At 39.9% G+C, this 72089-nt stretch overlaps 2 protein-coding genes and 1 long non-coding RNA gene across 3 annotated transcripts; 2 read left to right on the forward strand and 1 right to left on the reverse strand.

Moving 5' to 3' along the window:
- The first annotated feature begins 1937 nt into the window (after positions 1 to 1937).
- Positions 1938 to 7824, forward strand: LOC134623772 (butyrophilin subfamily 2 member A2-like). Its single transcript, XM_065470033.1, has 7 exons — positions 1938 to 1976; positions 2329 to 2420; positions 3284 to 3383; positions 4255 to 4596; positions 5587 to 5868; positions 5946 to 6036; positions 6347 to 7824. The coding sequence occupies exons 3-7, from the start codon at positions 3338 to 3340 to the stop codon at positions 6396 to 6398; spliced, it is 813 nt and encodes a 270-aa protein (XP_065326105.1). The 5' UTR covers positions 1938 to 1976; positions 2329 to 2420; positions 3284 to 3337; the 3' UTR covers positions 6399 to 7824.
- An 8687-nt stretch (positions 7825 to 16511) lies between these two features.
- LOC134617191 (ladderlectin-like) lies at positions 16512 to 17353 on the forward strand. The gene is made up of 4 exons (XM_063462394.2): positions 16512 to 16594; positions 16700 to 16750; positions 17003 to 17112; positions 17213 to 17353. The coding sequence occupies exons 1-4, from the start codon at positions 16534 to 16536 to the stop codon at positions 17351 to 17353; spliced, it is 363 nt and encodes a 120-aa protein (XP_063318464.2). The 5' UTR covers positions 16512 to 16533.
- Positions 17354 to 40119: 22766 nt separating this feature from the next.
- On the reverse strand, positions 40120 to 41551 carry LOC135932552 (uncharacterized). Its single transcript, XR_010573550.1, has 3 exons — positions 41443 to 41551; positions 40678 to 40787; positions 40120 to 40236 (listed from the first exon to the last, which is right to left on the reverse strand). It is a non-coding gene; the product is annotated as an uncharacterized LOC135932552 (long non-coding RNA).
- Positions 41552 to 72089: the final 30538 nt, after the last annotated feature.

Consider the following 72089-nt stretch of genomic DNA (forward strand, 5'->3'; position numbering starts at 1 on the left):
ATAATATGAAATCCTGTCTATAATTTTGAAAACAACATTTTGTTCTTTTATTCCGAAAATCTTAACAACGTCCTGAGATCACTGCAGATTTGAAGCTTGACCTAAGGACGCCGAGTTTTTATTTTTCAGCTAACTGGTTTGGCATGATTTACAGAGGTAACGGCAGCAGGTGAAGTTTAAACAAACACTTTCTCGCACTAGTGGAAGACAAACAATCGCAGTATTGCTTGGATTTCTGTGGTACGTGCAATGAAAGGTCCTGCTGAGAGAAAAGCTTGCGCTGTTAAGTATCCTGTTGACGGCCAGGAATCACGGTTCACCGCTTGAAAAAAGTTAATTTAAAGAAATCCTGGAAACAAAAAAACAACAACAACCTGTTGGCTCCTGTGATCTTTATTCTGATAACAGCGATGCATGACATTTTCATGACAAAGTATACTTTGTCATGAAAATGCGTTTTGCAGTTAACCGACCTTTTAATGTTGCCTTTCAGTAAAATCCCTAACGTTCTTTGGCACTTCTCATTTACTTTTCTCTTTGACTGAACGTGAATTGAATCGTTGTTCTAAACAAAATCAGCTTAACCCAGCTCTCTTTCTTACCCATATAGGATGACAGCAGACTGGCAACCACGAAAAGACGACGATACATCCCTAAATGACCAAAGACGTTTCCCCTCTATTACTGAAGAACCAAATTAAATGTTTCGGAAGTTATCATTCTCTCTGCAGACACCAGAAGCCTTTCAGATCAGTGTGATCAGACACACCGACTGACATTCACAACCTCAGACTTTTGATCTTGGTTTGGCGGTGGGCGGAGCCGCACTTACGCTGTTTCTCACCTGCTGACACACTGGCCGTTTATCAATGCCCAAGTACGCGAGTACGTACTCGCGTTCTCGGTGAGTACGTACCCGCCGAGAACGCACGGGAGTACGTACCCGCCGAGAACGCGAGCACGGACTCGTGGGCCGTTTCTCAATTCTCAAGTACGCGAGCACGGAGTCGTGATTTGTACAGTCGGAACACCAGCGTACGTGATGATGTCACAGGTCCGGAGTTTCTACTGTCGTCCCCTCTTAATTTAACTGTGAGTAACATGTTATGAAGCTTAACTTTAATCACAGCCAAACCGGTTTACTCAGGAACAAATAAAACACTGAAATAAACCAAACATTAACATTTAGAAGTGATCTAAGTGACTTATATATCATTGTTAACCTCAGTAGTGAAACCTCTATTAATAAAAATAGTGTACATGTGTACATACCTTAATAAAAACAAGCAGGTGAGATGTTAGAACGCTTTTATTTCTATTCTAGTGGACACTCAATACTATAGACAGCTGCTGGGGTTTCTTTAACCTGAGTAGTGAGAAGTCCGCGAGTCGTTGGAAACGATGTGCCGGGAGTCTGCTGTTGAGTTTTGGACGAAATGCATTCTGGGATATTTAGCTGTCCCAAGTCTACACCGACGCATGCTCGATAAAACGGGCGGATCGAGAACACATCCGGGACTTTTTCGCGTTCTCGGCGTGATGCGTACTTTGAATTGGAACAGTACTTGGTCTCCGACTGATGACGTATCACGAGTACACGAGAACGCAAGTACGCACAAGTACGCATATTGAGAAACGCCCACTGACTCTTCAACACCAACAAAAAAAAAAAGGTGGCGCTCCTGACCGCTCCAGGGGTCGCCATCTGGTGTTAAAAATGAAACATTACACTCGATTTACGCAGACAGTAAACGGGCTGATGGTGCTTCATCGACACGTGTCAACTTTCCAGCTCCATAGTTTGATTCGTGGAGTCTGACATAGTATATAGTTTACTTATCGTTGTCGAAGCCCTGTGTATTACTTTAGTTATTATTAGGTCTGAGGTAGTTCCAGGCTGAATTACAGAGCAAGTAAAGCACGTCGTTTTTGCAAAACCTCAATGCAATTTTGCACTGATAAGGAGCCTTTGTAGGGTGAGTCCAGTGTCACGTTTATGTACAAAAACGTGTTGATTTACCCCAAATAAAATATATTTTAAAAAGAACGTTATTAAATCGATTTCTTTTACAGCCTTCAAACAAATTTGTCAAAATATGAAAATGATAAAATCAAAGACCACAGTGTGTGTGTGTGTGTGTGAGAGAGAGAGCGTTATAGAGAAAAGTGACACCAGAAATGCCATATCAGAGAAAGTGCACGGTAACGCTGAGACACGAGGTTTTATATATCTGTTGCTATATATTTACATATACATGGCATCTGCAAATACCGTTTAGCTTAAAAACACTGAGCTATATTGTCGCCGTCACGATTTCCTCGTTTTAGACAGGAAGCTCACGCGGCTGATCGTACGTGACAGTGTAAACAAACAACAGAGCTCTTGCTCAGCAAGTCGTAGACTTTTGTTCGTCTTTGAGGTAAGTCTTCCTCTTAAATACTTTTGATTATTCTCATCAGAACTGTTATAGAAGTAAAACAGCTTACAGTGTCGGTGTGAAGGTTTTAACGTTTATGTGCAATGATATAAATATATCGTAACAAATAATGAAGCATTCGTTACTTTCAGACAGGATCCAACAACAAAGTGGCATCAATGCCTTATAAAAGAATGCAAGTAAACAAGGACACAATAGCAGTAACGTAGTCCCAAATCCCAAAAGGTCGATTCTGTTTATCCTGACGTAGCGTTTTCAGTGGGAGAAACATTTCGTTACCCATCCAAGTGACAGTCGATTTAAATGTTAAAGAGTTTTCTCAGCTGACGGAAGGGGAGCGTCATAACCGCAGCAGTTCGGAGGATTTTAAAACCGTCCAGCATCGTTTATATGTCTTTGTCGTTTTCTGGCTTTGAGATTAAAACAATATTATAGAATAGGATAGCTTTTTTTTTCGCATTATATGAAATAATAAAATCACAGTTGCGTCTCTCTTGTGAGTCTAAATTTGGATTTAACGTTGATACTTAATGTCATTTAACACAAAAGCAAAACAAAGAAGCTCATGACTACAGCGACAAAACTAAGCTCGAAGCCAATCCAGAAACTTAACAATCGGTTTATATGAGAAGATCTGTAAGGGGGAGTTCATTGTTTTAAAAGCAAATATTAAAAAAATGAATTAAACACGACAAGAAGAAGGAGAAAAAAACAGTCAAGGATGAAGAAAAGAGGACAAACAAACAGAAAATGCTTTTTCTCTTGGAGTGAAATCGCATAATTAGGATGATTTATTTTGATTGTCTTTAATCTCGTTCATTTTACAACTTTTCTTTTTCTTTAAGATTCCCAAGAGGCATCTGTGGAGATATAAGTTATCCTTGAGAGGCTACAGAGCCATGATTTTACAGCACATGATTTTCTGCCTTCTCCTGATACACAGAGGTGAGTTCATAGTTTTATCAACATGGTGTCTTTGCACTTCACATTGCACACGCTGCCTCTTAACTACGTGCAAAACATTTGTGGTTTTATGGGATCAGTAACTTCCTCCTCCAGAATCAAAGAGCCAACCCACAAAGCATTTCACAATACAACCCCTATCAAGCATTTCTTTGTGTTGTCTTTTGTGTTTTGAATACTCTTTTCTACTGAACGCTCATTTGATGTCACCATTGGATTATTAGACATTATTAGACATTTTTCCTGCATAATTGCACTACATGTTTTGTTATGCAGCCTTTTGTGTTTCTCTTCCTTAAACCAACAAACAGAAGCAAAGGTCACGTTTTTGGTTTTGGTTGCCTGAACAGGTCATGATTGTGATCATATATTATATTATATTATATTATATTATATTATATTATATTATATTATATTGTAGTTTTTTCATTATAAATGGAATATAAGTTTCACTGCCTTGGCAGCTTCTCTATATAACCTAATATCAGGTATGGGTGTAAACAACTGTCATGTGGTTTGACTTCAGTTTACAGTACAGTTTGTAAATGTTTTCATTTTCTTCTCTGAGCTCAACGTCACCAAGGTTAAGTGCTTGGTGGGGTAAGATAAGATAAACCTTTATTAGTCCCACACGTGGGAAATATTTGGGTAATGTAAGAAAGTACAAGTTTTAGAGCAGCAAAAGTTAAAAAAAAAAAAACACAATAGGTTAGATTATTATTATTTCCAGTTTGGTCTAATTTTATATAAACTTCTAATTCTTTGTAAACTGTAAGAGGTTTGACAGTAACTGTGTCTTTGCAACATTGTCAGGAATGCTCGCTTTACTCTGCTGTTTCCTTTTCCTCCTCAGGGCAGCCTCTCATTGTCGTTCCATTGCGAGCAGTCATGGCCACAGTTGGGGAAGAGGTTGTTTTGCCGTGCCACATTAAACCAGAAATGGATGCTAATGGGATGAGGCTGGAGTGGGCAAGACCTGACCTAACACCCGGGTTTGTTTATGAGTGGGCAGACCAAAAGGAACACGTGGAAAACAAACAGCCGTCGTACAGAGGAAGGACATCAGTGGTTAAGGAAAAACTGGAACATGGAGACATTTCACTGAAAATCTCAAATGTGACCATCTCTGACGAGGGAATATACAGATGCCTTGTTCCACAAGTGGGTCAAGAGGCCTTCATTAAACTCATTGTTGGTAAGTAAATGCACGTTATATTATTTTTTATGTCCTTTCGTTATGTATTAATGTGTTTTTAAAGTACTTTGAGTGCTCAATTTGAGTCAAAAAATCTTATGTAACTGAAAGAAAAGAATGGAGACACTGGCTTCTTGTTCTCATTGAAACATTACAAACTACTTCAGATCAAGTTATCCTTTAGATTCATGGGACTGAATCCCTGCATGGAGTAGAAGGATTTTTCAGCCTTGAGGGAAGATAGCTTGGGACCCTCTTGTTAATATGTATAACATGACTCGGGATATGTCATTAACTTCGAGAGGTCTAATTCTCCAGCATTGATGAGCTTAACCATATCTCAAACCCAAACCATAAGTTTTGTCAAAAAAGCAAAAATGAAAATAAGAGGTTAATTTATTTATTGCCCCTTAATAAGTGAATACATTAATGGTTAGCATGCTGTTGCAGTGATACCTCACAGTAGCGTTTTGGGTATTAGCTCTGATGGGTTTGACTGGTGTTTTCAGTGTGGCGTTTACATGTTTTTCCCACAACTGTGTGGGTTCTCTCCCAGTACTCCCACCTCCTCCCACAGTCCAAAGACATGCAGTTAGGGGGGTCAGGTTAACTGGCAATTCAAAATTGTCTGTAGGCATGAATGCTTTTTGACTTTATGTGTTAACCTTTCAGCAGATTAGCGAACTATCCAGGGTGTACCGTGTAAAAATGCAATAATATTTGCTTCAAAATGCAACACTATGATAGTAATTTGCTTTCATATTGACTAACTTGTATAATTAAATTAAGTGAATATATGTCTCTTTGGTTATTTTAGCAAAGGTTGTTCCATCGATTCATTTTCTTCTGCTTATCCAGTTCACTTCTAAATTTCTAGTCTATACTAAGCTCCAGGTCACACTGATACCTTTTACAAAAATAATCAACCAATAACTGGCTCTGTGAATTTAAAGTATCTCTCCTGGTTTTGGTTTTCTTTTCCTTTTTTAGGTGCTGTCTCCTTTCCTACAGTCACTGTAATAAGCAAAACCAGCAGCAGGGTGGTGTTACAGTGTGAGTCTGCAGGCTGGTATCCAGAGCCTGAGCTGCTGTGGTTGGACGGTGAGGGAAACCTCCTCTCTGCTGGACCTACAGAGACCCTCAGAGGTCCTGATGACCTCTATACTGTCAGCAGCAGAGTGACTGTGGAGAAGAGACACAGCAACAACATCACCTGCAGAGTCCAACAGAGGAACACCAACCAGAGCAGAGAGACACACATACATGTTCCAGGTAGATTTTATTATGAAATGCTTCATATGCTATATGTGAAACTACTGTGGTTAATAATGTTACATGATATCTTCCAGTCCCATCCTGGTATTTGAAGTTGGTCTTGGTTCCGGGCTTACTTGCTGTGTTTCTGAGTGTTCTATTGAGCATTCACAGATGGCGAGTAAGGTAAACATCTCTCTTTTTTTCCATTTTAAAATAGTGTTTTTGTCATTACAAGAACATGAAACTGTCTCTACTGAGATCTGAGAAAACATGGCAAGCATGTCAACAATGTGCCATGACCCTAAACTTCTTTTTTCATTTATGAAGAATCAGAATAAAACCAGTTCCAAATCAGGGGAAAATACTTTAAAAAGTGGGATAAACTAAGTCAATATTCAAACACAAGTGAATCCTCTTCTCTGTGAATTGTATACATTATTCTATGTGACCACAAAGAACACAAAATGACAAGTTAACATTGTACTTTTACTAGGATTCCTGAACATGCTGAAAAAGAGGTGATGCTGAAGAATCCAGATGTGTAAACACCACAAGGAACAGCTTTGATAGAAAACCACACAACTCCAGAGGGGCAAGAACTTCAGATCAAGTAAGATCAGGAAGTGGAGGAAGCAGGGGAGCAGCTGAAGAAGCTACACATTTCATTGACAGGAAAACAAGCTTTGAGAAAGAGTTTATGTGAATACAATGACTGGCATTGTCAATATTCCTGAACAAAGCACCTGTGCTTAAACAGTCTTCAGCATGGCTTTAGTCTCTCTGTATGTATTTCTAAATGGCAATAACTCAACTCAGTTCATCTGTGCAAATTGGTTGTTACATTTCTTACTGTGTTAGATGAGCTGTAGCATCTGAAGTTTCATGTGATGAGGTCATGTAATCACTTTTATTGCATTATAGAGAGTGGATATCATCAGTATTTTGATCTGAGACACGCAGTTCTGACCATGAGCACAAAATGTCCCCTTACCATCCAAGTCTCCTTTTTATGAGGGAAACCAGTCAGTCAGACAAAAGTTGGCTTATAGGGAGAGGAGCCACGAAAAGACAGAAGATTAACTGAAATGTCAAACTGAGGCTTAAAATCAAAGAAAAATAACGATTATTTTGAACTGTGAACCATCCGAAGCTGCTTTGAAGTCCAAGAAAACAACATATTGTCTTGGAAACAAGCAGAATATGCTCCATTTCCCATTTCAGTGCATTATTGTAACTTTGTAACTACTTTTCTGGTTGTAGACGCACCATTTCAGAAAAAAAGCTTCTTTGGGTCTGACCCAAAGTCACAGACTGACAATCCTAGTATAGTTAATTTTGGTTAAAAATGGTCAATCAGGAGCTTTGAGTCTCAGGATTGGACCATCTCCACGGCCATATTACAGGAAGTAAAATTAAAATCACTTTAGAAACCTCAAAAGACCCAAACTGTTTTAACTTCCTCTAGGCAACCAAAGAAGGGCTTCTTACCTCTAACCTAGTTGATGACTGTCACTTTCATCAGCTGTTAAATTTGCACTGAGTCTAATAATCTGTGATAGCTACAATGCTAAATCAGAAGCAGCACTTTTCTGTGAGGCACCATTCATAAAGGTCTTGTATTGGAAAGAGTTTTTATAATGAATTTAAGTGCCATGCATGGCAGAGTTGATCTGATTAATAAGAGCTAAACAACATAGTATTAAGGTCTAAATAGGCTATATTTATATGCAGTCCAAATCAAGAACACTTTATTTGAAAATGAGGCAGCACATCTGTACAATATATAATCTGTAGATAAATAATAAGTTAACAGTTTTATTTATTTTGGTTCTCTTTGCATTGACCTATTCTTAATTGTTGTGATAGTGGGCCTTGTTTAACTGTATGTACCTCTGTCTCTCTCCTTTAATATCAAATTAATGTATTTCTATTGAAAAAGAATACTTTTTAATACAATCTTTGTAAATAATACATTGTTTCTCATTTTTCTTAAATATAAGCCTATTTATTTACTGTGCATGTATCTTGTAACTCGAGCAGCTGCAGCTATGTTACAGCTGTGCTACTTAGTGGTGCAATAAGCAGCTCAGTTTCAAGTGGAACTGCTCTCTTATTTTATACTGCGAGAGGACGAGTTGCAACATGTCTCTTTTTATCTTGTTATTCCAGTTTCATTTTTTCTTGGAATGAATACAGTTTGGTCTGCCGCATGCTAAGCCCTGCTTCACTAATGTCATTTTTCCTTTTTTTAATTCATGCCCTGTCTGGCAGCTGTTGCAATCAGAATTCTGATCTGAATGCTTGTGGGGCCAAACACATTTTACTTTTGGAAGATCAGCTCTATAAATTCTCTGTAGGCTCCACTTGTGTTTCTTTTATCTGTTTATTTATTCATTTGTATTTGTTGTTTCCATTATAAAATTTTGCATGGTATGGAGTATTATAATATCTAATCAGGGACAGGAAGAAAAAAAAATCTAGGCCATCCACAGCCCCCAAAATTACTGAAAACCTGAGACCACACATTTCTTCGACACCCTGCGAAGGAGGAGGGAGGCACCAGATGGGGCAGTCATCCAAGAGGACCAGAGGCAAGGGAGGGCTGTTGGAGCGGTGTTATTAGTATCATTATTATTTTCATTTCTCTGTACTAGAGAGTGGAGCCATTCATCCTGTTTTGTTTGTTCCATTATGTAACCTTTAGATCACAGCTCATACCGTCTTCCAGACTGTCAAACAGACTATACTATGAAGCAAAGTGTAGTGCTATGCTAACATTTGTATTTTTGCCTAGAGCAGGCAGAGTAGCAACTTTTATAAAATGTAAATACCTTTATTTAACAGTACTGGTATGTAAAGAGTGGGAAGCCTTTTTTTTTCTTTAATTTAACAAGCTAGTTAAGTGGCCTATTTCTTTGCTTCTTCATTTTTTTTGTCTCATGACCCCAATGTTAACTAAAAATTCTGTTTTGGACTCTAGGTTTGGCTGTAACATTCATCCTTTTAGGAAGTTGGAAACAGCTGTGTCATATTTGTATTATTCTCTTCTTTCCTCAGGCCAGGAGGTAACGTTCTTCAATAGTATTACAGCATGATATAATAACTATAACTCTTTATTTTAGAAAATGTATACCCATTGTATAACCTGCTTTTTCCTCCCACTGTCACAAACTGTTGCTTAAAGCAAAGAGGAGCAAAGAGGTGCCCTTTGCCAACCTGCCTAAGGACAACGTCTCCACAAATATTGACATTCACTGGTCAATTTATTAGTATTTGTGTAGTGACAGTGTCTGCTGATCCATATGAAAGAATGCAGCAACATGAACAGAATATTTACCCACCAAATTGCAGCAAATTTTTTAAAAAGAAATCTTGGCAGCTTTAAAATTTTGATTTGGAAACAGAGATTAATTCGTAGAAAAGTGTTACTAGAGCAGGGCGTGGGTCGGTAAGGGAAAACTAGGAATTCACAGGTGTGACTGGAACAAAGCAGGTACATCTGAGAAGAGAAAAGAACAAGGCGAAGGACACTGGGAGAAGACCAACGGATATCGGGTTCCTGGTGGAATTTTCCACTCATACCTTCGGATCATGACACTTGGTCTGTGTTACAAAAAAACCCCAAAAAACTCATCTTCCAGTTCCTGCTGCTGATACACATAGTGCTAATAGTATTATGCAGTAGGGCATGACACCACTACCACTATGCTTCACTGTGATGGTGGTAGCCAGCTGATGCACAGTCAATACCTTTTATCTTCTAGATATATTGACCAGCAAATTTGTTTCTTATGTTCTGGTCATGGTTTCTCTAACCCGAACCCTAAAATATGTATGAAAAGCATTAAATAAATAAATAAATTAATTAATTTCAAAGAGTCAAAACATTTTGTATTCTGAATAATCAGTGTTTTGTTACATTGCATTACAATCTAAGGAGCTTGGAAAGAAAACCGTCTGGACTTCTTTAGGACCCTGGACAAGACTCAGCAGTTCATCTGCACCTAAAGGACAAAGGTCACTCTTTCGAGGTTGCCAATGTTCACATTTTGGACAGAGAGGACAGATGGTTTGAAAGAGGAGTGAAGGAAGCCATTTATGTCCACTGTGAGCGACCATCTTTGAACAGAGGCGGTGGCTTACGACACCAACTGTCTGCTATTTATAATCTTTTTTTGAGATCCCTCCCCAGACGCCTTAACGCCCACTCACACCCTGGGCCATCTGACCTCAGGAAATCACATGATAGGGTGGGGCCAGGTTTCACAATGAGCTCACCCAAAACCCTGGCTGATTGTGACCCACACCCGCTTTCACACCTTGGCTCATGTGATTAGGTAGAGGGTCATCAGGGGGTCCTTTTGTCCCTCCTTGGGGGGATACTCCCACTGGGTTTAAATCTGGGACTCTCCACCACTGACCTTAGAACTGAAGAAGCTTCTCGGATGAGAGGTGAAATGTCTTCGATCAACCTAAAGAAGTCCAGACGCTTTTCTTTCCAAGCTCCTTAGACTACGATGACCTGGATGACTGAGAACCTTCACAGACATTGCACTACAATGTGTATGTGACAAGTGAGACCACTAGAGGGAAGTAGAGTATCAGAATGATAACCAGTAATTTCCATTAACTTGGTGTTTTCTAAGAGTGGAACAACGATTAGTTTCATAAGAATTTAAAAAGACATTTTAAACAGATATTCAACTGACCTTGCTTTCTTTTTTCTTGCTTTCCAGCAATTCACAGAATAAATGTATTCGTGTAAGACTTCCTCATTACTGTCAACCAATTGGCCTGGTTTGCTGGCTGCTTGGGTCAATCTGCTGTGGGAGCGATAGCGGTTGCTAACCTATGGCCGTGCTGATTACACAGGCGTGGCTAGCTACAGGTTCATTTGAAGTCTTTTAGATGCTGGTATGGTCCTTGTATATGCATCTAGTTATCTCAAATCTCTAAATCATTTAAGACTGTTTGTTCTAAAATAAGATGAAGCGAGAATCCTTGAAAAACTGGTAAAGTCAGAAATTATAAAGAATAATTCTGCATGTTCTTGAACTCTTGCCGTTTGCCTGCAATCCAAAGAGTGGAGTAGAAGATGTTGTGGTAACTTTATTTTCCTTGTTTGTTAAGCATCTTGCAAACAGTTATATATTAACCAGTTAAAGGAATTTGAGACACCAGGGCTATTATATTTTTAATAGACCAGCCACCACCCATGTAAAATCTAGGAGGACTTTATTTTTTGTCTGTGAAACACAATATCATTCTCTTCTTAATAAAAGTGGCAGATAAAAGCATTGATAATGGAGAATGTGGTAGGACTTGACTTAAGCGGTCAAAGAAGTGCAGGAGACTGATGCTGTCCAGTGTAGCAAGTGATTTATTCACCATTTTGTGCCCCAAACAATATTTACAAAGAAACAAATAAGAAACTCAACTCTATAATTAACTCAGTTCAAATAAACATAACTGAACTCAAATCAACGGAAATTAAGGTCAAACTGCACACAGCTACACTGACCTGAACATTTCTTCTCAAACACCTGAGTTCCTCTGTTTAAATAGTCCACTTAACCAAACAGTTTCTCCTCTGGACTATTCCATTCAGTAGGTAGGTAAGATGAACATGATTATATTCAAACCTCTACTGCTACTCTTTACTGGCAAAATAAACTCTGTGGTGTAATCAATACAGACTACAACAATAAATCTATTTATCCATAAATACTCTAAAATCAACTTTATTAAATTACAAGAGTTCTTCCCCTCCTGCACTTGGTCTCTTCCTGTGACCGCAGACGAACCCAGAAGGTATAAAGCAGGAAGTAAAACTACATTTCCTCCTTTTGTTTCTGGAAGACAGGTAGGTAAGGTAAGTTCTAAACAATACAAATTAACAGTTGAACTAAATAACATGTTAACTTAACAAACTTGTAAGAATTGACGTAAACCAAGATGTTATATTATATAATCTGTAAAAGTGCAAAACATAAACAAACCCGGGATAGTAGATGTTTGCCTATTGCAGATTACATGTGAAATATGGTTAAATCAAAACAAGAATGTTAACTAAGAATATGGACAAACGGTGTTCTCACCCACTTTGTCACAGAGAATAAAACTTTTTAATCATTACTTTTTTCAGCATGGCTTGTATTACTATAACCAGTCACCGTCTGATAACCCCCTGATGTATTACTTAAGCTTAACATGCAATTTCCTGTTTTAAAGCACTTTCATCCAGTTGAGGAAAACTGGTTAGTATAGCATGAAAATGATCACCCCAATGTGAACTTTAGGCCAGTTTTATTGTGACCAGTCAAAAGTTTTGATCAATCACTGCAGAGGTGCATTTTTCCCAAGTAGTAGCATGTGCTTTTAAAAATAGAGGAGCCACTCCAGATGTTACTTTGAAGCAACACGAGGAGTAGGTATGCTCGAGCTCGACTGTCACCCTTCAGATGAATTCAGCTTTCATTCTTATTTAGCAGTTTTTAAATGAAACAAACCAGACCAGAATGCTAGAATTGGCTATTTTTGATTTGTGGAGAAGAAAAAGACCGAAAGAAGACAAAAATAAAAAAAAATTAAAAAAAAAATTAAAAAGTTGAGCCTTTGGTGTTGATCTCTAGTTTCCAAACTATAATAAAAGAGAAAACATCACAATTCCTTCTCCACCAGTCCTTTCAAAGCTTTGAATTTTTCAGTATGCAAGCAGGTAGCTTGGTGGTGCAGGAGAGGCTGGATCTTTGGATGGTTAGAGGTCAATTATTAATGAAGGTGGCACAGGACAGTGGTGCTGCGCCTTCCACAACCCTGAATTGGACAAGAGAACATGGATGGCATCTCATTTTTGTGTACTGGACATTTTAAACATGTGTTCCCCTTTCTTTCCTACCAGAAATATTTTTAAATACTTTTCAGGTTGACAATTGTATATTGTCAATTTGTATTTATATTATATTGTATTGACAATTTTCTGGTAACATTTCTGTAAACAGACACTCTCTATTTTATAAATACAGGACAGGTTCGGCAATGACCTACCAATTCAAGAAATTAAAAATACGTTATCATCTGGAGAAACTGAGACACAGCCACAACTTTACTTTTTTGTGGAGCACAAAGCATTTTCATCAGAAGGTGGCAGCAGAGATCTCTAATCTGAATCTCCTCTTTTAACTGACAATTTTACAATTTTTACAGATTGTTTTCTCTTTGAAGTTTAAACACGATATTGAAAGAACAGTTTACACTGAACTGTCACACAGTTAGTCTGAAAAATAAAATCTACATACCTACTGACTACTTGTGAGATAAAGCAACAGAAATTAACATTGAAAATATAACGAGACGTTTCAAAATAGATCAGTCATACAGCAAAGTACTCAGTTATTAATGAGCTGTGATGACATTGAGCTATGTTTGTTTAATAGGAGTTGGTAGCAAATGGAGAGGTGATTCTTTACTGATACAGTGGCTTTGAAAACATTCTCACATTACAGTACATAGGGTAAATCATATATTATTATGTGAAGTGGTGCGATATAAATAAAACGGAATTAAAAATGGAAAGGAATCATTTTGTGCTGTAGTTGTGTTTAACTCCTGCATCTCTGTGATTACTTCTAATAATGCATTTTATTTGAGGGCGCCTTTCAGAAACCCAAGGTCACCTTCCAAAAACCAAAATTAATAAAAGGAACAGTAGTCATAAAATACATAAGAGTTAAAATTACAAAACATAGCTTGACAACAGACAAAATCAACATTAAAGTGAATAAGCCAGTTTAAACAGATGTGTTTTGAGCTGTGTCTTAAATACGGAAAGAGAGTCAATATTTCTTATTGCAGGAGGAAGAGAGTTCCAGAGCCGGGGAGCAGAGCGACTGAAAGTTCTGTTCCCCATAGTAATAAGGTGTGTGGATGGAACAGTAAGATGAATAGCAGATGATGATCTGAGAAGGCGGGAAACAGTGGTGATATGGAGCAGGTCACACAAATATGAAGGAGCAGTTTTATGGATACACTTGTATGTAAGAAGTAAGATTTTAAAATTTATCCTGGCTTCTATGGGCAACCAGTGAAGCTGCTGAACTGGGGTAACTGGGGTAATATGAGCTCTTGACGGAGTGCAAGTTATGACCCGAGCTGCAGAATTTTGAAGAAGTTGGAGTTTATGAAGGGACCTTTTAGGGAGACCAAATAGGAGGGAATTACAGTAATCAATATGGGATGTAATAAGACTATGGACAAGGATGGCAGCAGCATGGGGAGTAAGGAAGGGACGGAGTTGGTTAATATTACGTAAATGCAAGCAGACCGGGTTATGTAATTAATGTGAGACTGGAATGAGAGAGTATTATCAAGTATGACACCCAAACTCTTAACCTGAGGGGAGGGAAGGGTAGGAGAATTTTCAATGTTAACGGAAAAACTGTGGGATTTGGTTAAGATAGAGGCTGTACCAACAAGTAAAACTTCAGTTTTATTACTGTTAAGTTTGAGAAAATTGGAGGAGAACCAGGATCTAATCTCAATAAGACAGTTTGAGAGGGAGGTAGGTGGGAGGGATGAATTGGGTTTAGAAGAAAGGTAGAGCTGGGTGTCATCAGCATAACAGTGGAAATTTATATTATATTTTCGAAATATATAACCAAGAGGGAGCATATAAATAATGAATAAAAGAGGCCCTAATACTGAACCCTGGGGCACACCAGCAGAAACAGGATAGAGAGTTGAAGAATGGGATTTAAATTGGATAAACTGAGTGCGGTCTGAGAGATAAGAGGTAAACCAGGCAAGGGGGGTGTGACTAATACCAATGGAAGATAACCGGTTCAGGAGAAGATCAAGAAGGATGAGGATGGATAGGAGACCAGAATCAGCTGCCATTAGAAGGTCATTGGTCATTCTTAACAGAGCAGTTTCTGTGCTATGATTGGGGCGGAAACCAGATTGAAATTGTTCATAGAGATTATGGTCATTGAGATGTAAATGTAAATGTAAATGAAGCTGGGAGGCAACAACTTTTTCAAGAATTTTTGAAATAAAGGGGAGATTTGATATAGGGCGAGGATTATCAAAGTTATTGGGGTCTGCACCAGGCTTTTTGAGAACTGGGATAACAGAAGCCTTTTTCAGTGCTTCAGGAACAATTCCAGTGTTCAGGGAGGAATGAATAATATTGGTTATGAGAGGTGCCAACGAGGGAAGACAGGCTTTAACTAACACAGTAGGGAGAGGGTCAAGTTGACAGGTGGATGACTTAGATTTTTAATGAGATTAGATACATCAGTTATGGAGGGAAGAGTAAAGCTTGAAAATAACTGACAGGAAGACAGTGGGGGAACCAGGAAGTCTACTTCCTGGTAGACTTCCTGGTTCTACCTACATGTTTGTCAGCAAGCTGGCTTTATTGTCCTTATTAATGTCGCAATAAGGACATAGTTAAAGTCTTGTTTTACTGAGCGAGTGATTCAGTATCCTTTTCTGAATTGCCTCCAACACTTTTATGGCATACAAACATTAGATTGAATCAGAGACTATAAACCGCCCAAAGACTGATTATTTTTATTAGTCACTTTCCAAGGAACTTTTGTCTCAACTCCTGAGTCTGCCTTTTGTCAGCCTTTTATTGTTTCAGTTTTGAACTCAGTCAGTTAGCTGTCCAACCCCATGTGGGGTTACACCAGAGCCTGTGCCTAACCCTGCACTCATCCTTGCTCCAATGGTCAGGGTGGTCAGGACGCAGTCTATTGTTGCATCCGTACCTGTTCCTCATTTGAGAATGAGTGCTGTCCAGCTAACCTCTGCACCCACACTCTCCCAGGGTAAGGGAATCCTCCAGTTACAGGAGGAAGGTGGTGAGTTCAACCCCTGACTATGCATCCAGAGCTGTCAGAGTATTCAGAGCACCCAGAGTACCCAAGGTACTGTAGGAGAAATATCAAATGACAAACATAGACCCAGCAGAGATGTAAAGCTTCATTTTATCTTGCAAGAGGAGTAACAGCATTCACGGAGTCTATGCAGAAACCTGAATTGGGGAAGTCTGTCACTCTTTTATACACTTCTCTTTCCTAGATGACAATCATTGTTCCATTGGTGTACTAATAGACAATCTAATGACTCATTAGATAGAACAGCCATTTTCCAATTGGCTGTTCACCGAATTGCTCTTCAGGTTGCTCCTCAATTTCAGGTGTGTCCCCAGTCAAAACTGGGAAGAAAAAAGAATAATGATGAGTAAAGGAAAAATACATTCACCTTGCAAAAAAAAAAAACAAACTGTGACACAAAGATCAGGTGATGTATCTCTTTGTTGAGTCAATGTGCCAAATTAAACAGCAGTGAAATTTTATCTGGGTGGAGGTAGAAAGGTTGTTATAAAGTGAAATGCAAGCAAGCATGGAGCTAAAATAAATAAGAGTGTATTTTTAGTGTGTTTGTTCCTGGTTTTGAGTAAAGATACAGAAACAGTATATAAGTGCTGGTGTCAGGTTTGATCAGCACCTCCACACTTGAAGGCTGAAGATACAAGCTGATACTGATAAGAAGGAAGATAAGGTATTATATCAAAGGCTTGCTGGAAACTGTCAAATTACTGTCTATCTTTTCTTTAATAAACTACCAGCCACTTTGAATTTTCTGATTTGTACAGAGATACTAAACATCACCATGAAGCTGCTGACTGTGTCTACACTTCTCTGCGCAATGGTGGCTCTGGGCACTGCTGCTGGTGAGTATTCCAGTATGCTGTGCATCATCTATACATCTTATGCATGAATGTATTAAACTGAAAATTAATAATGAAAATCAACATTTACTGTTGTAATTTGTCTAGCACTTCCAGCTGAAGTGGCCAGGAATGAGACAGAGGCATTAATTCCAGCAGGTCAGTGGACTTTTTTTTCACCAAAACGAATCACATTTTTATCATGCTGAACAGAAGAAGAGTACATCAGCTTTCCTCTGTCAGTTTTCATAAATTAGTTTTCATGTATGATGGACAAGTACGTTTATAGCTAAAAAAAAAAAAAAAAAAAAAAGTTAATCTTCAACACTTAAACATATTTTTCATGAATTTATATTTTAACATTTTTTTCTGATACAGTAAAGTAGCTCAATATTCTTTGATTGTCTTCAGGAGAACATCATGTTGAGAAGAGAGCAGCATCTTGTCCAGGCGGCTGGACTCAGTATGGGAATCGATGCTTTCTCTACAAAAACCATCAAATGACTTGGGCTCAGGCACAGGTAAAAGCAGTGATGTGAATTTATCATTTATTCTTTGTGAAATCTTAAATCTTTCTGTTTACGTTGTCATTTCTATAAACTCTATTGATTTCCATTGTAGCGACTCTGCCAGACCATGAATGCAAACCTGGCATCTGTAAACAGCTACAATGAGTATCAGTTCATTCGAGGGGTCATATCTAGTGCCACTCATGAAAGTGGACTAACATGGATTGGTGGCTCAGATGCTCAACAGGTATAATTTCACTTATTATTATTCAGATGACCCTTCCCCATTAGGAAACACTTGGTGACAGAGGGGAAGAAAAACATTTTTTAACAGAAAGAAACCTGAGGCAGAACCAGGCTCAGGGATTAGATTCCATCTGCAGTAGATATGGAGGTCTTTAGACACTATTTTTAGGCACATTTAGAACTTGGAACTGTAGCTTAATTTTAAGTGTATTCTTGTCTGGTTTTTCTGTTTTCTAGGAGGGTTACTGGTTTTGGATCGATGGAACCCCTTTCACATTTACGCAATGGTGTCAGGGAGAACCTAACAACCATAGGGGAAACGAGCATTGCTTGGTGGTGAATTTTTCAGGTAAACCTTCTGTGAAATCCCTAAAAGTACAATGTATGAGCACTGTAAATTTTAAAGAAAAAAGGAAACAATACCCACAATTACCCAAATATTTTTATGCATTTAATGTGACAAACAGTAATGAGTGACAGAAATGTAAAACAAGTAGTGCAATTTATTTTTAACAAAGACAGCAGTTCAATTTTTTATCATATTGAATATTTACATAGTGTTTTGATGCAGCAGTAAACACATGTATGCATCAGGTGCTACTGTTATACAGAACACAATATTTAGATCAGTAATCATTTCTCCATGTGATTATGATTTCAATTCATGCTGATTTTATGTACTTACAGGAAGCAAGTGTTGGAATGATGGGAGATGTGACAGCCAATTTCCATTTATTTGTGTCAGGGCCATCTGATGATTCCTGGGCTGTCATGAAGGTGTGGCCCACCTGACGACAAAGCAAATACTCTAATTTATCACAATAAGAATCTGGTTCTGATTTGATTTACTTCTTTTCTTTAACTGTAATGCTGCATAAGGAATGAAGCGACACATGACATAAACTGGAGGAGCTCTTTTAACAGGAGCAAATTGCATGTGTACTTGAAAGAATGCTTTTAGCAAAACTTTGTTTCCCAGAATGAATTGTTTCTTCATCTTCTTCATCATTAAAATCTTAAGCATTGAATCAAACTGGTCTGTGCATTTAAATGCTTAATACTCATGAGTGTACTCTTAAACTTCACATACATCTGCACTGTAAAATCTAACTAGTTCTCTGAGCTCAAAAAAAAAAAAAAACGTATGCAAATGCGTTGCCTAGAAAAAAAGGAAAACTAACAACACTTACTTAAGATGACTAAGTTAGGACAACTTAATCATTGTGAGTACAAAGTACCAGAGATGACTTATTTTTTCTGAGTGAGCAATACTAATTGTTTAACCACTGAAAAAGATTTCAAATTTAACTAAATTAAAAAAATATATCTTGTGGTAGCTTACTAGTTTAAATTTTGCTCATGTTTTATCATCCTTGAACTTGAGATTTGTAGTAGAACACTTAAACACTATAAACACTATAAGTATAGCTCAAAAGAAATTAACAGCACTTCTTGTAATGCAGTTAAACTCAGTCCAACTGTGAATTTCAAATGCAAAAAAGTATATCAGTAAACATCTTGGACACTGTTCTGCTGAATAACAAACAAGTATATTCCTACTATTGTAGCTTGTGCTATCTAATAATACCTAAACAATTATTAAATTGGCATTTGCATATTTTTTGTTACACAATTGAAAACTTTAAAAAACTTTAAAGTATTTCTCAATCTCATGCAGTAGCTCAGGGTCCCTCGACACTGCAGAATGCTAAAAAAAAATTTCATGAGTGGAAAAATTGAAGAAATGATAAGCTGTCAACTGACCATAGTTGGTTTTAGTACATAAATATTGGCTTGACTGTGTATCTGGTGGGGCCAGGAACCATTTTGACAATATTAGCAGCACTAAGTCTACCCTGTTGTTGGAGTTGGGCGAGGGACCATGTTATCTTTCCATTCTGAAAGGAACTGTGTCTGCTGGTGCTTGAGAGGCAACAGTAGGGCCACCACTGTTATTCTTATCACATGAGAATTAATCAAAATCAGGGTCCTCCTCAATACAACCCTCTGTCTCTGACACATTCTCCTCTGTGTCACTTTGACTGTCAAAGAGTTGTGCCAAAACCTCACTGACAGTAAAGCTTTTCCCAGAGGACATTTTTTTTAGAGAGCATACAGATTGCAGAGTACACAGTGCACCAAGAGTAATGATTTAGATAGAAGGCTCCCTTATTTTGCATTAGCTGTCAATGTCCTTGCGGAAAATTCCTGCCCACATTCCCCCTCACAAGAAATATCCACTCTAATACTTGGATGTGAACAACTCGCAAGCCACACTGTGACAAATATCATAGTTCTCATGGGAATGTTATTGGAGGCTGTGGAGAGCAGGTCCAGCCATCGCCTGCAGCTTCACCACCTGCTGCTTCCGCTGGCGGCTCTGGAGAGCCCTTGGTTCTTCTTACCTTGCCTTTCCCGTGTTCTGTGTGTTTTTTCCAGTCAGTCATGTCTCAGTGTCATGTCTGCATTTCCATGTCTGTCTTGAATTTCCTGTTTTACTTTAACAGTCATGTGTGAGTGTATTCAGTTTTAAGTCCTCCCTGTCTTGTCTCATCAGATTTGGTTCAGACTAAGTTAGGGCAAGTTGTTCATTATGAGTACATGATATTAAGATAACTTGATTTTTCTGACTGAGCAATACTAAAGGAATTAGTTCCACTGACATAACATTTTTTAATGTAACTGTCATGGTTCTAGGTCATTTTGACCCAGCATTTTCAGTTTCTTGTATTTTGGTATTTATCTGTATTATGGTTTATGTTCTGATTCTTTAGTTATCCCGTTCTGAATATTATAATTCTATGTTTCAGTTTGTTCTGGTTTAGGGTTTTGTTTTTAGGTTTTGTGTCTTGTGCCCTCGTGTTTAGTGTAGTTTTAGTTCAGTGTCAAGTCTGTGTCTTTGTGAATTGTTTCTTGTTTCCTATTTTACTTTGAAGGTCCATGTCTTATTTCATTCAGTTTTGCTTCCCCCCGTCTCGTCAGGCTTATCAGGTCCAGCTGTGTTCCCCACCTGTGTGTAATCTCCCTGTGTTCTTCTGTGTGTATTTAAGTCGTGTCTACGCATGTGCTGATCACTGGTCCATCTGTGTAACAACCGTGTATTCTCCCTGCTGTCAACCTTCATGTGCCTTCGCCCACCTTCCTTTGTGTTCAGGTTTGCTGTTTAGTTTTCCCCAGTATAGATTATCTTTAGTTCCATTTTGCCATTTTCACCCTGTGCTTTATTTTGCAATAAACCTTCTTCACATCTCAGCTAGTGCCTGCTCTTGGGTCCCCATATATTTCCTCCACACAGCTCACTTCACTAGCCGTGACAGTAACTACATGAAAATACAGATTTTGTTATAACTTACTATTTTCAAAATGGTTTCTTGCAAATGTATTGCAACTTAAGTACTACATTTCTTTTTTTTATCATACCAAGTTTAACTGTTACAGAAAGACTCACTAAGACATATGATTTCCAAATCAGCATTACTGTTGGCAGAAAAACAAAATGTAACTGAGCTAGACAATAAAAAACAGTACGTGCAGGTAAAAATTACCCACTCAATAAGTACCCCAAATTAATGCATGTTATGACTATTGAATATGTAGCTACACAACAGACACAGGTAGATGCTTGCCCAAAAGCTTTAATGTAGCAAGAAGGAAACTTAAAAACAAAGAATTAAAACAGAATAGTTTTCTTGGAAGACAATACAAAGAAACATGGTAAAATCAGTCTACTGATAACACAATCACACTTCTGTTGACCTGTGATTTTGTTGTTTAAGTGTTAAACAGAGAGGAAAATAGAATGCTGCACATAAAGATATAGGAGCAATCAAAACAGAAACATTGTATTTCAGTCTGCTGTTTTGATTCAAATTTCATGTGTAAGTGTCAGTCCAGGAGTCCTGATCTCTTCTTGGCACAGACAGAAGGAAGGGAATTATCACACCACACATCATCCCAGCATTTGCCATCTGCGAGGTTCAAAAGCAGAAATCAGTAAAATGTCACACAAAGTGTTAAAGATGCAATCCAAAGCAAGATTGTAAGTTTTGATTTATGTCATATTTTATTTAAAGCACTTAAATTATTCACAAATTAAGCAACCATGTTCTGAATTACCACTATAATTAATCTGCAGGCAAAATGGACGGGAACCACTCATGGGCTCTCCTGGACACCAGTTTGTGTACTGGAAAGGCCTCCCATCACTCCAAAACCAAATATGCTCCTAAAATTAAACACAGCATTAGTTTAAAAGGTCAAGCCTTGTCACAGTCCCAGTATTAGTGCAACCCATCTCCACCCTAGATCCTCTATTCACAAAATTTTTGACAAAATGTAACATCTGCTATCATTAATATAAAAAGAGAAATACTGTGTAAAGATTAAAGAAAAGTACCCCTGGTGCATTGGTTCCTCCAACCCAAGTTGTTTGGTAGCCATGAGGAGCAGTCATCTTCTGAATCATATGGTATTCGCTGCTGCTGTGCACAGATGCAAGGTTTGCGTCCATGGACAAGCAGTTTCTCTTCAATGAAGAGTGGAGTTTTATTTATGTATGTATTTTATGTATTTTAATCAAGTGTTGAAGACAATACAAATAAGTTAACCTACCTCAGCTCTAGGCCAAGTCATGGATATTGGAACGTAAACAAAGCAGCGATCTCTAAACTCAGTCCAGCCATGAGGACAACCACCGGATGTCTTGATTAGGTCACCCTTTGCTGGGGGTCAATAAAAAGTTGTACATGTTGTGTCTCCAGTTGATATCTTATTTTGTAATATCTTAATCCTGACATCTACTATAAATGAAAACGATCATACAAGCAATATCTTGAAAAATAAACATTAGTTAAATGATCGACAAGGAACAGAATATTTTGACTCCTTCACATTTATATAGTGTAATTCTATGTATGCAGCTGTAAACTTTTATAGTGAATATTAGTGATGTGCGATACTACTGATTCCCTTTCCGATCTGATACCGAGTAAAATTCAGGGTGGTATCAACGATACTGATCCGATACCGATACTCTGTACAAAAACGTAATGTTTCATTGTATTTCATAATACAATATATAATTGTATTATGTAATTGTAATAATAATATAATAATAGAGCTTCATAATGATTATAGGACATCAGACTACTTGTTCTTATTGCTTAATAATGCAGAATTATCATACAGAAATAGCAAACGCTATATGTTGCCTGCCTGCAGCACTAAAGGACTCTGTGAGAGACGTCTGTCTCGCCCTAGCAGCACCTGTCCCTCTCCTCCTCTTCAGTTCACCTCAACATAAACTTGTCATATTCTGTGATATGATTTACTCTGAGGTGTTTGACGAGGTTAGTGGTGTTGCCACAACATCTCACTGTCTCGCCACATATATTGCAAACCACGTCTTGGCTGTTTGTGGAGGTAAAATACGTCCACACATGACTCCATTTACGCTCAGCCATTGTTGTGAGTGTGCACACCAGGGGCTGCGACACATTTATACAGCCGTATTTTGCATATGACTATGAAAGCCGTAAGAGGAAGTAGTTCCTTCCAACTTAGACGATCCGAATGATATAGTTTATTTCCACTCTGTTCCTGTTAATGATAAACTACAAATTTACTGCAAAGTACTAAAATATCGATATTTTAATATGAGAATCGATTCTAGAACATAGATGACTGGTATCGGAAGAATCAATATTTCAGTATCGATCTGCACACCACTAGTGATTATTAATAATGCCTTTCTAGGTATTAAAATGATAGATTATTTATACAGTACCTTTAAAAATGATTTGCAAAGTTGACAAACAAAATCAAGGAAGAAGGTAAATTCAAACAGAGAGTTAAAATGTGAGGTTAAACAAAACTAAGTACAGTATCAAGAAAATGTGAATTAAATTAAAAAAAAAACCACACAAACTTTGACTGTGCTTGTGAAACGCAGAAACTGCTCTGAGTTTCATTTTCTCTCACTCTCTCTATCTTGCTATTATATTCTCTAGTACTATACTCTCTTTTATATTTAGCTATTTTTTAGAAATAAAATGTATTCTTTTCTTTTCTTTTCTTATAGTGAATCCTTTGTACTATAAACTGAGGTGCACATCTTCCATGAGAAAGGTGCTTTTCTTTTCTTTAGAGATGTGATTACTTTTAGTCAGGAAAATGTCCACTAACCTCTTGGGATTAATCCCTTTGCACCACTGCTGACCTCTTTATCTGGCAGAGCTGAACAAATTAAAACAGCAATTGTTGACTGATTATTGAAATACTTACACACACTTGCATATTGCAACTTGTCCTGCAGTACTCACTAGCAGCAGTGGTCAGAGCAGTCATTGCACAAAGAAGTGTAGACACATTGAATAGCTTCATTTTCATCTGTGTAAAAAAATAATGTTAAAATAAGTGATGGTTCAATAAGAAAAGAGAGACGATAATTTATGAGTCTCCTTCTACAGAAAGGTCTGCTCTCTTTTCACCTTTTCAGTCAGTAGCTTCAGCGTGGAGGTGATGAACAGCTCTAAGATTATTGTTCATATACTGTTTCATATATTTAAATAGTTGTAAAACCAGGAACTACCCTCTTTCTCAACTAGAGATGGCACAATACCACTTTTTTATGTCCAATACCAATATCATAAATTTGGGTATCTGCTGATACCGATATGAATCCGATATAGTGTATTTTTTAATCAATGAAACTGTTTTTAATATCTTGCTGCATTTTGTATAAGTTCATACTCAAGTTTTAAAAAAACAAAACGCTAAAGCTATTCTGTTATACCTGTATGAAAAAAAAAATAACTCAACAACAAGACAGTGTCTCCATTCTTTTCTTTACATAACATTGAGTGCTCAATTTGAGTTGTTTCAATTAAATGAATTGTGTTTTTACTTTACAGGTTCATAAGCATTTTCCTTTTCCAGTTCACAATCAGTTCTACCCCAGGTCAAAAATACGTATAAAATATCATATTATTTATAAACATACTTGTTCATCTGTCCAGTGGTCAGTCCCTACTCGAACCTATACTCTTACCTTTACTAGTAATAAAAACTCTACAGTGTAATCAATACATATTACAATACTAAATCCATTTCTGTATAAACACACTCTAAAATCAACTCTATTAAATTACAAGGATTCTCCCCCTACTAAACCTGGTCAATTCCTGTGACGCTAGACTAACTCGGAAGCTATAAAGACAGGAAGTGAAACTACTTTTTACCCTTTTGTTACTGGAACACAGGTAGGTAAGGTGAGTTCAAACTAGACAATTTAACAGTTGAAATAAATAACGTGTTAACTTAACAAACTTGTCAGAATATTTAAACCAAGAAGTTACATTACATAGTCTGTAAAAGTGCAAAACATAAACAAAACCCGGGATAGTACATGTTTGCCTGCTACAGAATACATATGAGATATGGCTAAATCAAAGAATGTTAACTAAAAATATCAAGCTTTTAATTCTGGACAAAAGGTGTTCTCACCCACTTTGTCACAATTCCCATAGATAATAATAATGGATTGCATTTATATAGCGCTTTTCGAGACCCTCAAAGCGCTTTACAATTCCACTATTCATTCACACACTGGTGGAGGCAAGCTACAGTTGTAGCCACAGCTGCCCTGGGGCAGACTGACAGAAGCGAGGCTGCGTGCCATTGGCCCCTCTGGCCATCACCAGTAGGCATGAGGTGAAGTGTCTTGCCCAAGGACACAACAACCAAGACAGGCAGAGCTGGGGATCAAACCAGCAACCTTCTGGTTACAAGATGAGCTTCCCAATCCCCTGAACCACGGTCGCCCCAAAGCACAAGATCCAAGCCCAGGAGCCTGATATTAGATTATATAGAGAAGCTGCTCAGACACTGAAACTTTACAGTTTTTTCTGAATGCTTAAGCCGTAACTGTGATTCTTATAGCACAGTTTCTAAAACTATTAATACTTATAGCAAAACCACTCACTGAGTTTGCAAAACTAAAAGCACAAACACTGCTTTGCACTCAGTTTGCCATTTTGTAACACACACTTTGCAAACCTGTAGCTACAATCCACTGCACAGCACTCTTTTTGCAGAACTGTAAACACAACTCACTGCTTACACTCAATTTCCAAATGATCAACGCACTCCTAGCAAAACTATACACATTTAAGGCCATTATTTACACTATTTTGCCAACTGTCTGGCACACTGTCACATGTGAAAACTTTTTTAGATAATTAGTTCACTTTGCAATCAGCCTAAGCACTATAATACAGGTAAGCTCTGTGTGTGGAGTACAATGGAGGGAGCAGGAAGAGTGAGAAGTAGAGGAGGCCGAGGAAGAGGACGTGGAGGTGAAGAAGTAGGATGAAGAGGACGACAAGGACAAGGAGGAGCAAGAGGAGGACGAGGAGGGGGGAGAGGAAGGGTAAGAAGAGTAAGAAATAGAATTGCTGATGACATCAGAGCTACAATAGTGGACCATGTAATCAACCGTGGAATGACCCTGAGGGAAGCTGGCCAACGGGTCCAGCCTAACTCGAGCAGCTACACTGTAGCAAGCATCATAAGGACATTTTGAAATGAGAATCGGTTAGTACAGTCACTTTGCACTAAGATTTGTAGCACTGCCATATGCCAATGAGAAACACAACAATACCATAGATGTAAAAATACTGAAATTGTTACTTTACAGAATTGCTAGATGACCAGATACTGGGGGCAGAGGAAGCATGTTCACTGCAGACCAAGAAACCCATATAGTCAATATGGCAATTGCAAATAATCCTATACTTGGAAATAAACACTTGTGTTTGTTTTGATGTGTGTGAATAAACACCAGTACTTGAAGTTTGGATCCCTCTATGCTTACGGATCTATGACAAAAGTATGAGCTCAAACTGACATAGCCTACCTTGTGCACAGAGAAAGCAAAAGCCAGATGTGTTTTTTATTCATACCATCAGTGTGTAGTTGGTGCATTGTGTGCTTATTAATATGATGGCTTGTGTTAACTGTTGGATACGAAAATACCATTTTTACAAAGGTGTGGAGAGTTAAGCAAGGGTTATTCGCTTTTACAAGAAAACTACAATGTTTTGCTGATTGGGTTAAGAGTTTTCTTATTTGTGTGTAGAGTTTTGCAAAAATAGCCAATAGTTACAAAAAATGTGCTCAAGCCATCAGAAAAAACTGTAATGGGGTTGCAGCATTGCATACCAAGATATTTTTTCCATGTGCTCCGACACGAACTTGACCGCCATCAGAGGGAAGATCTCACAGGAAGAGACAGGTAATGCTTCCTGCGCACTAGACGCAAGGTTGTCAGAACACAAGACTGCATCACAGCACCCCCTTGTGACAATAACAGGCTAAAGCCTTAGATATTTCTATTTCATCGTAGCAAAAAAAACAAACAAAAAAGAAGCACCACCTACCGTTCTTTATGCAACTTCAAATGTCGGACAAAGTTGGAAGTTGTTCCATCTCCGTCTGTGATTCTCTTCTTGCATGTTTTGCATATTGCATTTCGTTTTTTGTTGACTACTTCGTAGTTTATGTACCCGAAAGAAATTACTCTTGGGAGCATTTTTGGCTCGAGCGTTTTTGTTCTTGTTTTTTTCAAATCTGGTTAATTTGATTGGCTGTGCTACAGCCCACGCTCACATACATACGGAGTGTGGTAAGAATGAATGAATGAATAACGTGAATTACAGTTTTTCTCGATTGCTTAAACACTATAACCAATCTTTTGAACTAAAATTTCAAAACCATAATGCTATTTTTCAAAAACCACACCCGTTTCCCTGAACTATAAACACTATTCCCCTGGTTTAACACATGAGTCAGATGTGGTGAACTGTTACTGCAAAACTCTACACACAAATCCCTACATTTTTCAGTGCTTACACCATGTGGCCATTTAGAAAGCACTTGCATTCAATAATGTTAACTTAAGTCAGCACAGCTTGAGCTCAATTAGCACACAATTAACCAAGTGGAAACACTACGAGTCAAAATTTATCACACATCAATCAGAAACTCATTCAGGTTTGAAACAATGGATTCAAAGAGATGCAAAGGAAGAGGTTGAGGAGGAAAAGGAGGTCTAGGACACCAAGGAGGAGGTGGAGGAACATAATTGGCCATTGGGCTATTGTAAATGTCCCTGGTCAGCGTGGAGGGAATGTCACTCTGTGCGCAGCCATCAGCCAACGAGGGGTACTCCACCGCCATGCCATTCTAGGACCCTATAACACTATGCTTCTCCTTGCTTTTCTTGATGGCCTAAGACAACATATGTTCCAGCGGGACTACAGTGAACCAGCACAGCCAGAGCAGCCTCACTATGCTGTTGTTTGGTGTAATGTCAGCTTCCATCACACTGCTCTGGTTCATGACTGGTTTACCAATAACCCAAGGTTTTCTAACATCTTTCTGCCTGCATACTCTCCCTTTCTAAACCCAATAGAGGAGTTATTTTCGGCGTGGCGGTAGAAAGTGTATGACAGAGAACCTTATGTCCGTGTTCACCTCCTCCGGGTCGTGGAAGAAGCCTGCCTATACATATCAGTAGATGCATGCCAGTGGTGGATCAGGCATGCAAGAGGATTTTACCCCCGCTGCCTGGCCAGGGCCAATATAGCCTGTGATGTGGATGAGATTCCCGGGCCTGACCCAGACCACAGACAGGATGCTGAGGTGGAATAATGTTTTTGATGTGTGTTGTACTGTATGGTACATGAATAAAAATGTGCCACTGTATGTACATTGGATCTTTTGTGTTCATGATGTGAAAAGGTTTTTGAGGGGAAGAACCACAAGCAACATAACTTGCCAGTTTTTGAAATATTGTTTTAAATTTATTGCACCAATGTGTAAGACTATGTTGTAGTGTGTGTGTTTTTGAGGCCTTGTGTGTGATGTCTGTGGGCAAAGTTTGTTTTTTCAGCAAGAGTGAATGGTTTTGAGTGTAGAGCTTAATTTTGACCTGAAAATACAGTGTTTGGGAAATTGGGTGAGACGTTATGGATTTGTGTTTACTGTTTTGAGAATACGAGTCATAGTTTCAAGAAAAGTGTTTAAGCAATCGAGAAAAACTGTAATGGTCCGCACTTTTTATATAATATATATGTTAAATTTTAGATTTGGGTAAAATATCAAGTCTTTTCAAGTAAACAGGTTCAAGTCCAATTCAAGTCCCAAGTCACTGGTGTAAAAGTCCAAGTCAAGTCACAAGTTTTACAACCTTTTTTCAAGTCAAGTCTAAAGTCATAAAATTAATGACTCGAGTCTGACTCGAGTCCAAGTCATGTGACTCGAGTCCACACCTCTGGTATTTGCACCGTGAATTAAGTTACATTTGCTTGTAAGATAAGATAAGATAAGATAAGATAAGATAAGATAAGATAAGATAACTCTTTATTGTCATTGCACAGTCATACATAGTACAATAGTACAATGAAATTGGAAAACTGTCCTACGTCAGCACTACATATAACAGAACACGACACGATAAGACACATCACAACGCAACACAAACAACACAAACAACACAACACAGTATAATAACTTAGTAATAAAAAAGAAGAAGAATAAGTGTATTTGTATTGCACACTGTTATTATTGCACATTAATTATTGTTGCACCTTGTTATAAATATAAATATTATTATTGTTACTGTTTTTACCGTTGTTACCTCCCCTCCCAAAAAGGTCCAGGTAGGTAGCCAGTCAGGTCAGCTATTTGCATTGATTAGGGCTATTGCCCTGGTGTAAAAGCTGTCCTTGAGTCTATTTGTTCGGGACCTCAGCAGCCTGAACCTCCTGCCAGATGGCAGCAGCTTAAACACCCGGTGTCCTGGGTGTGTACAGTCCCGTAGGATGCTGCTTGCCCTCTTGAGACAGCGAGTGCTGTACAGGTCCTTCAGGGAGGGAAGAGGATGTCCAGTGATTTTTTGGGCCATATTGATGACCCTCTGAAGTGCCTTTCTGTATGTTGTGGTGGAGCTGGAGAACCACACACCGATGCAATATGTCAGCACACTTTCAATGGAGCAGCGGTAGAAGACGGTCAGCAGCTCCTTCAGGTCCATTTTTCTGAGGATTCTCAGAAAGTGGAGACGCTGTTGGGCCTTCTTTAAAACCGCAGAGATGTTAGAGCTCCATTGGAGGTCTGTGTCTATGTGCACACCCAGAAACTTGAAACTGGAGACCCTTTCCACACACTCCCTGTTGATGCTGACAGGCTGCAGCTCAGACTTCCTCCTTCTGAAATCAACTACGCCTTAAGCCTTAAGGATGAATGTCACTTTCATTGCTATGACTGTTTACATTACTGTTTAAGCTGCTGATGTTCTTTATTGTGATATAATTGTGATAAAATAGTTGATATTGGTACAAACAAGTTACTGTAACTCTTGTAACTTGGTAAAGCTAAAGGGAATGCCATTTGTTATTACAGTTTTTCTCGATTGCTTAAACACTTTTCTTGAAACTATGACTCGTATTCTCAAAACAGTAAACACAAATCCATAACGTCTCACCCAATTTCCCAAACACTGTATTTTCAGGTCAAAATTAAGCTCTACACTCAAAACCATTCACTCTTGCTGAAAAAACAAACTTTGCCCACAGACATCACACACAAGGCCTCAAAAACACACACACTACAACATAGTCTTACACATTGGTGCAATAAATTTAAAACAATATTTCAAAAACTGGCAAGTTATGTTGCTTGTGGTTCTTCCCCTCAAAAACCTTTTCACATCATGAACACAAAAGATCCAATGTACATACAGTGGCACATTTTTATTCATGTACCATACAGTACAACACACATCAAAAACATTATTCCACCTCAGCATCCTGTCTGTGGTCTGGGTCAGGCCCGGGAATCTCATCCACATCACAGGCTATATTGGCCCTGGCCAGGCAGCGGGGGTAAAATCCTCTTGCATGCCTGATCCACCACTGGCATGCATCTACTGATATGTATAGGCAGGCTTCTTCCACAACCCGGAGGAGGTGAACACAGACATAAGGTTCTCTGTCATACACTTTCTACCGCCACGCCGAAAATAACTCCTCTATTGGGTTTAGAAAGGGAGAGTATGCAGGCAGAAAGATGTTAGAAAACTTTGGGTTATTGGTAAACCAGTCATGAACCAGAGCAGTGTGATGGAAGCTGACATTACACCAAACAACAGCATAGTGAGGCTGCTCTGGCTGTGCTGGTTCACTGTAGTCCCGCTGGAACATATGTTGTCTTAGACCATCAAGAAAAGCAAGGAGAAGCATAGTGTTATAGGGTCCTAGTACGGCATGGCGGTGGAGTACCCCTCGTTGGCTGATGGCTGCGCACAGAGTGACATTCCCTCCACGCTGACCAGGGACATTTACAATAGCCTAATGGCCAATTATGTTCCTCCACCTCCTCCTTGGTGTCCTAGACCTCCTTTTCCTCCTCAACCTCTTCCTTTGCATCTCTTTGAATCCATTGTTTCAAACCTGAATGAGTTTCTGATTGATGTGTGATAAATTTTGACTCGTAGTGTTTCCACTTGGTTAATTGTGTGCTAATTGAGCTCAAGCTGTGCTGACTTAAGTTAACATTATTGAATGCAAGTGCTTTCTAAATGGCCACATGGTGTAAGCACTGAAAAATGTAGGGATTTGTGTGTAGAGTTTTGCAGTAACAGTTCACCACATCTGACTCATGTGTTAAACCAGGGGAATAGTGTTTATAGTTCAGGGAAACGGGTGTGGTTTTTGAAAAATAGCATTATGGTTTTGAAATTTTAGTTCAAAAGATTGGTTATAGTGTTTAAGCAATCGAGAAAAACTGTAATACATTTGGAAAAGAAGTTAATGAGCTCATGTTAAGAACACAAGATGGGAAAGAAATTCATTGTTCTGCACTGTTTGTGTAGATTGGTTTTTTTGAACTACTAGAATGGATTCTGGAGAACCACTGACAGCGAGAACAGCCCAAATGAGATCCTGGATGATTGTGAAATGGTGTGACCAGCCATGCGATCGGATTGTGGAATTTGCCTGAGAAACTGATTCAAGCAACCCTGGATTTCAGATAAGCCCTATGCACTACTTTTCCTACCCGGATAATAGGGTCTGCACACTGACAATTCCCCTACAGTACACCTGTTTGGGTTTCAACGACTTTAAAGGACAATTCAGACTGGACAATTCAAACTTCACAACGGGAACACTTTAATCTGTTTCATTCATTCAAAAGAGCTCTGATGCAGTTCAGTATAAGTCTTCCATTCAAATGGAATTTTATTTTTTATTTTTGTTCTGTTTTACATTTATTCACCTTTAAAATGCATTATTAGTGTGCAATTTGGTTTGTTGTACATGTTTATGAATGGTACTGAGGCAATAAAGGTCCCAGTTATTCACTTCCAAGCCAACTCCTTTTGTGAGTCTCCAAAACAAAACCTCCTTCTGAACCTAGTAAGATGTCTAGGGTCTCTATTTGAAGTGAAAGTGTACTGGTCCTGAGTAGAGGTGCTACACTAAGCTTATTTTAATTTCCAATTTTAAACTATCATTTTTTTTTTACCATAACTTTCTGACTTAAGTTTTTCTCTTCACTCTCTATTTTTAGGGCTTGGCTTTAAATGCCTCACAGTGTTCAAGACTGTGAGCACCAGGACCAAGAGGAGGACCAGGACAAGGAATAATAGACAGTAGCTTGTCTCTCTCGTGCAGTATGTGTTATTGTTGAATTGATGTCATTGATGAAATAAGAAATAAATAAGCTGTTCGTTTTTTAAAAAATTTAAACAACAACATTCCCGATTGTTGCTCCGTGTTTATGCGAGTGGCATGCAGTCGCCATTTCCTGTCTCCTGTTGTGTGTCCAGATTGCAATAGCACCTGTAGGTCTCTGCTCTATTTCGAGAACCATAAAAGACCTACACAAAGGTGTGAAATACTCTCCAGCAACTGCCAGCTTTACAGAAAATGTGTGAACTGCTCACTTCTTTATTATATAGCAGTAAAAGCTAAAGCGCATACATGTGAGAGATACAAATGTAGAATTTGCGGCCAGGAAAAAGTGATCAGGAAACACATCAGTGCTACATACAGGTTTTAGAAGACGAGACAAAACATAACAACAAGTTGATTTTCTATGACTTTGAAACATTTGTAAATGGTCATGGTGAACACACTCCTTATCTGGTCTGTACTAAAATATCTGATGGCAAATCGTGGAGTTCTCAGGGCCAAGATTGCGCTGAAAAATTTCTTACAGTTTTTAGGTGCTCCCTGTATAAAGGCTCCATCTTTATCGCTCATAATTCCAAGGGTTTTGATGCTTACATTATTCTCAAGGTTATATTCAAACAAGGTTTAAAACCATACTTAATCATGCAACATCAAAAGTGATCAGTTTTACAGACCCAGACTTTAATCAGCGTTACATCGACTTCCTGCCCATGCCTCTCTTGGCAATTCCAAAAGCCATGGGCTTTCCAGACAGCGTCAAGGGGTTTTTCCTCACTCATTCAGCTCAAAACAAAACATGACTTATGTAGGCTCTTATCCTCTCCCATCCGCATATAGTCTAGAGCAGGGGTAGGCAACTTTTTTGATGACAAGTGCCATCTAAAATTTCCTCAGAAGTCAATGTGCCATATAATTGCATTAGCAATAAATTTAATAACGCTCTATATTAACAGTTGCTGCGCTGAGCGGAGAGCTCCTGAAGCGTTTGAAGTGTCGGAATGTGGAAATTTCAGCTAGCAATGTCCCTCTCACCAGTAGGCTAAGTGATTTTTAGCCAATTACAAGTTGAATCTGGTAGTTGGCGTTGTTAGCCAAGATACCGTCATTAAGAAGCGGTACAAGTAATGTGTCTATGCGAGCTAATTTGCGATGTGCACCGCTGGCCCGGCCATTTATTTTCTAATGCACCCTCTCAGATTAATTCATTGCGTGTCATGCCCAGGGCTGGTGTGGTCGCAAATTTTGAAGCCATTCTGATAACCTTCTTCCACCAACGATGTGGAGATCCAAATGCAATTAAAACCAAGACACTCAAAAAGATGCTCTGTAAAAGAGTAGAATTCTTGGAACAGAGTTTAATACACTGAATCATATGAACAGCAGGAAAAATACATACAGACATTTAGCAAGAAAATTACAAAGCAGAAAGCAAGCAAAGCAAAACCCGGGGTGTACAGCCTTAAGCACAGACAGCAGAGCAACACAGAAACGGACAGGTAGCAGCAGCAGGAGGAAAAGAGCTCTGGGGGTGTCCTCTGGTCCCCTAATATAGGGACCAGTATCCCCGCCCCCTGCTGCTGGGTAACTTTCCCACGCACCCAGGAACAGCAGGTGCAGGGTCAAATACCGGCCAGAGTTCACACCTGGCGCTGGCTGAGGGCCCGGTCCAAAGTGACACCAATAGGTTAACCCTTTGCTTTACCCTCTGACAATAGGTCACAACATGGTCAAAGGTCACACATTAGTACAGCAAATAGCATAGTTTTTGTGATAATCTTATGATATTAATGTGAATAATACTTGGCCTAACTACATCAAATATATGAGTTAAATGCATTACATTAAAATAAACACTCCAGTGTAGGTTTATAGTGTGTGTGTACGTGACAGTGATCTCATTATGTTGTTTTCAGTATCTCTGCTACCATGTAACATTTATTGTGTGTGTGTGTGTGTGTGTGTGTGTGTGTGTGTGTGTGTGTGTGTGTGATTATATCATATGATATTTTATTGTGATGTGTTCAGGATCTCTGTTACAATGTTACTGTTTTGGTTGTGCTGCATGAAAGACGTTGAGTGTGTATTGGAGGAGGTTAGTTACCAGAGCTGGAGAGTGAGTTATTCAGGCGAACTCTCAACAGCATTAACTGCCCTGTTACTGTACCAACTTAATAACCCTCGGTGAAGCAAAAATGTCTTGTGCTCAAGACTCTACATGAAAGTTAAAATATATATGTTCAGTGCAGATAGATATATAGAGTATATAGTTACATAGTTATACATATCACACAAAAATCCACTACACTGGACTGGGATAAAAAATCGGCCCAGGTATTTTGACTAGAGACCGTCCCACCAGGTATTATAGGAAAATCCATAAAGCCTTTGAATGAAAACAAAGCTGTTGTGACAGCAATCTACACTGTCTTGTTGGTATATATATGATTTCTATACGTTGTACATCAGATAAAAACTTTGATTGTAAGATTCAGATAATTATTTAATAAAAGCTAGACATAAATTTAAATGAGAATAAGAAAGAAAAGTATTTCTTTGTGCCCCCCCTTTCGCTGATAATGCCCTACCTGGCCCCCTGGCAAAACTTTGCTAGACCCGCCCCTGCACAGTTACCAGCTGTCAGCTACTTAGAAAAGGATCCTGGTGTTATTTGTCTCTCAGAAACAGTTCATAACTTCCCTTCAACTCATTCATGTCACCCAAAAGGTAAACCTGTTTCTCCATCACCTGTTCAGCTTTGATGATTCATCTTCATGTTTCCCTCTCACCAGATATCCAAACTGATATCATGACCTGCAGCTTTTACAGCTGTGGCTCCAGCAAACATCAGCTGATACTAGAAATTAATATTAAATACATTCTAACAACAACTCATCAAGCTTAAACACACTGCTGTTGTTTAGCGCGACATCCGCTGGTTTCCTCTTTCTGGCGCAAAGTCGGCAATAAACAAAGAAGAGATGGGACTTGCGTCAGAAATACCGATCAGCTGATCATTGATCAGTTTCATGATTGAATGAGAGAAGAAGAGGCAGCTGACAGCGTAAAGACGCAGAATAATTCCAACTTTGTGTCTTTTTTCATCCTAGCTGAAGTACGGGACAAACTGTGTTCCTTTTCAGCTCAATACAAAACGCGTGATATTTTCTCTGAATACGGGACGATTCCGTTATTTACGGTACGGTTGGTAATTCTACTAACTAACCTTATGAATTAAATAAAGTTCACTCTCAGTAAAATCATAGCACCCACCCAGCTGTATAGAAACTCCATCATGCTAGCTAGTACGCAGAGTTATTGTAACTGACTGTAAAAAGTCAGCACAACGAAAATAAACTCCATCTAAACTTGGTTTATATCTGACCCAGATAGACTGCAGGTCATAACTTCTTGCCTGAAGTTCAGTTCACCTGACACTTGGACCTGCGGCCGCCTCGGGTCTCTCCTCCTCCTTCCTCAACTTTCCCTCATCCACCTGCTGGCCTCCACCACTTGCTAATGTTACTGAATCTGTGGAAGCTCCACGATGCCACCACCAAACAACTGAGTTATTTTTACACATCTGCCAGCATCTGGCCAATCCACCATCTTTCGTTGTTTATACCGTTACTAAAAAAAAAAAAAATAATCATCGGCCCATAAAAACGAAAAATCACCATCGATGGCCAGTCCGGCTATGGTCGTGCCATCAGTTAACCCTTCGCGTGCCAACTGTGGCACGCGTGCCCAGGGTTGCCGACCCCTGGTCTAGAGTGTATGACCACGAATGTCAGGAAAGATTTTTACAAATGGTATGATTTGGTTAGTTCCGGTGCCTTCAATTTTGTGAAAGAGGCCCTTTTCTATTGTGAAAACGATGTTGAAATTCTAGCTCGGGGTTGCACACTCTTCAGAAACGGCTTTATTGAAGAGAGTACCAAACTCTGTATTATATCAGATTTGAGTTTGGCACTTGGATACAGAAGAGTACCATTGTTAAGGGGTCAAGGTTGTGATCTCAGTGAAGAATCTGAAGAGGGAGATACACAGTGACAACATAAGTATTAGAGGCTGTCTCAGTCGGAATATTACTTCAAAACATAAAAATACAATACAAGAACATATCTTTAAAAATGGTGTTTTGGGGATGTTGCAGTGAAATAAATAAGTCTCCAACCTTAAAACAGAATATGTATCCAAATAGCCTTTAATAAATCACAAACTTCACTTAAATACATACCAGTCAGGTAACAAGCATTAAGAATTACATCATCTTAAACATCTTAAGTGAGGCCCAAAAAAAAAAAAGTTGAAAAACTGATTTTATTGCACTAGTTGAGCAATAAAAATGTGGCCACTCAACTAATCTTAAAGGCTCATAAAAGAGAAAAGATTATGACAAAGTTAAATATATTAAGTTTGTATTAAGGTTATTATGAGAAAGTAAAATTAATCTAAATGCACTTTTGAAAATAAAAGAGCTGTACATACTGTTAGGGTTATTGTACTTTGGTTTTTGCCTTTATTTATCATTTCTAGTCTTTTGGTTTCTTTGTCAGAGTTGTGCCTTCTGGTTTCTGTTCTGTTCCATAGTTGCTATATCCCTGCGTCTCTGTGTTATGTTTCCTGTTTTACTTTGAAGGTCCATGTCTTAGGTTAATGTATCTGGTTTTGCTTCCCCTGTTTCGTTAGGCCTGATTTGCCCCAGCTGTGTTTCCCTTCTGTTACCCATTCCCTGATTGCTCCCTCTGTGTATTTAAGCCCTGTGTTTCTCTGTGTCCGTGTTGTGATCTCCCTTATCTACCCTCATTCATGCTGTGTGTTCTGTCTGCCCGTGTAAGTGATTGGAATTCTTAGTTTTATTCTGTTTGAGTTCATGTTTGTCTCTGGAGTCTGCACTTTGGGTCCTTTTCCTGCCTGCACACAGCCGTTTCATAACAGAAGATCGCGACCAGAACATGGACCCCGCAGACTGTTCCACCTCAGACTTTGAGGCTGAGATGAAGGGGTTGGTTGATTTGCTGGACCGCATCGCTCAGGTCGATAGCTTACAGGCTATGGCTGTGGGACTGAGCGTGGTGGAGGCAATGATTACGACCAACCCCCAGCTTCATCAGTTCTCCATGGACACTTATCTGGGCCACACCATAACCGCGTGGAGGGAGCACGTCAGAGCCACCAAGCTTGCTATCTCTCTCGCCACACCAATGCAGCAGCAGCAGACAGAGCTTGCTGTTAAGCAGCTGCGTTCGCCACAGCAGGACGACGTTTCTGCTCGAGGTTCTGGAGAACCGCTCCTGTATGATGAGCCAGAGGATTTGCAGCCCGGTCAGCTGGAGGGTTTGCGGCCTGGCTCGCCTCCTCCCCCCTCGCAGAGTAAACGGCGTTCACACCACCGCCACTCCAGAACTGTTGAGCAAACTCCTTTCAGGAGAGAAGGTGACTGTTTATCGCATGCTCCGTTTGAGCATTCTAACTCTGGACATTCTGACATCACACCCACTGTGAGTAACATTGTGTTTCACTCTGAGGATTCTGTTTCGCCTGAGCCAGCTAATACAGAGACTGTTAGCCAAGTTGCTTCTTTGGACTGTTTAGTTTTCCGGTCAGCTGCCTTGGACATTAGTGAACCTGTTGTTACGTCTGAGACTCCCTGTGTTGTTCCACTTGTTTCTCAGTCAGCGACTGCTTTCTCTGTGCCTCAGCTGGTAAACATAGATGCTAACAAAGTGCCACCTGCCATAGGTAAACTGGCTAAAAAGCTTGGACTTGATGCCACTGAGCTACTGAATCAAGTTGACTTTTGTGTTCCCCAGCCAGCCATGTTCAAATGCATTCACCATGTTTTAGAGTCAGATCAAGTTAACACGGTTCGGGCTGCACCTCAAGAGACTGTTTTGGGTGTGGCTTCACCCCTGGACTTTGCTGCTCAACAGTCTGCTCAGCACTCCGCGGCTCCCACACCGCCGTCTGTTCCTGCTGGGGGTTCTGGAGAACCGCTCTAGCCATCTTCCGTCTCCGCTCAAGGGTTTGAAGAGCCTGTTCAGCCTTCTGTCTCCGCTGGAGGGCCCGAGGAGCCCGTCCAGCATCGCACCTCGTCAGCTGGGGGTCTTGGAGGGCCCAGCCAGTGCATCCTCGTGTCCGCTGACTGCTCTGGGGAGCCCGTTCAGCCACCCCCTGCTCCGCTACCTGCAACTTCGACACCATCGCCTGCAGTGTCTGGTTCCGCAACTGCACCGCCTGGTCCTGCACCGCCTGGTCCTGCACCGCCTGGTCCTGCACCGCCTGGTCCTGCACCGCCTGGTCCTGCACCGCCTGGTCCTGCACCGCCTGGTCCTGCACCGCCTGTTTTGATCTCCGGCTCCATGTGTTTAGTTTGTTTCGATTTGATTAGTCATGCTTCTCACGTCTGGAAAGGTCAAAAGGTCATCAAACTCACATTCTTGAGTGACACAAGGTGTATAGGTATCTTTTTTATTATCGATTCACGCTAGTGTAACACTAATATTTCTCTAATACTCTAAGACCAAAAGGTACTGGCAGCTGGAATTAGAGCAAAAGGTGGTTCTACAAAGTATTGACTCAGGGGGCTGAATAATTACGCACACCCCACTTTTCAGTTATATGTTTGTAAAAAATGTTTGGAATCATGAATGATTTTCGTTCCACTTCTCACGTGCACTGGAAAAAATGGCTCTCCAAAAACAAGAAGAAAAAAACTTAATACAAGATATTTTTTGCTTGAAATAAGTGAAAAAATCTGCAAATGGAACAAGTGAAAATTCTCTTGACAAGATTTCTTGAAATAAGACAGTTTAATAAGCCTTACAAGATCTTGAAATTAGCTGGAAAAACTCATTCTTAGCTATATTTTACTAGTGTTGTGAAATTTGTGTCTCATAAGTTTGTGACGCTCAAAAGTAGCATTTTCCCCTCAAAAGTAGCTTCTTTTTTTTTTTTATTAAACCTTCCAACATCACACTCTTTGTTTTAAGTGTATATAACTTATTTTGAGTTCTCAAATGTGACACTGTTCTAGATTTAAGTACAACACCTTACTTGAAATAAGATTAGAAACTGGCATTTTGAGACAAAATTTATTTAAGTTAGCATTTTTTACTAGTATTTTTGTAATAATTCTCCATTTCTAGTGCATTTACTTTTCTATACAGCAGTAATACTGTTCTAGATTCAAGACATTTACCTACTACTTATAAGACAAAAAAATAAACTAGATTTGCAGAGCAGCAACTTTATTGGTTATGCCCCATAAACAGAGAGGACTGCATTAAAGAAGCCATTTTGCAGTGACTTTTTGTTCTGCCCAATCTGGCCCTTAATACACTGCTAAAATCTGTGCATTGCACAGGCACAATTCAAAGCACAGACAAACACACTGCTAGGCATACTAAAACTGCTCAACCTGTAACATTTGTTATTAATACAAAGTGTTTTTATCATTTAAATTAAAGGTCCTGGGCTATATTAACATGGACATTTGACAACATTCTTCAAACAATACCATTGTAAAATTATCATTAAGGATGCACGGAGCCTATCTGCTGAATACACTGTAGCCTAAACTCAACATTAAAAAAAAAAAAAAACCCTTTAAAATCAACTAAAAGCTAGGCAGTCTGCACTGCACAAACCAAGCATAAAATGTCGGCATGTTCGCCGATATTATTGTGCATCCTTAATTATAAAACTGGGCTAACCTGGCCAATTTCCAAACAAAAATCAATCGCAACCAACATGAACTGTAGTAGCCTTAGAAGGAGAGAAGAAGTGCTTTCCTATAGTCCACATCTTAACCACACTGGCTCTACTGGCCAATAAAAGCATTCCAGTCAGCCATGCTCTTCTTGTAAGATGATGTGAGATCTCGCTCATGGATTTTGTCCAAGAGAACCTCTGTCTGTATGACGGACAGCAGAAAGGCTACACACTTTGGGTATGTAAGGTGTAGGGTATAATAGTAGGCCATAAGGTATAAAGCACCCTCCGTAACCTCGTCTTTTGGAAACGTGGTTATTGGCACATCTCCTACCGCTAGGATGCAGTTGGACGGACTCACGATCAGGACTGGGCAGGAGAGAGGACGTTTCATCAAATAGGTATTAGGGTCTTCTTGGTCCTTTAACACAGACAAACTTTTGTAAGGATGATGCACTTTTGTTTCAAACACATAACTAAAGCTAAATTACAACAAAAGTTGAGGTTCTGAGAAAACACATCTGAAATTGCTACTTTTTAATTATTCTCGATGGAATTACTGTTCACATATGTCTAGCCTTCCTGAAAAACAAAAAACCAAGGCTACATTTAATTAGGTATCATTGAGGTGATAAAAATGTGCTACCACGTAATGCATCCATGTTTGTATTTACTGGTCACAGAGATCTAAGCTGTGAGAAACCTCATTCCAAAAATGTGTTTTAGGTGCCTTTGAAGGCTTAGAACATATAGTACGTGAATATAAAATACTTTGGCACTTATCAGAAGCAGCATTTTTTTAATACTGTTGTCCCAAAAAGAACAAAAACAACAAACAACTGCTACATTTTACACAACTCACCTCAAGGACATGCACCAGAGCCTCACTCGCATCCCGTGCCCTCTTTGGAGGAGCAGAGGTGGATGGGAACAGTGATGGCAGCACACGCAGGATCTCAAGAGCCTGTTCAGCTGTACAGAAAAAAGAATCATCTCATTACCACACTTAAACAAAATCCTCAAGATAAAAAACAAAAACAAAACAACAACAACAAATATTTGGCCAGTGATAACCATCATGGATTGAAAAGGTGAACAACAAGACACTAGCACATGAAAGTTAAAGCTGTAATCCACAGTTTAAGCTTGTCACAGTAACCTAAAAAAAATGCTAAATTGTGTAGATAATTGTTGTATACTGTGTTTATAGTAGGCTAATATGACTTATGCTTGAATGCTAACTATGCCTACATTTACCTACATTGCATTAATGTTAGTCTGTAAAACTTCATGCTGAGGAAGGGAGGGAGGGGGAACAAAAAGGGATTTATCTTACATTGTATGTTGTGTAGGCTCACTGATTAGTGAGCCTACACAACAACCTTTCCCTAAACTGGCCTGTTGGTTTTTATTTTTAGCCTTTTGTAGCGTTGAGTCTGTTTTCCCTGCACGTAGTAAAGGTGCGGCTTTCAGCTCCTTCAAGAAGGAGAGGGGGATTAGGCCTTTAAAATTTCAAATTCTCCGCCTCCTGTCCTCAGTGGCATCACTTTACAGACCACTGCTTTAACATGCTTAAAGATCCAAACTATACTCTGATGACTAATAACACCAAAACATCATTGCTTACCTTTATCCAGTCCCATTGGGGGCTTCAGCGTCTTTTTCCATACACCAAAAAACTGCACCTTCTGGCAGAAATCTTGCCATCTTCCCTTCAGTTCATTGATGAAGTTGCCATTATCTTTATCCAAAATGCGATGAAGCTCCTCCATCACCTATAAAATATTCAGCATACCAATACAAACATGTCAATGCATCACTGAGGAGCAAGAAGTTGGTATGATAAACATTGTTTGGTTTGAATCACGTGGATTCAACAATGACTTACATGTCCAATGTCCTTGAAGCAAGGATATGCTTCTAGAACCTTTTTGTGTCTGTCCTCCTTGCGAATAGTATTTGAATCAATGAATGCTCTTCTGGCTGAAAATTCCAAATCCAGGAGCTGAGAGACATCCTGGTGGTTTGGGTTTTTTCTTTTAAACAAAGTTTGTAGGGTCTTGTAGTGTTTGGCCAAGTTTGCTGGACAGTGGGTGTCTGGACTGTTGATATCTGCAGGCTTGTTTGCTGCAAGACACAAAATTACATAAATAATGTCTCTCACTTAAAAAAAAAAAAATCTTATGTCATTAAAATGACAAATGTCAGAAATATGCCATATAAAATATAGACTATACTTTAATGGAGTGAAATCTTAAAAAAAAAAAAAACTACAGCTCTGAACTTAACTATTAAATACTTATTCATTTTTCAAAATATTTACCATGTAAATGCCAATTTACATATGGTCATGCAATCATATACAATTACAGTGGCTTGCAAAAGTATTCGGCCCCCTTGAACTTTTCCACATTTTGTCACATTACAGCCACAAACATGAATCAATTTTATTGGAATTCCACGTGAAAGACTAATACAAAGTGGTGTACACGTGAGAAGTGGAACGAAAATCATACATGATTCCAAACATTTTTTACAAATAAATAACTGAAAAGTAGGGTGTGCGTAATTATTCAGCCCCCTGAGTCAATACTTTGTAGAACCACCTTTTGCTGCAATTACAGCTGCCAGTCTTTTAGGGTATGTCTCTACCAGCTTTGCACATCTAGAGACTGAAATCCTTGCCCATTCTTCTTTGCAAAACAGCTCCACAACTGCCCTGTGATGGCCTCAGAGGTTGTCTAAGAGAATATTGGGAACAACGACACCATGAAGTCCAAAGAACACACCAGACAGGTCAGGGATAAAGTTATGGAGAAATTTAAAGCAGGCTTAGGCTACAAAAAGATTTCCCAAGCCTTAGAACATCCCACGGAGCACTGTTCAAGCGATCATTCAGAAATGGAAGGAGTATGGCACAACTGTAAACCTACCAAGACAAGGCCGTCCACCTAAACTCACAGGCCGAACAAGGAGAGCACTGATCGGAAATGCAGCCAAGAGGCCCATGGTGACTCTGGACGAGCTGCAGAGATCTACAGCTCAGGTGGGGGAATCTGTCCATAGGACAACTATTAGTCGTGCACTGCACAAAGTTGGCCTTTATGGAAGAGTGGCAAGAAGAAAGCCATTGTTAACAGAAAACCATAAGAAGTCCCGTTTGCAGTTTGCCACAAGCCATGTGTGGGACACAGCAAACATGTGGAAGAAGGTGCTCTGGTCAGATGAGACCAAAATGGAACTTTTTGGCCAAAATGCAAAACGCTATGTGTGGCGGAAAACTAACACTGCACATCACTCTGAACACACCATCCCCACTGTCAAATATGGTGGTGGCAGCATCATGCTCTGGGGGTGCTTCTCTTCAGCAGGGACAGGGAAGCTGGTCAGAGTTGATGGGAAGATGGATGGAGCCAAATACAGGGCAATCTTGGAAGAAAACCTCTTGGAGTCTCCAAAAGACTTGAGACAGGGGCGGAGGTTCACCTTCCAGCAGGACAACGACCCTAAACATAAAGCCAGGGCAACAATGGAATGGTTTAAAACAAAACATATCCATGTGTTAGAATGGCCCAGTCAAAGTCCAGATCTAAATCCAATCGAAAATCTGTGGCAAGATCTGAAAACTGCTGTTCACAAACGCTGTCCATCTAATCTGACTGAGCTGGAGCTGTTTTGCAAAGAAGAATGGGCAAAGATTTCAGTCTGTAGATGTGCAAAGCTGGTAGAGACATACCCTAAAAGACTGGCAGCTGTAATTGCAGCAAAAGGTGGTTGTACAAAGTATTGACTCAGGGGGCTGAATAATTACGCACACCCTACTTTTCAGTTATTTATTTGTAAAAAATGTTTGGAATCATGTATGATTTTCGTTCCACTTCTCACATGTACACCACTTTGTATTGGTCTTTCACGTGGAATTCCAATAAAATTGATTCATGTTTGTGGCTGTAATGTCACAAAATGTGGAAAAGTTCAAGGGGGCCGAATACTTTTGCAAGCCACTGTATATGTAGGCACACAAGTGCACCCCTACAAAGATGTGCCCCCCCCCCCCAGCGATTCTCCATCCCCTTTTGCCCTCAGGATTGCAATCATACTAGTCATGGTGTTTCGGATGAGCCGACATCTGAGCTCCTTTGATATTTTGCAGCTGCAGTCTTCACCTTTCTTTGACAACTCAAAGTATTGTTGGCGGACTTGCTCAAGCTCAGTGTCAGTGTGCAATACATATTCTGGACAGAATAACTTCACAACTTTTTCAGGGCTTGTGCATTTTGCAGGAGTTGCATTCACAGCAGTGGATGTCTGTTGCTTGGGTGACTCATTAATGGAGGAGCTGCTTGAAGATTTTGAGTCATCTTGGCCAGATTCCTGTAAAATAAATAATAATGAATAAAAGCAAAATGCAACATTTTTGTGTGTGTGTGTGTGTGTGGGGGGGGGAATAGTGAAGAGCCATTCAACTCTGCCCACGGTTAAATTGGTTGTAATCGGTGGTTTGATCACATTCCACAGTTGAGAAACCTGGTGAACTGATTTGACAATCACACTGGTTGTTACTCTGCAAGTGTTTTCTATGATGGACGGTGGTTCCTACAATGTAAGGCAGCTTCAGGGGAACAATATTTTCTATTCACAACTAAGTGACCATAGACTGACCATGATGTGACTTTTTTATCAAAGTTGAGGTTTGCAGATTGATTTGTTCAATACCGTAATTTTGATGTTAAAAAAAAAAAAAAAAAAAAAAAGTGTTATTCTTCACAAGTCTATAAAATTCCCTCTTTAAATTGTAATGATTACCTATATTGCGCCCTTCAATTCTATATAAGAAAATACAAAAGAAAATTCAGGTAACAGTAGTATATGTGGTTTGTAGTATTTTAGTTGTGATTAATCACAGAGTTGTGTTGTGATTAACTGAGTGCATTTTGTTAATCAACTGACAGTCCTCATTAATAGCAGGTTGATAGCAGGTTCTTTCCATTATTCCCTTAAAATAAAATAGGTAGATTTGGTGACTGGTGTTAAAACGAAAAAATAATTACAAAAGGAACAAAAACACGATGATGCCAATTTTAAGAGGTGGTGAGTGACTGAGAAACTGACCTCCAGTACATCCTGACAGGCACGCCAGACAGCTTTTCTCCGTAAAAAGTTCTCTGGGCCTGGGAAAAGATCCTGCAAGTCTTCACGAGACAGGGTGCCCATCATTCCCTCGCTGATGTTTGCAGCTATGAACACATTGGAAGAAAAACATAGCAAGATGAAATTATGCCCTTTCTCATGAAAGTGCATGAGAGACGAGACTATGAAAGTTCACACTTTATTAAAATTTTGTTGCTATTGCTAACTAGTTTAGTATAGAAATGTGGATACCTCATTGTCTGCTACTGTTTTCTGTATAGAGCTAATGATCAGCATGCTAAAAAGACTGTACTTAAGTAAAAGTAGTGTTACTTCAAAATAAAACGAAGTAGAAGAAAAAAGTATTCTCCTCAAAAAATTTAATTTTAATTAAATTTAAAAAAAAATATCTGCTGGGCTAACTGCTGTGGAAAAATTCTGTTTACAAACATAAATCATCACACTACTTTAGTAGCATTGTTGACCTCATTTTTTATATATTGGACACTGAATTTTTATCCAGCTTTAGGTATTGTTAAAGGAACTGAGCTTTTTTGAATGTAGAGGAGTACAGTTACTTCTTTACAAATCTACTCAAGTAAAAGTGAAAAATATAGTGCAGTAAAACTACTCTTAGAAGTACTTTTCTTCCCCAAACGTTAATCAATTAAATGTAAATTGGTAAATGTTACTGAGAACTATCCACCTCTAAGGATGAATAAATACACTTGCAAATGTTCCTAAAATGAGGAAATGATCACATGAAATGGAAGGTAAAAAAATTACTTAAACATCATCAACGACATTATTTATAAAATAATGTAATTTACACACTTCCGTGTTCATACACCTATGTAAAACATAAGTCCATTTAATCTGTTTAAAAATAAAATTTGCATACATTACCCTTTAAAACCGACACTGTGACTTCATCCAGTCCTTCCATGCTGTTAGCCTACTTAGCAGACTAGTTAGCTTTTTTGGCGTTAGCTTGCCTCGTCCAGTCACTGTTCGGCTGCAATGTTACACAATATAAACACACCAAAACATTTAGAACTTTCGAAAGGAGTGTAATATGTACAAAAAAATGAGCACTGTATAATACATTTTAACTTACTTCCAATGAAACACGGATGCAAAGAACTCTCGGACAGTAGTGGCAGGCACATGTCTGCATGAACTTAAGATGTCCACCAGATCATTCACGACAGCCAGAAATGAAGTTCGCCTTCAATTTGCCTGACATTTCTTTGGCCCAAAAATCCTAAAAGGATGATTGATTGGTTTTTAAACCAAACAACTGTTTCTGTGCATTACAAAATAACGTTAATTATTATAGGTTAATAAAAAAATAATTTAGTTTATCCCCCACATTTACGACAATTTAGCAGGCGTGTGTAACCATGGTAACGAGTTATTTTACGGCACAACTGCAGCCCGCGCAACCGAATGAAAGATACTAGCTTCCAACATGATTTGTCGTTGCTTTATATGCTACGTGTTTGTAGCATTGAGTCTGAGACAACTTTTGAGTCACATTAATACCATGCACAGCCGCAGCCCTGACTTTCGCGTGGTGTGTGGAATTGATGGCTGTCCGAGTGAGTACAGAGTGTATAACTCCTTCTACTATCACGTAAAGCGGACCGGGGGCATGAATCTAGCTAACTAATGAATGCAATATTATTTGGTGATTGCCACCAATCAATGCAATTATTTATTTCTGATTTAATAGATATGTTTTTGTTATTCTGTTTCAGAGTGGATTTCAAGAAGATGGAGAGGGTCACCTGAATCTTGACATTTATAAACATGCAACTGCATTTCTTCTTCAAGCCAAGGAAACCCATCGACTGACACAGGTAATTTATGCCATTAATTTTCCATTGAATTGTATTTCATTGTTAGAGAACCTAAAAGCATTATGCTTAACAGCGCTCAAGCTATAACTTGGGCACTGTTCAGACATGGCATCCTGAATGATCTGATCATAAATGGACAGCTTTAGGTATGTGAGTGAAACACCTGACATTAGAATATGTCTCCATGTACTTCATGGGTGACTACTCAGATCTCACTCCCCCACTATATATGGAAATAGACATGTATGTTGCATCCAAAATCTGCCTATCACTATATTTCCTTAGCATGAGCTAAGAATAGAGACAACATAATACACACAACACAAATTTTCAATTTGCATTTCCACCTATGAACCGATTCCTCAAAATGCATTATAATTAAGTGAAAACAAAGTCTTAACGTTGCATAAGGCAATATTATTCTTTACAAGAAAAAAATTGGGTGGTGGAGGTAACTTATTTTGCTCATTGCATCAGTAACTTTATGTAACTGAAGGGTTCCATTTTCAAAAAGTGTGTCTCTGTGAGTTTGCATGTTTACTGTGTTTTCATATGAATTTTGTAATTAAGGATTTTCCTTTGTTTTTTCCTCTTCCACAGAGAGCTGTTAACCACATCGTGAGTGGAGTCCAGCAATATCAGGCCGTATTATTGGAGCACCTAAAACAAGAAATGAGTGACATGATTGAGAGACATTCTGGGGACCTGGATCAACTAAAGAGTGATGCAATGGGGGTATTTGACCAGTTTGTTGACCCTTTCACTCAAATTGCTTCCACCCATTTGCAGGACAAGACCATCAAAGAACTGTTAAAACCAGTTGAACCAGAGATTATTGTCACAAAACAAACAGTCTGTTATTTGAAGCGTGGAGACTCCAGAGTTCTTGCCATTAAGGACCATTGTTTTCATTACATACCGTTGGTGAAAAGTTTGGAGCAGCTGCTATCACATGTAGTTTCACATGTAGAACATGTAGTTTCTGTACAGTGGATTATGCTACATGGAAATAAGCATTCATGTGAAAAATCTTTGGTTATTTCTGATGTCATCAATGATGCTCCAGAGTTTACACTTGTTAAAAACATCTATATTGTAAATGCATCTGTGTATTGTTTTGAATGCCAGCCTCTCTCTACAGTTGGGTGGAAAGATCAATATTTAGCTTATGAGGTAGAAGTTCCCTGTCTAGCTCAGGCAAATATTTTTGTGGATGCTGGAAATCTTGTTGATTATACAACATACCACTATGTAAACTTTAATAACAGCAAGTACATTCCAATGAAGTATGATCTCACTGACATCATCAAACATCATTCTTGAGTCTTTTGTGAATATGTGGGCTGAAATAATGTTTTTAAACACTGGCAAAAAATTTAGTGTTCTATTTACTTTTTATTTTACTTTTGGCGCAATCTGTTCAGTGCAACACAACTGAGAGGGAAACAATTTCAGTGTTTTGCCTCTTTCAATGTCACATTGATGTGGTTTGACTGGTATGTAAGAAAAATAAATACACTGTGCTTAAAATACTAAGACTCATAATAATGCAATGTTGGGCATGTTATTAATCTGCAGTTCTCAGTAAAGTAGATTTGATGTCCTGATTCAAGTTAGGTCTATTTCTTGAAACAAGATGATACATCTTTTACAAATAACACAGCAGCTTAAAACGTTTATGAAATGTCAAAAAAGCTTGTTTCGTGTGAGATATGACTCAAAACAATATGTTTTCAAGAGTTTTTCACTTAACAAGATATCCAAGATGCACTGTCTAAAAACAAGTTCCCATATCTCACTGAAACATTACTCTTTAGCTGATTATGGCTTATTTTAAGTGTGATTAGATATTTTGACTTGAAATAAGACAAATATACTTGGTAAGATTTTGAGTTTTTGCAGTGTGTACACCACTTAGTATTGGTCTTTCACGTGGAATCCCAATAAAATTGATTCATGTTTGTGGCTGTAATGTGACAAAATGTGGAAAAGTTCAAGGGGGCCGAATACTTTTGCAAGCCACTGTATATACTCTGGCAGGCTCCACGAGTCAAACTATCCAGCTGGAAAGTTGATAGCTGTATGGATGAAGCACCACCAGCCTGCTTTGCTATGTAAATCGAGTGTAATGTTTTATTTCTAAAACCAGATGGTGACACGTGGACAGGTCAGGAGCACGAGTGTCAGCAGGTGACAAATGGCGTAAGTGCAGCACCGCCCACAGCCAACCCCAGATCGAAAGTCTGAGGTTGTGAACGTCAGTCAGTGTGGCTGATCACACTGATCTGAAAGCCTGCTGGTGTCTGCAGAGAGAATGGTAACTTCTGAAACATTTAATTTGGTTCTTCAGTAATAGAGGGAAAAAGGTATTTCATCCTTTGGTGATGTATCACTGTGTTTTTGTGGTTGCCAGCAGTGTTGGGTGTAATGCGTTACTAAGTAACGGGTTACTGTAATTAAATTACTTTTCCACTGAAAAAGTAAAGTAACTAATTACTGTTCATTTTTAGGTATTTTAATTACAGTTACAATGTACTTGTGTTACATTGTAAAATAATTAAACTCGCTGAATATCATTATTTAATTTCAATAATTTATCTTCTAAACGTAGAAGTAAACTCCGCCACTTTAACATCACTGTAGTGCAGCTGCACGTCATTTTGCGCCAGTTTGCTGCATAGTCGTATTCTAAAGCGGAAGATGTCAGACTCGGCTGAAGCGAGTGGCTGTTTTATGAAATGGACATATTCCCGTCTCTTCACTTTTCTGAAACAAGCAGACAAGAACATTACAGCAACATGTAAGCTATGTCCTGGGGAGAAAAAACTATCGGCCGCTGTTAATAGCACGAGTAATCTACTGAAGCGCCTGACACAGAGCATAGACGAACACTTCTGAGTGATTCTTGTTCATCATCCATGGATAACACCGCGGCAACTCCTGCTAAGCAGGCAAAACGTGATTTTATTTCAGCAGCACAGAAAGCATCTGAAGGTGAGCTTAAAAAATGATTGCAGGCTACATTCTGGAAGACATGCTACCGCTGCGTACTGTAGAGTCTCCGTCTTTAAAAAAAATTATTTATTATTTATAGAGTTTAAATTCTATTGTTTGTCCACTCAAGATTTATAGGGATTTTAAGAAGTATTTAGTTTAATTACTTATTTAGTATTTAAGTTACTTTTCTGACACAGTAATTAGATAAGTATTTTAAATACAATATTGACTAAGTAATTAGTAATTAGCAATTAATTACTTTTTTAAAGTAACTTACCCAACACTGGTTGCCAGTCTGCTGTCGTCCTATATGGGTAAGAAAGAGAGCTGGGTTATGCTGATTTTATTTAGAACAGCAATTTATTACAATTTCAGTCAGTAAATGAGAAAAGTAAATAAAGAACCACTAAAGAACGTTAGGGATTTTACTGAAAGGCAACATTAAAAGGTCAGTTAACCGCAAAACGCATTTCGACAAAGTAGATCATCGCTGTTATCAGAATAAAGATCACAGGAGCCAACAGGTTTTAAAAAGCAGCTTGTCAGGATTTTTTTTTTAAAGTAACGTTTTCATCTTTTTCAAGTGGTGAACCGTGATTCCTGGCCGTCAACAGGATACTTAACAGCGCAAGCTTGTCTCTCAGCAGGACCTTTCATTGCGCGTACCGCAGAAATCCAAGCAATACTGCTATTGTTTGTCTTCCACTAGTGCGAGAAAGTGTTTGTTTAAACTTCACCTGCTGCCGTTACCTCTGTAAATCATGCCAAACCAGTTAGCTGAAAAATAAAATCTCGGCATTCTTAGGTCAAGCTTCAAATCTGCGGTGATCTCAGGACGTTGTTAAGAAGATTTTCAGAATAAAAGCAGGAAAGGAACTTTTCAACATTATAGACAGGATTTCATATTGCATAATCTGTAGTAGTGCTGTATAACTACTACAAACATTGTAGTCATAGTATTTTTAACCAGTGCTGAAATTATGGTTATTTAATGTAATTACTCACAAAGTTTGAAAAAACAAAACCATAATGCATTTAAAAGTAACCCCAAATCAATACTAATATAATGCATCTATAAATGGATAAGAGAGGAAGAGAAAATAACTGATATGTCAATTAAACATGCCACAGTCCAGTGCAGAGTGAATTTGGGGGACTTGAAAGAGAAAAACACAAACATAATTGTGAACAGCAATGATGTGGAATCATTTAATTGTAATTGTTCTTTAATTGTTAAAGATGCACACACTGCATGCCTGAATCAAATGAAATGTACGGTTTGTTAACTGGTGCAGAACTGTGCACCATGTTTAAAGTTTCTGATGCTCAGTTTGAACATCACCAGGTTGTCTTAACCATGTCTGCATGTCTTAATGAGTTGCTGCCATGTGATTTGTGTGAATAGATATTTGCACTGACATGCAGTTGAACTGGTGTACCTAAAAAATGTATTTCTATGCATCTTGCTTACTTGTTACATCCCCCAGGAGGATGTTTCTTCTTCCTACTAACTCTTTGTTTTGTCTAGGCTCCACCTCCTCTGCCCTGATTGGATGCTGCTCAGAGTCCAGCTAATTGTTAATCAGCAGAGCACTACTTCAGGCCTGTGGAGCTGTGTTTCTGGGCCCTCTGGCCATTTTGATTGCCATACCTGTGCAGGCTTGCATGCCTTTGTGACTTGTATGTGCATTTTTGTTTTCATGTTCAGACTGCCTGTAGGGGAGAGCTGCCTTTTGTTTTGACATCCTGTTTTCTCCTTGTTGGGTCTGTGTTTCCACAAGCCCCGCTGGTTTAGAGACTTATTCATCATGAAGAAAAAAAGACAGTCAGCGATCGATCGATTTACTTGCAAGGGAGGCCTCGTCGGTGTTTACCACAAAATGACCCCAAATCCGGCCTCCGCTTGTGGACTTTTATTGGGAAAACAGTTCACACAATACACAATAGTTTACACGCACCTCCCCTCGTAACCCCACTTTGTTACAAAGACAAGGCACTGTATGTATGTGTGTGTGTGTGTGTGTGTGTGTGTGTGTGTGCTCCTGCTGACCAAAAGGGTCATAAAAGCAGGAAGCAACATCACAAGAAACAGATCTTCCAGATAGGATGTATCTGCAATAAAAGCCTCTCCAGCAAGTCAGAGACAAAGGAATTCCTTTCATCACAGAGTTAAAACAATGTAGAGATGGTAAGCATAAAAATGACAACATTTAACAATTCATTTTAACATTTCCCTCCTGTTTTGTCAATTGTCAATTATTGTCTGCTGATGTTGCACTGCTAAAATGTTAACACCATGTGCTCCTAAAGCTGCCTCTCTTGTGATCTTATCTGCAAAAGCATTCCCTAATGCAACTGGACCTTTCCCTCACAGAATTGTGCTTGCAACATATCATACATGACCTGCAAGATTTTTTTAAAGGTATTAAATCCTAGAGTATAAAAATGTTGCACTACTGCTGCCATCATCTCCCTCCTGTTGCGACATGGCTCAGCCCATGGCTCAAAATAGCAGCAGTCTTATACAAATTCTAAGGCAGTATTGGTTTATCGCACAGACAATAACACCATCCTGCAAACTCGCTCCTTTTGTAAGCCACAACCGTTTTTCTGCAGTAGGTGAGTGGGCCTGCATGTCTGCCAATACATCTCGTACAATAGGCAACGTCTGCTGATGTTGCACTGCTAAAATGTTAACACCATGTGCTCCTAAAGCTGCCTCTCTTGTGATCTTATCTGCAAAAGCATTCCCTAATGCAACTGGATCTTTCCCTCACATGTGTGCTCTGCACAATTACAAATGGCAATTCTACTGGGCAATATTATTACTTCCAGCAGATTTTGCAGGAGTTTGGTGTGTTCTACAGGTTTCCCTGTAGAGGCCGTCACACCTCGTCTCACCCACTGCACTGCAAAGGAATGTAATGTAGCAAATGCATATTGGCTATCAGTGTATATTGTCTCTCTGCAGCTTTAAACGCTTCCGTTAAAGCTAGCATCTCTGCTGCTTAAGCAGATATGAAGCATGCTAGTTGTCCTACACAGATAACTTTCTCACTATCTACTACAGTAAAACCTGTTTTAGCCTGTCCCTCTGCTGTTTTAAAACACGAACCATCAACAAACCAAACCTTTCCCTCAACGAGTGGCACATCTGTTAAGTCATCCCTTGGCTTACACTACGTTTCCACGTGCTCTCTACACTCATGAGATGTGCCCTCTTCTTTCGTTGGCAAAAGGGTTGACGGATTCAGAATTGTGCACCATTTTATGGTTATGTGTGGTTGTGAGAGTAACAGTAACATTAAAGACAAGTGTCTTGCAGCTGACAGAAATGTAATTTTAGTCTGCAGTAGTAGACATCTACCTCGTGTGGAACTAACAGTGTCAAAAGGTGAAATAAACTATTTCTGAAACATTGTACAGCTTAAGTTGCTGCACATACTGATCTCACACACGGAGGTAAAGCACAAGCAACTAGAGCTAATCTTTTAGGATAGTAAGTTTCTGGCTTCATTTGTGGAAAAAGTGCTGTTAGTTATTTCACAGTCACCTGGCATTTGTGCTGTTCACAGAACCACAAGTCCATCGCTGGACCTCCTGTGCGCTGTCACTTTTGGAGCTTGTCATGCTCCCTTCATCCCTCAGGTTCTCATGTTCCAACGCTGCGGACGATTTAAGGCAGAGCACGTCGTACACCTTAGTTGTCTTCCTCAACATCAACGTCAAAACTCTTTCATTTTATTTAAGATTTTGCTGTGCAAAGACTCCTCATGACGATCTCCTGGAAGCCCAGTAGCACAGTTCCCTGCGTGATGTCTTCTGTGGTGAAGGTGATCTCTGATCCTCCTGAAGCCTCTCTCCTGGCCTCAGCTCCCATCTTGTGGACGATCCCCTCAGCCCCTCCTTCTCGTCATGTCACCTCACGACATCTACAAATTAAAAAAGTGACACTCCTCTCGCCACATGGCTTTCGCCCCAATGAGACATGTACAAGAATGTTGCACATTCTCTCTAAAACAATCTCCAGGGTTTCCCACTTGGAGCAGCTTCACTCCAACCTGTAACCCTGTGAAAAAAACATTAGTCAGCAATTAAATGTTTAGGTTGTCTAACTCCCAGTTCCACCCAGAGCCTGTTTCCTAGAAGGCAAAGTCTTAAAGTTAAAACAACTTCACATTTGCAACCAACTGCAACTCATAAGTGTAATAAAGTATTCAGCATCACAGAGACAGGTATCATTGCAGGTTTATTCTAAACTCATTAAACTCCTACTTTTTCCCATGATTTGCTCCAAATCATTTAACATCTCAACGTCATTCCACATTGTAATCAGTGACTTTCCTTAAGTTTGTCACTCACCATGAGCCCAATAGTGGTCAGATAATGAGCCCCATTTAACTATTTTGTAACCACTGCACATTTGTTCAATTGTCACTTGTCTGGCTGTGCTGAATCCTTTACAAGCACTCTTAAAGGAAAACAAACATTAGCCAAACACACGGATCATCCTGGTGGTCAGGCGTCGGCCATCCAGATTCCAGAGGTGCTATAAAAGGTCATAAAGTTAACACTGTGCTGTACAACTGTCTACAGACATAGGCATTCACACACATCAGTTGACTTTATTGTTTGTCCATGTGGCTCTCAGCTAACTTCAAAGCTGTAGCTTGGTCAACACTCCTTTTTATGACTCCTATCAACCCCCCAAATCTTCTCACTGTAGGCATCCTGTGGGGGTTAGAGTCAACTGGTGAATTATCTGCATTTACAACTCTTCTCCTGTCCTGTTGTCACAGCAGAAAAAGCTTTGTAAAGGAAATTGGATCAAGGTGTTTTGATCTTCTTGGCTCAAAACCTCAACCAGCTTAGAGAAGTGTTCATGATGTAAATGTAGACAAAAGGCTTCTCTGTTTACATCCCTTCTTGCAGAGGGCAAAAAGAATAGGTGACGTTGCACAAATTCCATGGTAAATCTCCAACTTGGACTAATCCATTGCCCTTCATATACATGGGTAACTGGCCTGCTTCCAGTTTGTTTAGCTGTTCAATGTCCTGCAGCAAGTCAGATACTTGGAGTCAGGCTAGCAGGTCTGTCGTACCAGACCAGTTCACCTTCCCAGCTACTGGCGAATCAACCGTCCATTCAGGTTCAGAGGAGTTGAAAAGTTGGAAGTGTTCCAAGTACGTTAACTCCTGGATGTGTTGCTAAGGCAACCACAGTCCAGAAGAATGTATAGACAGTGGCATCACAAGCATAACAATTGGTCTTGTTGTTTATGTGAGCGGTTGTGCTCATAAACTGCCACCAGTAGTTGGTTGAAAACCCATGCGGGTACTGGGTGTGGTTTGCTCTGTCCCAGTGCGCTCCTGTCATCCCACTCAGGGTCCACAGGCTCAAGAAGGCGCACAGCACATTCCTTAACCACTCTAAGTTGGGTTCTGGATCCGTTGGTTTCTTCACCAGGATTGAGACGAGAGGTCCTAGTGATATACTCCTCCCTTTGTACCCTGGCCTTTTCACCATCACCCAGTCGGCCAGGAAGTGTGTTACCTTCTTGCAGTGCGCTTGATGTATCCAAGTGTTTCTTTCAGCGATCTTCACTGCTGTGGGCGTCGTCAGCAGCACCTGATAGGGACCTTCCCACCGTGGACTGGACCAGCACTTCCTCTCCATGGCCTTATCAACATCCAATCTCCAGACTTCAGACTCTGCTCCTGCGGTGAAACAGAATCATCTGGCAGATCATTTGTTCTGATGACTTCTTTACTTTTAAACATTTTAAGCATCCAATCTGCTAATGTGCTCTTTCTTCTGCTTTTCTATCATCACTACAGAAGACTAGAGATCTAAATACTCTACCATATTTAATCTCAAAGAGTCAGACCATTCTCTGTTGGAGTAATCCTCATGTACATCTTAACTAATTCTATACAGTCTAACCATGTCCTGCCTGTCTCTTCCATTGTTGTCCTAAGTCTTAGCTTTACTGTTCCATTAGTTCTCTCTACCAACCCTGCACTTTGTGGGTGATATGAACAATGATGTTTTAGTGTTATCCCTAGATGCTGTGCCATTAATCCAATCACTTCATTTACAAAGTGTGGACCATTATCACTATAAATGGTCTCCGGAATCCCGTGTTCCCGGATGATATTCTTACATATTGCTTTGGCAACCAAAATGGCATCTGCGTTCCTAGTTGGGACGATTTCTACCCACTTTGAAAAAGGGCACACTATCACTAGACAGTACTTATAGTTATTACAGTTGGACAGCTCTATAAAGTTCATGTGAATAACTTGAAATGGGTGACTGGGTCTGGGGAATTTCTCTCTCTTAGGTCTCAAATTACCCCGAGAATTGTGCTTGCAACATATCATACATGACCTGCAAGATTTTTTTAAAGGTATTAAATCCTAGAGTATAAAAATGTTGCACTACTACTGCCATCATCTACTGCTGCCATCATCTCCCTCCTGTTGCGACATGGCTCAGCCCATGGCTCAAAATAGCAGCAGTCTTATACAAATTCTAAGGCAGTATTGGTTTATCGCACAGACAATAACACCATCCTGCAAACTCGCTCCTTTTGTAAGCCACAACCGTTTTTCTGCAGTAGGTGAGTGGGCCTGCATGTCTGCCAATACATCTCGTACAATAGGCAACGTCTGCTGATGTTGCACTGCTAAAATGTTAACACCATGTGCTCCTAAAGCTGCCTCTCTTGTGATCTTATCTGCAAAAGCATTCCCTAATGCAACTGGATCTTTCCCTCACATGTGTGCTCTGCACAATTACAAATGGCAATTCTACTGGGCAATATTATTACTTCCAGCAGATTTTGCAGGAGTTTGGTGTGTTCTACAGGTTTCCCTGTAGAGGCCGTCACACCTCGTCTCACCCACTGCACTGCAAAGGAATGTAATGTAGCAAATGCATATTGGCTATCAGTGTATATTGTCTCTCTGCAGCTTTAAACGCTTCCGTTAAAGCTAGCATCTCTGCTGCTTAAGCAGATATGAAGCATGCTAGTTGTCCTACACAGATAACTTTCTCACTATCTACTACAGTAAAACCTGTTTTAGCCTGTCCCTCTGCTGTTTTAAAACACGAACCATCAACAAACCAAACCTTTCCCTCAACGAGTGGCACATCTGTTAAGTCATCCCTTGGCTTACACTACGTTTCCATGTGCTCTCTACACTCATGAGAAGTGCCCTCTTCTTTCGTTGGCAAAAGGGTTGACGGATTCAGAATTGTGCACCATTTTATGGTTATGTGTGGTTGTGAGAGTAACAGTAACATTAAAGACAAGTGTCTTGCAGCTGACAGAAATGTAATTTTAGTCTGCAGTAGTAGACATTTACCTCGTGTGGAACTAACAGTGTCAAAAGGTGAAATAAACTATTTCTGAAACATTGTACAGCTTAAGTTGCTGCACATACTGATCTCACACACGGAGGTAAAGCACAAGCAACTAGAGCTAATCTTTTAGGATAGTAAGTTTCTGGCTTCATTTGTGGAAAAAGTGCTGTTAGTTATTTCACAGTCACCTGGCATTTGTGCTGTTCACAGAACCACAAGTCCATCGCTGGACCTCCTCTGCGCTGTCACTTTTGGAGCTTGGCACGCTCCCTTCATCCCTCAGGTTCTCATGTTCCAACGCTGCGGACGATTTAAGGCAGAGCACGTCGTACACCTTAGTTGTCTTCCTCAACATCAACGTCAAAACTCTTTCATTTTATTTAAGATTTTGCTGTGCAAAGTCTCCTCATGACGATCTCCTGGAAGCCCAGTAGCACAGCTCCCTGCGTGATGTCTTCTGTGGTGAAGGTGATCTCTGATCCTCCTGAAGCCTCTCTCCTGGCCTCAGCTCCCATCTTGTGGACGATCCCCTCAGCCCTTCCTTCTCGTCATGGCACCTCACGACATCTACAAATTAAAAAAGTGACACTCCTCTCGCCACATGGCTTTCGCCATGTGTCAACTCCCCAATGAGACATGTACAAGAATGTTGCACATTCTCTCTAAAACAATCTCCAGGGTTTGCCCCTTGGAGCAGCTTCACTCCAACCTGTAACCCTGTGAAAAAAACATTAGTCAGCAATTAAATGTTTAGCTTGTTTAACTCCCAGTTCCACCCAGAGCCTGTTTCCTAGAAGACAAACTCTTAAAGTTAAAACAACTTCACATTTGCAACCAACTGCAACTCATAAGTGTAATAAAGTATTCAGCATCACAGAGACAGGTATCATTGCAGGTTTATTCTAAACTCATTAAACTCCTACTTTTTCCCATAATTTGCTCCAAATCATTTAACATCTCAACGTCATTCCACATTGTAATCAGCGACTTTCCTTAAGTTTGTCACTCATCATGAGCTCAATAGTGGTCAGATAATGAGCCCCATTTAACTATTTTGTAACCACTGCACATTTGTTCAATTGTCACTTGTCTGTCTGTGCTGAATCCTTTACAAGCACTCTTAAAGGAAAACAAACATTAGCCAAACACACGGATCATCCTGGTTGTCAGGCGTCGGCCATCCAGATTCCAGAGGTGCTATAAAGGTCATAAAGTTAACACTCTGCTGTAAAAAGAAGCAACACTGGTTTCAAACACAGTATCACACTGTATTCACTTTTTCCCCTATAACATTCACATTTTCTCCAACATTTCCTTAACAACACAGTGTAATTTCATCATCAATATATAGCCTGTAACCACAGTTTTCTTCACACAAAATCTCAGTAATCCTGTGGTTGAAAAACATCATTAAGTTGTGTCCTGCTGTAAATCGTATGATCAAATCACATGATTAACCATCTGTTGTAGAAAAGAAATGTAAATGTTAGCACTGCGCAGGTGTATACACTCTTTCTCACAGTGATCTCTGTGAGCAACACAAGGTAGTGAATAACACACCCATGGTAAATTCACAGACACAGAAAAATTAAAACTAAAAAGGTTAAATTTGCAGAGTTCACATAGTCATGTGACCCAAGTTTCCTCCTGTTGTCTCCTCCTGCTCCTGCAACAGAAGACACACACAGAGATACATCCAGACTGTTGTCAGGTGGGGGTTAACTTCACACAATGGTGTTAAGTCAGTCAGTCTTGTCAGCTTTTGTCAGCTTTTGTCAGTTTTAACCAGTCAGTCAGTTCGCCATTTTTTTTTTTTTTTTAAGTCTCACTCATTCATTCACTCAGCGATTCTTTCTTTTGCTGACAGCGGAAATTATCGTCGCATTTCGCATTTGTACAGTGCAGCGAGGAATGCCCAGACCTCTACATTGGAGAGACCAAACAGCCACTTCATAAACGCATGGCACAACATAGAAGAGCCACCTCCACAGGACAAGACTCAGCAGTCCATCTGCATCTTACGGTGTGTTCACACCGAACGCGATAGAGGCGGCCAGAGCGTCAGGTTTACATGTAAAGTCAATGGAAAGAGCGCGATGACACGCGATTGCGCGTCCGGCGAAAATTCGGAGGCAGATTTGCGTCGCGAAAACGCCAAAACGCCTGAAATGCGCGTCAGTGTAGCGCGTGGGGCGCGTTTGACTCGCGAAAAAAAACACGCGCGTGAATTTTTGTGTTGCATTTTGTGCATACGCGTGTTTCGCCTCTACCGCTCGAGTTGGAAAATCTGAACTCCAGCGTCAAATCGCGCCGCGACAACCAATCAGGAGCCTGGTGACGTGGCTGTGACCTAGGTCAAAGGGGCAGATCCAGCCAAAGCCCTTCATTCTTCAATGGAGGGAAGGCTAATCAACGCCGTAGCAAACAACCCGGAGCTGTACGACACCAGCTGCTTTGTGTACCGAGACAGGAATATAAAGGACCGAGCTTGGAGGAAGAAATGTGAAGAGATCGGACAACCTGGTAAGTTCATTCATTTCCCTTTTTACAATTTTCACTGACCCGGGGAAGCCGCACAAAAGCTAGCAAGCCACCGCTATTTTCCCACTGATGTACAAATACCGTTCTGCTTTTATGCATGTTGTCATATAGGAATATATTTTATTGTCTATTAACAAACAGCACACAGTGGTCCCGCTCATCCGTCACTGCCTCGCTTTTTCTTTTTTTTTTTTGCACAGTACAGCATTGCATTCTGCAGCCTGATTGAGAAATCTCCTCCGTGCTGTGTCTCCTGCGCTTGTCAAATTTATCATGTTTTGTTTTGATAACCATCACGTCCAATAGATAAAACAGCACAAAAACACCCATAACTATGACCTTCATTCGGAAATAGACACCTGCACCGCGAGGGAAAAAGGCGCACGAAAGTGGCAGGCAGATGAAGACAAAACACGGCATAATAATACTTTTACGTTTTGTAATCTACAAAGGTTTGCACTTTGAGAATCAACTTGTGAGAACTGTGACTAATGTTCATGTGTGTGGGGGAAAAAGTGTATAAAGTGCGTGGTGAGGGGCTAGTTATTCTGAGAACCCCTGCTGCAATAAATGAGGGACCACTGTATATACTTTCTCTATGACTATTGTTTAAAACCTGTTAACATTTAATATTGTCTTGATAGAACCAGCTGATTCTGCAGCAGATCATCCCCTGTTGCTTCTCTTTGCTCCCCAGTCCCTGAGCTCCTGCTGCTGCACCCACAGGTATGTAATTGTAGCATCAGATGTACAGCACGCACTGATAACTTTTTACTCGGTGGGATTCCCTTGTGATCACCTTTACTGAATATCTACAACCAATCTGATTATATTCCGGGTTTTTTTTTCTTTTCAATGTTGAAATGAAAATCTAGCATCAGCCTTCTCTGTTCATTGTGTTTTGTGCTGTTTTACAGGCCCACAGAGGAGGACAGCTCCGAGGTAGATGAGGGACAGGTCCCAGGACGGTCCATCGGCGGTGGAGCTGGCCATCCTGGAGTTCCTGAAGAGGCCACGCCAGTCTCCAATGGAGCATTTCCTCCTCAGCCTTGTTCCTGCTCTGGAGAGCAGCTGGGTCCTTTTTATTCCTGTCTCTCTTTAAATACTTATATTTTATATATTTATGTTTAATGTTTTTCTGTTTGGGAATTTTAATATTATTTCAAATAAATTTTTATAATGACTAATGTCTCAGTTCTACTACACACCAAATGTTGGCACATGACTTGACACATGTAGAATTTATTTCATATTATACTAATGACAAAATATACTAATACAGTGGGATGCAAAAGTTTGGGCAACCTTGATAATAGCCAGTATTTTCCTGTATAAATTGTTGGTTGTTACAATAAAAAATGTCAGTTAAATATATCATACAGGAGACACACACAGTGATATTTCAGAAGTGAAAAGAAGTTTACTGGATTTACAGAAAGTGCAATAATTGTTTAAACAAAATCAAGCAGGTGCATAAATTTGGCCACCACAAAAAAAGAAATGAAATAAATATTTAGTGTATATCAATGTGTGTGTCTCCTATATGATATATGGGGGGCCTTCGTCTGGACGTGCTTCCCATCCAGAGCTCCACAGCAGAGAGGGAAGTTCCAGCGCTCCTGGAATCCCTCTGTGATGGACCGCCAGTCTCCAGGTGAAGGCACAGCCATGAAGTCGTCCACTAGACAGTCCCAGATGGCCGTCGCTGCCTGGGGGGTGATCTGGCACACCGTGGACACACCGACTCTGAAACTGAACGCGATGGTCCTGAAGGAGTCCCCGGTGGCAAGGAACCTGGACAAAATTGTTCAAAATTAGTATTATGTGTACTGCAGTTACAAAATACATTATTCAAATTCCAAAATACTTTTCTGATGTCAGATTTAAATTACAAAACATAAATCTTAAATAAAACATTTTGTAATTACAAGGATAATTACATAATATATATTACATATAATATAAAACAGTTGTGTTTTGTTTTAACTTTAACATATCATAATTTGATTGGTAGCAACTTTTACCACTACAGTGAGCCAATCTCTCATAATCCCTCAACATGTCAGTAAGGTAGGAATGAAGTAAGACATTAATAGAAATAAAGAGTTGTATGTTGACATGTAGCCCTTTCCTTGCTTAAATCATTGTTGATATTTTTGAAAAGTTATCCTGTGATAAGACAGCATATCAAGATAGAATATGCTAGATAGAAATATATAACTAAAGATGAACCAAACTTCACAATTTCATCTAGCTCTCAGTTTTAAGAAAGGCTGGTGACCCCTGTTATAGAGCCTGACAGCTGCAAGGATTATATACAAATATTCAACTATACCAGAATTAAACCAGGTCTAAATAAAAAAAAGAGTGAGTATCACTACAAAGGTTAACCCACAGTGGTCCTCATACCACAGTTTGATATCAGCAAACACCGAGAGCATACACTGATAGACACCACAGCCATGCTATCATTGCAAACACTGATAACAGCATAAATCGAATTAAATCGGGACTTGATGAGACCTTTCGAGTATCACTAGAAATATTATAAACAGTCGTCTCCATACCACAGTTTGCTATCAGTAAACACCGACGGCATTCACTGTTAGCATACCACATCCATGTTAGCAGTGTATAAACGATAGTTTAGCATATATTAGCACAGGTATCAATAAAGGACTACCGTATTACACACTTTTACTAACCTCAGGCAGATGGACAGGTGCGCTGCAGGTGGGATTGAGCGCCTGTAGTTGGTGTCTAGGCGGGCGATCCTGGGACCGACGCGGGACAGCAGGTCCTCAAACTGGGCAAGTGAAAGACAGTGATATCGCTGTCATCGCCGTCATCCAGCTCCTGGAGCAAGTGGTAAAACTCACCAAACTGCTCACGCCTCTGGAGGACCGGACTCAGGTACGGCGAGGACGTCCTTAACGCCGGTGCTCTGCTCTCCACAGTAAATAGAGAAGGGAGACTCTCTCTTCAAGCGCTAGCTCGACAGCTGCCATCTAGCAATGATACCGTCTAGCACAACTTCCTCCCACATCCCTCCCACATTTCCGGTTCACGCGCGTGAGACGATGCAATTTTGAGGCGCGATGGATTTCTGTTGGACACGCGTTGAGGTGCGAATGTGCACGCGTCAAATTAGGGGCGTTTGGGGCGTTTTCGCCCGCGCCTATCGCGTTCGGTGTGAACACACCGTTAAGGACAAAGGTCACTCTTTCGAGGATGCCAATGTTCACATTTTGGACAGAGAGGACAGATGGTTTGAAAGAGGAGTGAAAGAGGCCATCTATGTCCACTGTGAGCGACCATCTTTGAACAGAGGCGGTGGTTTACGACACCAACTGTCTGCCATCTATAATCCAGTTTTGAGTTCCCTCCCCAGACGCCTTAATGCCCACTCACATCCTGGGCCATCTGATCTCAGGAATTCACATGACAAGGTGGGGCCAGGTTTCACAATGAGCTCACCCGAAACCCTGGCTGATTGGGACCCACACCCGCTTTCACACCTTGGCTCATGTGATTAGGTAGAGGATCATCAGGGGGTCCTTTGTCCCTCTTTGGGGGGAAACTCCCACTGGGTTTAAATCTGGGACTCTCGGCCATTTGACCTTAGAACTGAAGAAGCTTCTCGGATGAGAGGTGAAACATCTTCAAGCAACTTAAAGAAGTCCAGACGCTTTTCTTTGCAAACTCCTTTGACTATCGTCGCATTTCGTTTCCACCCTCAGCAAAACAATGACATTTTAAGAAAAAGAAGAATTTAGACTGGATTGCCTCGTTGAATCCTTTTGGACAGGAACTCATTTTCTAATTGTCCCAAATAAGTGACTTTCTCCTGAGCCCATTTTAATTTTGGAGAACTCACTTTGCAACCATTCGCAACAACATGTTGTGTAGTTCTTCCTATTCAACGTTCAGGGCCCGTATCCCTAAAGAATCTTTGTGCAAAAAGTGGCTCCTAGCGGCCAAATTCTAAGAAAATTCTCAGAGTCATGACGTTTTCTTAGAATTTCCCCTAAAAGTGACACAACAATCCCAGTTAATATAAAAGCTATTCCTCAAGATTCCTAGCGCTTAAAAGGGCTCCTAAGGCGAGATCTGCTAAGAGCAGGGAAGAGGACTTTTAGTGGCTTAGGAGTTCCCCTAAGCAGTTGCACAAAATGGCCAACAGAAGAGGCAGGAGAGATACCTTTATGTTCGTTCACCAACTGGGCCAGCAACAAACCTTACTCCTCAGTCCAATTCGGCTTGCTACTCCTTTTTTTCTCCATTTTCTGTGTTTGTAGGATATTTGTTAACAAGCCTTTATAAATAGACCAGCCAGCAATCACAGACATTGATAAAAGCTGAGCCGTGTTACCCTCGTTAAGACCACACTGGACTTGTAACGTTGTGATTTCTACTTCATTAGCCCCTTAAGATAGGCCATCTTGTTTTCAGTGGGGTCCATATGGGAGTGAAAGTACAAAATATGCCAGCTAGGATATTGATATGAGCAAATAAGACACGAATCATTATTTGAACAGGGTGTAATGAGTTTAAGTTTTCACATATTTTAGATTCTAATGTTAGGCTATAACCCCTACAGCTTACTATTCATTTTCCAGATGTGTCTGTGAAGGTTCTCAGTCATCCAGGTCATCGTAGTCAAAGGAGTTTGCAAAGAAAAGCGTCTGGACTTCTTTAAGTTGCTTGAAGACGATTCACCTCTCATCCGAGAAGCTTCAGTTCTAAGGTCAAATGGCCGAGAGTCCCAGATTTAAACCCAGTGGGAGTTTCCCCCCAAAGAGGGACAAAGGACCCCCTGGTGATCCTCTAATCACATGAGCCAAGGTGTGAAAGCGGGTGTGGGACCTAATCAGCCAGGGTTTCGGGTGTGCTCATTGTGAAACCTGGCCCCACCTTCTCGTGTGAATTCCTGAGGTCAGATGGCCCAGGATGTGAGTGGGCATTAAGGCGTCTGGGAAGGGATCTCAAAACTGGATTATAGATGGCAGACAATTGGTGTCGTAAACCACTGCCTCTGTTCAAAGATGGTCTCTCACAGTGGACATAGATGGCCTCTTTCACTCCTCTTTCAAACCATCTGTCCTCTCTGTCCAAGATGTGAACATTGGCATCCTCGAAAGAGTGACCTTTATCCTTTAGATGCAGATGGACTGCTGAGTCTTGTCCTGTGGAGGTGGCTCTTCTATGTTGTGCCATGCGCTTGTGAAGTGGCTGTTTGGTCTCTCCAATGTAGAGGTCTGGGCATTCCTCGCTGCACTGTACAGCATACACCACGTTGTTGTGTCTGTGTTTAGTAGTTTTGTCTTTCGAGTGAACCAGTTTCTGTCTGAGTGTGTTGCTGGGTCTGAAGTACACTGGGATGTCGTGCTTGGAGAAAACTCTCCTGAGTTTCTCTGATACACCGGCTACATAGGGGATGACAACGTTGTTGCGTCTGTCTTTCTTATCCTCCCTCGCTGGTGTCTGATCTTCTTTTCTGTGCATCTTTGCTGACTTTATGAATGCCCAGTTAGGATAACCGCATGTTTTGAGTGCTTCCTTTACGTGTGTGTGTTCCTTCTTTTTTCCCTCAGGCTTAGAGGGAACATGTTCTGCCCGGTGTTGTAGTGTCCTGATTACTCCAAGTTTGTGTTCCAGAGGGTGATGGGAGTCAAAGAGGAGGTACTGGTCCGTGTGTGTGGGCTTCCGGTAAACTTCGATGTTGAGGTTGCCGTTTTCTTCAATGTGCACAGCGCAGTCCAGGAAAGGCAAACAGTTGTCCTTTGTGTCTTCCCTGGTGAACTTGATGTTTTTATCCACAGCGTTAATGTGCGCAGTGAAGGATTCCACTTCTTGTGTCTTGATTTTGACCCAGGTGTCATCTACATATCTGTACATTTTCCAGATATTTTCTTGAATGTGAAATATTATTTACAATTACAGTCAGCATAAGATTAGAGTGTATAATTATTATTATTTATTGATTTGAGGGTACATCCTTTGCTCATTCTCACCAAAAGCTCATTTCCATCAAACTTGTAGGATCAACCAATCACGGCTTTTGAAATGATGACTCTTACCTAGCAACGGGGTCAACCACACCTCACTAAGATAGGATTTTCCATCCATTCCTTGCTCAAAGTTCACTGAAAATGTTCTGGAATCACTTCTAAGCTAAAACTCCTGGCAAGGAATTTTTAGGTTAAGTTAGGAGCTCTCTGAGAGGATTCTCAGAATCTTTAGGGATACGGGCCCTGATCTGCTTATATGCCAGAAAAATTATCAAACAAAACTTTCAGTGCACCATGAAAGTAACAAAATAAAAAGAAAAGAAAGAAAATAAAGGAAAGCAAAGGAAAGTAAGGCCTTGTTAAATCATGACATGTGTTCTTCATTTCAGGGGGATAAATCATACCAAACCTAATTGGCAGGCTCAACTTAGTAACGAAAGACAAATCAACAGCCAGTTTAATCTCAAACATTCATCCAATCAGCCACACACAACATACAGCATAACCCTGTTGTCGCATCACATAATAAGTTTCTTCTCATGTAACCAAATGTGTGCCATGTTAAAACTTCTTCACACACCAGAAACTCACTATCAGCTCACTCATGTAAAACCCCTCATCAGCATTCTGTTTCCTCCTCTGTGATGCAACCATCTGTGCTCCTATAATATTCAGTCCACTAGTCTATGTATCACTTTCATCTTACTAGTGACTTGGACAAGATGACAAACAGAATCTCATGCTTAAGATGCTGTCTGGTCTTCATGAGTATCATTGTATGTGCATATGCATGTAGGGTTAGTATGGTTAATGCATTTTCTGTATGTTTTTGTGTTCCTCTCTCATCACATTTTCATTATTTTCATCACTGCTTAAAACAACACACATCTCTCTCTCTGTTTTTTTTAACAGTCCTTTTCTCCAAAACACAAAGTAGCATTGCAGTTGTTTCAGGCTGAGAAACACCAAACACTCTTCATGCCATCATTCATCAACACAACTATTTTATTTCTTTTTGTCCACTGGGCAGGTGACCTGCAGAATCATGTCTGCCCCAGCTGGATACCTTTTCACACACACACCGTGACATCAGACACATTCACACTCACTTCTGCTTAGCGCACAATTTCAATTCATTCGTCAACGATCTACACACCACGTGCTGCCCAATAAATACTTTGCAGTGTATTTCATCCTCTTTCAAGGCAGACTTACTCAGTTTATTCCCCATTACTAGAAAACAATCAGCCACACTCACGCCGACCACATCTGAGGTCCGTTCTTTGTACCTCGCTAAGTAAGTTAGCTGGATTTGATTGTTGATGATTTCGCGTGATCTTGGATCGTTCGGTTCTCCGAAGCTCATCCGGGACTTGCTGTCATAGCAACAGATCCGTAAGCGTAAACCTGCTTGGGAGCAGGCTTACTTTATGTAAACAAGATTAGATCGCGGCCACTCAGGTATGTCCGCTGCATTTATACGAAAGCAACAGCGATATTTCGCCACTGTTTTACCATAAATAAATATTATCAATGTAACTAAAGATAATGCAGCATTTGATTCTTTTATTGATGTCATACAGATACATACAGGTCATTTCCAAAAAAAAGGGAAATGTACTATTAATCATTCTATGTCATGTATTTGATTATTTCAGATGTAATTCATATTTTAGAGTAGTAATAGTAAATTACTTCGTGTAATCAAGATGAGAGACCACGGCTATAAAAGCGAAGGTGGATTTGGGAAGTCTGTCGCAGCCATGTCCTGTCCGTTTGTACGCGAGCAACCCATTGCGGAAGGTGCAAGATTGATAAGGAGAGTTTTCAGAATTCAGCGGATATTGCGGGATAGACAGGATCCTTTAGCTCAGTGTGCAGACAGACAGACAGACAGACAGACAGACAGACGGTAAGAACAAGATCCGGGCTATCAACACCTACGCCCTGCCCATGATCAGGTACCCTGCTGGGGTAATAGGCTGGCCAAAGGAGGAGATAGAAGCCACTGGCATAAAGACAAGAAAGCTCCTTACCATGCATGGAGGGTTTCACCCCAAGTCCAGCACCCTGAGGCTGTACGCTAAGCGGAATGAAGGGGGCCGAGGACTGGTGAGTGTCAGCACCACAGTCCAGGATGAGACAACGAACATCCAAGAATACATTGGGAAGAAGGCCCCAACTGACCGAGTGCTCAGTGAATACCTCAGGCAGCAGAAACCCAAGAAAGAGGAGGGAGACGAGGAACAGGCCCCTGCACGGTATGTACCACCGGCAGATAGAGGAGGTGGCTGATATCCAGAAATCCTACCAGTGGCTGGACAAAGCTGGACTGAAAGACAGCACGGAGGCACTAATCATGGCAGCACAAGAACAAGCTCTGAGTACAAGATCCATAGAGGCTGGGGTCTATCACACCAGGCAAGACCCCAGGTGCAGGCTGTGTAAAGATGCCCCTGAGACAATCCAGCACATAACAGCAGGGTGCAAGATGCTAGCAGGCAAGGCATACATGGAACGCCATAACCAAGTGGCCAGCATAGTGTACAGGAACATCTGTGCCGAGTATAACCTGGAAGTCCCGAGGTCAAAATGGGAGATGCCCCCAAGGGTGATGGAGAATGACCGAGCTAAGATCCTGTGGGACTTCCAGATACAGACGGACAAAATGGTGGTGGCTAACCAACCGGACACAGAGGTGGTAGACAAACAGGAGAAGACTGCCGTAGTGATCAATGTAGCGGTTCCGAATGACAGCAATATCAGGAAGAAGGAACACGAGAAGCTGGAGAAATACCAAGGGCTCAGAGAAGAGCTCGAGAGGATGTGGAGGGTGAAGGTAACGGTGGTCCCCGTGGTAATCGGAGCACTAGGTGTGGTGACTCCCAAGCTAGGCGAGTGGCTCCATCAGATCCCGGGAACAACATCGGAGATCTCTGTCCAGAAGAGCGCAGTCCTGGGAACAGCTAAGATACTGCGCAGGACCCTCAAGCTCCCAGGCCTCTGGTAGAGGACCCGAGCTTGAAGGATAAACCGCCCGTAGGGGCGTGCTGGGTGTTTTTTTTTTTATTTATTATTACATTAAAGATTTTCAAAAAGAGTGAAATCCATGGACTGAGATGGTTAGTCATATGTTTTCATGATAAACAAACCCTTTGCTGATATGTTTTTGCAGCAAGTGCACTTATTGCATGCTTGCTTGTTTAGTGATATTCTTAAAATCTGTACAAACTGATCAGCTTCACATTATGTACCATGACTTTTAAACTTGTCAATGACATTGCCAACAAAGTCTCAGAGAACTTTAAGTGTCTCGAGTTGAGTAATAAAATGATCTTAGTTTTTGGTCTTTACTGTGCTCTCAGTGTGAACCTGTACATCTACAGAATTAAGATCTGTTAGATGAAGTCATTTCAACGTTTTGTTCATTCCCAAACGGTTGCAACAATTCCGTTACATTGCATAAAAATCAGTGATTCGCAAACGGCAAAATTAAGTGGTTTATCAAAATTGTGATTACATTTTGCATTTTACAACTCTGAAGGATTACATTACACGTTTTTGTTAAAGATGTCATGAAATCACACAATGCTGACAAAAACTAGATTATGAAACTAAAATAATAAAGTTGAATGTTTTTGAAAGAAAATGTATGTATTTCTGACTATTGTCTTAAGATTGACTTGAAGAAAAACACCTTTAAAATCTAAATCAGTTATGAAAACATCCCACCTAATCCAGAGCAGGAGAAAGAGGAGTACGATGACCAGAGCAGTAACAGAGACTGAGAGCATTACAGGAAGTTTCCATGAGCCTGGAAATAAGTGAAACAAAAACGTTGAACTTAATGAGTTAATCAGTGATTGATCATTAAACAATACAATTTTCTCTAAAAATGTTGAAATATCAGGACGTTAAATGCTGTGAACTAAAACCAAAACTGCATAATCGAGGATTCCAGAATGTTTTGGTATAATTTCAGTTTAATTTTATTTGTGAAAAATTACAACAGTTCCCTCACAGTAGTTTTTATTGTGAGGTGAAAACCAAACAATAATAATATCAGTTTCAACATGAGGTGCATCAGTAACTTACCTGTCACAACAGTGAGATGATGGGAGGTGGAGTTGCGATGTTCTCTTGTGTTCTGGGCTTCACAGTAATAACTCCCACTGTGTTCAGGTCTGAAGTCAGTGATAATGAAGTTCTGTCCAGATGCTTTTGCTGAGTTATCGTTCTCCTTGTACCAGGTGTAGTTAGCTGCTGGGTTAGCATCACTGCTACAGGTCAGAGTCACTGAACTGCCCTCCACTAACTCACCAGTTAGATTGAATGACACAGAAGGAATCTTTGGAGGGTCTGGAGGAAACTGGGAATTTTTTTTTTTACATTCAGTGTGTGAAAATTTCCACCAAGAATGAAAACATTACAGGAAACTGTTATCCAAACTGATCACTGATCTGCTACTGTTTACTTACACTGGACATCTATGAACAAAGACACAGAGAGCTGATCCTCAGTCTTGCAGTCGTAGATTCCTCTGTCCTCAGAGCTGATGGGGGTGAAATTATAAATACCTTCTGGTGTTAGAGGCAAGGTTTGGTTGCCTTTGTACAAAGTGTTATTAGCTGCTGGATTAGCATCTGTATGACCAGTGTTCGGTAAGTTACTTTAAATTAGTAACTTAGTTACATTACTAGTTACTTCTCTAAAAAAGTAACTAGTTACTAGGGAAAGTAACATTGGTTTTACTCAGAATTCTCTTGTTAATGTGTTGCTTCTGTAACTGGATACCCAGCAAGATTGCCAGTCTTCTAGCTTGCTTACTTGCCACAAGTGCACTGTGCCACCTACCAATAGAAAGGAAAAAATAATGTGCATATTTCCACGAGAGAAATCCCACGCCTGGACCATCGTTGACCGCCGCCATGATTCTAGCCTGCTTTTTACATCCAACACAAAAACTGCAGTCGTGGTGCTTTTGATTGTACTCAGAACTTGGAAATTCTGCCTTCTGAATAGGAAAATGTAGGTAACACCAGACTGCAGATGAGCTGCATACAGAGCTGGACTGGGACAAAAAAATCATCCCAGGCATTTTGACTAGAGACCGGCCCACCATTATAGGAAAAATCATAAAGCCTTTGAATGAAAACAAACACTGTTGTGACAGTGATGTACACTGTTCTGATGGTATATATGTATCAATCTATCAATTGTTTGTTGTAAGACTCAGATAATTATTTTTTTAAAAGCGAGACATTTTAAATGAGAATAATAAAGAAAAGTATTTCCTTGTCCCCCCCTTTCCCTGTGAATGCCCTACCTGGCCCCCTGGCAAAACTTTGCTAGACCCGCCCCTGCACAGTTACCAGCTGTCAGCTACATAGAAAAGGATCCTGGTGTTATTTGTCTCTCAGAAACAGCTCATAACTTCCCTTCAACCCATTCATGTCACCTAAAAGGTAAACCTGTTTCTCCATCACCTGTTCAGCTCTGATGATTCCGTAAGGACATCTCCTGGTTTCATCTTCATGTTTCCCTCTCACCAGATAACCAAACTGATATCATGACCAGCAGCTTTACAGCTGTGGCTCCAGCAAACATCAGCTGATACTAGAAATTAATATTAAATAAATTCTAACAGCTGATCAAGCTTAAACGTGCTGCTGTTGTTTAGCACAACATCCGCTGGTTTCCTCTTTCTGGCGCAAAGTGGGCGATAAATAAACAAGAAAGAAAAGCCAATCAGCTGATCATTGATCAGTTTCGTGATTGAAGTAGAAACAGGAGAGAAAGAGGGGAGAGAATGAGAGAAGAGGCAGCTGTGCAGCTCCAGCTTTGTGTCTTTTTCATTGTAGCTGAAGTCCGGGACAAACTGTGTTCCTTTTCACCTCAGTACGAAACGCGTAATATTTTCTCTGAATACCAGATGATTCTGTTTTTTAGGGGACGGTTGGCAACTCTAATAATTAACCGTATGAACAAAATAAAGTTCAACATCAGTAACTAGAGATGGCACGATACCACTTTTTTATATCCGATACCGATACCGATATCATAAATTTGGATATCTGCCGATACCGATATAGTGTGTTTTTTAATCAATAAAACTGTTTTTTAATATTTTGCTGCATTTTGTATAAGTTTATACTCAAGTTTAAATAAACAACAACACTAAAGCTATTCTGTTATACCTGTATGTAAAAAATACACTGCACCCAAAATATTTCATAGTTCAGCAACACTGATCAATCTAATAAACTTAAACCTACTCCATCCTTCCTATTCTGGTATTTTAAAGAGTACTTAGCAGAAATATTAAGCAAACTAACAAATAGGGTTGCAAACTCCCAGCAAAAAA

The sequence above is a fragment of the Pelmatolapia mariae genome, linkage group LG3_W (assembly GCF_036321145.2).
Source record: "Pelmatolapia mariae isolate MD_Pm_ZW linkage group LG3_W, Pm_UMD_F_2, whole genome shotgun sequence".
In the NCBI taxonomy this organism is placed as follows: Eukaryota; Metazoa; Chordata; class Actinopteri; order Cichliformes; family Cichlidae; genus Pelmatolapia; species Pelmatolapia mariae.

Bases quoted from the DNA above. Each gene is read 5' to 3' on its own strand.
- LOC134623772 (XM_065470033.1), top strand. From the start codon at position 3,338: ATGATTTTACAGCACATGATTTTCTGCCTTCTCCTGATACACAGAG. The intron at 4,597-5,586 runs GTAAGTAAATGC...TTCCTTTTTTAG, and splicing joins CTTCATTAAACTCATTGTTG to GTGCTGTCTCCTTTCCTACA. The intron at 5,869-5,945 runs GTAGATTTTATT...GATATCTTCCAG, and splicing joins GACACACATACATGTTCCAG to TCCCATCCTGGTATTTGAAG.
- LOC134617191 (XM_063462394.2), top strand. From the start codon at position 16,534: ATGAAGCTGCTGACTGTGTCTACACTTCTCTGCGCAATGGTGGCTCTG. The intron at 16,751-17,002 runs GTCAGTGGACTT...GATTGTCTTCAG, and splicing joins AGAGGCATTAATTCCAGCAG to GAGAACATCATGTTGAGAAG. The intron at 17,113-17,212 runs GTAAAAGCAGTG...TTTCCATTGTAG, and splicing joins TGACTTGGGCTCAGGCACAG to CGACTCTGCCAGACCATGAA.